Source organism: Hordeum vulgare, chromosome 7H, assembly GCF_904849725.1.
Source record: "Hordeum vulgare subsp. vulgare chromosome 7H, MorexV3_pseudomolecules_assembly, whole genome shotgun sequence".
In the NCBI taxonomy this organism is placed as follows: Eukaryota; Viridiplantae; Streptophyta; class Magnoliopsida; order Poales; family Poaceae; genus Hordeum; species Hordeum vulgare.
This window is the reverse complement of record NC_058524.1, coordinates 625,378,516-625,450,604: the sequence shown is the minus strand read 5'-3', so window position 1 is coordinate 625,450,604 and position 72,089 is coordinate 625,378,516. Positions and strand designations below refer to the sequence as shown.

General features: G+C 43.5%; 3 non-coding genes and 2 pseudogenes across 3 annotated transcripts; all 5 read left to right on the top strand.

The window, feature by feature from the left end:
* The first annotated feature begins 13,198 nt into the window (after nt 1-13,198).
* Nucleotides 13,199-13,300, top strand: LOC123414485 (annotated as a pseudogene).
* A 258-nt stretch (nt 13,301-13,558) lies between these two features.
* Nucleotides 13,559-13,651, top strand: LOC123414414. The gene has a single exon (XR_006614384.1). It is a non-coding gene; the product is annotated as a small nucleolar RNA snR60/Z15/Z230/Z193/J17 (small nucleolar RNA).
* Nucleotides 13,652-40,668: 27,017 nt separating this feature from the next.
* LOC123414354 lies at nt 40,669-40,792 on the top strand. The gene has a single exon (XR_006614344.1). It is a non-coding gene; the product is annotated as a small nucleolar RNA SNORD14 (small nucleolar RNA).
* A 244-nt stretch (nt 40,793-41,036) lies between these two features.
* Nucleotides 41,037-41,138, top strand: LOC123414486 (annotated as a pseudogene).
* Nucleotides 41,139-41,393: 255 nt separating this feature from the next.
* LOC123414415 lies at nt 41,394-41,487 on the top strand. Its single transcript, XR_006614385.1, has one exon. It is a non-coding gene; the product is annotated as a small nucleolar RNA snR60/Z15/Z230/Z193/J17 (small nucleolar RNA).
* The last annotated feature ends 30,602 nt before the right edge of the window (nt 41,488-72,089 follow it).

Genomic DNA, 72,089 nt, shown 5'->3' with positions numbered 1-72,089 from the left:
CGAGGGAGGGCAAGAGCACGGGAGTCTGGAGTGCTCAAGGGGAGGAGATGAGCAGGATTTTGATCGGGGAGTCTGGAGTGCGTGCGTGCGTGCGTGATGAGGAGTTACTTCCACCAGAGGAAGGAGATGACAAGGCGGGCCCCATGCGTCAGTGGGCAGATGGGTGTGAAGAAATAACAAAGAGATGCGGTTCTGCTGGGCTTCGCCTGCCACAACTCGCGCGCGTGGGCTGCGATGAAGCCTACAAAATCTGGGTATTTCCCAATTACTAAACAACTGGAGCTATAATTGATACAATAAAATACTAGATAGATTCCTAAAATACTATAAACACAAAGTAAAATACAATTTGGAATAGTAGACAAAGGTGAACATTTTAAAGACCAAAAAAATAAATACAATAAACACAAGACTTTTGTAAAATTTATTTTGGGCCTTTGTAAATGTTTCCACGAAACATTTTTAAATTCAACGGAAATAACCAAATAACTATATATTGAATAATTTTCAAAAAGAAAAATATATTGAACAAGTCATATTTCCTTCTCTCATAATATATCTTTTTTGAGTTGGGTTTGTTTTCTACTGTAATCGCTTTGCAAAGTAGACACCCATCCATATGGGCGGATCCCATCACTGCTCAATTTTATTTTTCTCAACGATGAGGATTCAGCTCATGGCTGCCCATCCGTGTCACGTCCCTCACGCTGCAAACGACCAGGTCATTGACTAAGCAAACCTTGTAACATGTTTTGAAGAAAACGCAAAGTTTACAACAATATTAGTGTATAGCAAAAGAGCCCGTGCGTTGCAACGGAAGCAAACCATACAACACGTTTTAACCTACTAATCATGACTTGAGATATTTATTTAAACTTACTGCATAAGTAGAATTTAAAAATTGTTAAATAAGTAAAATAACATCATATTTAGATTATACGCATCACTATAGATTCAAATTACATTATAAATAGAAATTTAAAAAATTAAATAGGTAAGATACATCAGATTTCGATTCAACACATTTTTTGAACGAAATTTCATATGTAATAATTTAAAATTAGAGTTACAGTTTAAAAGATATAAATTTTTCAAGTATTTGTTAATTATAATTGGACCGTGGATTAATTAACAACACGGATCGGCCTCGTTATGAAAAATGGATTGTACGTTACTGATTAAAATTATAGCATAAATATTATTTAAAAATTATTAAATAAATAAAAATAACATTATATTTAGATTGTGCGCATCATTATTGATTAAAATTACATTATAAACAGAATTTTAAAAAATTAAATAGATAAACTAACATTATATTAAGGTTCTACATATTTTTCTAATAAAATTTCATATATAATAATGTAAAATTGGAGTTACCGTTTAAATGATATAATTTTTTAAAGTATTTTGCATTTATAATTGGACTACAGATTAATTAATTAAAAACTGTAGGGGTGTTTTCGAAAACATATGGAAAATGATTGTTTTTTTTACTCAAGTATGTACTGATTTAAAATTAGAGTTACAGTTTAAAAGATATAAAATTTTCAAGTATTTGTTAATTATAATTGGACCGTGGATTAATTAACAACACGGATCGGCCTCGTTATGAAAAATGTTTGTACGTTACTGATTAAAATTACAGCATAAATATTATTTTAAAATTATTAAATAAATAAAATAACATTATATTTAGATTGTGCGCATCATTATTGATTAAAATTACATTATAAACAGAATTTTAAAAAATTAAATAGATAAATTAACATTATATTCAGATTCTACATAGTTTTCTAATAAAACTTCATATATAATAATGTAAAATTGGAGTTACCGTTTAAAAGATATAATTTTTTAAAGTATTTTGCATTTATAATTGGACTACAGATTAATTAATTAAAAACTGTAGGGGTGTTTTCGAAAATATATGGAAAATGATTGTTCTTTTACTCAAGTATGTACTGCGGGTTTATTTTATGAAAACTGAAGGAGGTTTCTACAAAAAATCCAAAAAACGATTCGTTCTCTCACTGTATTATGTACTGCGGGTTGATTTCGGAAAAGCACAGGGGTTTTCTGTAAAAACGAAAAAAAGATTCGTTTCTCACTTAAATCCGTACTGCGGGTTGATTTCGGAAAAATCCAGGATTTTTTTTGCAAAACGACGACGACGGACGAAAGAAGCACTGCGTGCTTTATTATTAGGGAGAGATACAACATGGTTGTAATAATTTTTCTGTTGCATGTCAAAGACAATAATAAATAATTGAGTATATATACGCAACAACCTAATTCATTGTGACAAAAAACATGTTAAAAAAGATGGTCGCAACATATTCCAAAAATAATAAATCGCCTTTCAAACCCGTCTAATGCCACTGACGTAGCACATTATAGCAGTATGTTCTCTTGCCACTACCCCGCTCTCACGTGACAACATCATGCAAACACCGAGTCTCTCTTCTTGCAGCATCGCTCGGTTCTGACTCACGAAAGCCATACGATCATCACTCTCAACAACACTATGTCACCTCTTTCTCTACCTTAGCACAAGTGCCACTCCCTCACAAACATCGTCAGTCGATCCATTGTAGTGTTACTGACATTCATCATAACACTAGGGCCGCTTGCCGCAAACACCGGTCCACCGACATTTGCAGTAGATCACCTTGGCAGTGCTCCTACCCTCACAGTAGAGCTTGCAGCAAAGGTCGGCCGCGTCACAACACGCTATTGTTGAGGACGTCAAAAAATTGTCGGAGCATCATGTCATGGCTTATTGCCGCGTCCGTCGAAGCATTGCCGCGGTCGCTCAAGCATGTGTCGACTAATTGCTACGGCCATCCAAGTTGTCATCCGAATGTATTGAATCGTTTTCCAAAATCCAATTCCAACTTTTTTCCGAACATCGTGATGGCCTTATGCTTTTTTTATTAGGAGTATTAATCAAAAGCCACACGAAGAGGGATTATAATTTTTTTTTGATGAACCAACAGGAGCTCTGCCTTTTCATATAGAAGAAGAAGAATTGGCCAGTTAATCAGGAAAGTTGGCCGAAAACCGATACAAGAACGACCCACACACCGACCCCGAGGCCGCGCATCCAACGAGCCGCCAACTCCGTCGCCCGAGCAACCGAAATCGACATCCTACAACCCTTTTCCGAAGCAGACAACGGTGAACATTTTAAAGACCAAAAACATAAATACAATAAACATAAGACTTTTGTAAAATTTATTTTGGGACTTTGTAAATGTTTCCACGAAACATTTTTAAATTCCACAGAAATAACCAAATAACTATTGAAGAATTTTCAAAAAGAAAAATATATTGAACGAGTCATATTTCCTTCTCTCGTAATATATTTGTTTTGAGTTGGGTTTGTTTCTAAATAATATAAAAACTTCAAATGGAACAATATCTAACTATTAACCAGATTTATAATTTGAGGAACTCATGTCATCCTCTCTCATCTTAGAACTGGAAATATCCTGAATATCCTCCAACCCAAAATAAGATCCAAATGAATACTCAGGAAACTCCTTTTATTCCCTCTCCATAAAATATTCATTCAAACTCAAAAAAAGTTTCAATTCCTAGTCAAAATTAACTAACAACAAGCAACACAAGCAAGTTTATACCTATTTATAATTAACATTCCAAAATTATAATTTTCGGGGTGTTGCAATACACATTCGTACATTATTGGAATTTATTTGTTTGCCAACTACATAAAACACTCGGCAAAACCTTTGCCGAGAATTGTTCTCGGCCAAGCCCACCCGATGGTACACCTCTCAATAATTATTTTAATGGAAAAATGGGAATTTCATTAAACTTCACGCACAACAATGTCACTGGCTAAAAGCTTTACAATGCAATTGGGGACAGAAGCCTCCGAGAAGGAGTCATACGACTCACAATGAATGCCCAGCTTGGCAAGCTCATGTGCTACGGACTTACAAGTGCGTCGGCACAAGGAAAAAGCATAGGAATCAAAGTCTAGAATGCATTGGATTCTAGATTCCTTCGCCAGCACACCAATAGTTGCCTTGTCTTACCCATTGCTCTTCAAAGCATGAACAAGTATTGAGGAATCAGACTCAAAGATAATTTGATTAGCCCCGATCCTGGTCACCCCATCAACTGCAGCAAGATGTGCCACAAATTCAGGTTCACAGACTTGACGGCACCAAGAGCGATAAAATTCGCCAGCCTGATCATGGACCACATAGCCCCAGCCCCCTGCACCTGTATTATCATGAAAGGCTCTGTCAAAGTTAACCTTCATAGAATGCATTGGAGGTTTGCTACATCTGTGATTGTCCGGTGGCTTAAATTAGGAGGCTTGTTCAGATTTCGCAGGCCCAGGAACTCAATTAGCAACTTCTTCACACTGTGACAAACCACTTGAGGTTTTGGAGCCACCTTATCAGCATTGGCCTTGTTGTGAACATTCCACCACTCCCACATAAGGGTCATGGCGTGCACTTACGTATCTTCATCACAGCTCCACAATTCTTGAAGCGGAGAGTGGGCAGAGTTGCAGAGCATCAACTTTTTGCGGGTCACACCCAGAGTCAATATACACATGTTTTCAAAATTGAAATTATCTGGACGGATGAAAAAGATAACCCACGCCATGAGACCACGGCGGAGAAGAGAATGTAACAAAAAACATATGTTGCTTATTCTTGTTGTGTTGCACTGTGGGATCTGCGTAATTGGGAGAAGCTAGAGAAAAAAAAAGTTGCTAGCCCATACTTGTAGCGTCGCAAGGTTGAATCTAGGTAAATGGAAGGAGTAAGAGTGAAAAAAAATCATTAAACTATTAGAAGAAACTAGCAAAAAAATGAAAATGAACTAACAGAAATAAAAATTGCCATAACAAATGTTGGAGAAGAGACAGAGAAAAAAAATCTACGATCATGTGAATTGGATGTATGCAATTGAGAGGAGCAACAAAAAAAATCAAAATCAACATAAATAAAATTTTCAAGAAGAGACAGAGAAACAAATCTCCGATCATCTGAATTAGATGTACGTAATTGAGAGGAGCAACAGAAAAAATCAAATCTACGATCATCTGAATTGGATGTATGCAATTGAGAGGAGCAACTGAAAAAAATTCAAAATCAACATAAATAAATTTGGAATAAGAGAAAGAGAGAAAAGAAAATTTTAAAAAGATCGACCACATACGTCTACGTGAATCTTGCAATCGTATAGCACCAGTCGAAGCCGGATAGTGATACGTCGATATTTTACCTCCACAGACCTGATGGACCAGTGCTAACTGATTCATGACCGCATTGTTGGTGATAACACGGTCAGTACTAGAGTATTTAAACGGCGAAGCTGCCACCCAATCTCGTCGTGTGATACTAAACAAGCTTGGGTGAACCGAGCGTTGGGCCACCCTCGTCCGTGGCCCATCAGCTTACCTGGGCGTCTAATCGACATCGAAAGAAAAAGAAAAGTGGTGACTTTTTTTATTTTGAGCGGAAGTAAAGTACTCCCTTCGTTCCTAAATATAAGTCTATTAATAGGTTCCTTTAAAGGGACTACATACGGATGCATATGAACATATTTTATAGTATAGATTCATTCATTTTGCTCCGTATGTAACCCTCTAGTGAAATCTCTAAAAAAATTATATTTAGGAACAGAGGGAGTACGTACTAAGGGACTTTGGGTGAAAACGAACGTTGTCTGCGTGTTAGAGTTTCAACCACGCAGACAACCGAACCATACATAACTTGAGGCTGTTGTCTCAAGAAAAGAAAAAACTGGACACGTTCTCATGATCAATTTTCATTGACACTTGGCGGTGGACCAAGGAGAATGTATGTCCTTGACCCTCTCTGACCAAGGAGAATGAATGTATGTCATCTCCTAAAACAGCCTCCTGTTTGATCGGTGGGTGTGGGCTGCCGTGTCAGCCACCTTCGTCGGTTTGCTTCTACACGTGGTGTCGTTTTATTTTGCCGTTGGGTCACGTGGATTTTCTTTCTTCTTCTGTTTGGGGTGAGGTGAATGGCGGCGTGGGTTCCTTCTCTGATAAAGTGTGGTGGCATCGGTGTTGGTGGTGGAGGTCTAACGCCAATGAAAGGAACGTCGAACTCGCTCAGACCATCGATCTCAACCTGCTGCATACGCCGAGCTTCTCCAAACCGTCGGGGATCCCGACATCCCCAACCTGCTCGTGCGACTAAGAAGTTGGTCGCTCTCGCGCCTTCAATAAACTTCTGTTTGGGCCTTTGTAAATGTTCCACAAAACATTTTTAAATCCCACAAAAATAACGAAATAACAATTGAAGAATTTTTAAAATAAAAATATATTGAAGGAGTAATATTTCCTTCTCTCATAATATATTTGTTTTGAGTTAGGTTTGTTTCCCAAAAATATAAAAACCTCCACGACGATCGATTCTGGTCTGTGCGACGGGCCAGCGAAGATGGCAGCCCGATTAAGATTCTTGGCCTCCTGGACTTCCTCCTTCCTCTCCTCTGATTTGGGGGTAACTCCGTCATCCGTTTTGTCTACACTTGATTCTTTCATGTTACAATCTTCATTATGGATGTCCGAGGTTTTGTCCGACAGCCCCCCGACGGATTGTCTGAGAGACTGTCCAAGGGGCTGTCGGAGGGAGCACATCCTCGTTGTTGGAAGATTGTAAAATCCTAACTACGGGCATATGCACCGACGATCTTCACCAAATCTACTTCCGATGCACTACGAGTTGGTAACGATATGATCAAACCTTGTATGCATCTTCATAGTGCTCCTAGGCTAGTGCGTAGGTTGGATTTTTGTTTTTTGTTTTCTGTTGCGTTCCCCAACATGGGACTCGGGACAACCTCATACTATGCACCAAGCTCCTTGTGTTGAGAGACATGTTGCCGCACGTTTCTCTCGGTGGGTTTACCAATTGATAATCCTATGTTACTTGCACCACCGGACCACTGAGAAGAGGAAATTGCAAGAAAAAATATAGGTTGTTCATCCATACTCACTGCATCTAACGATGGAAAATTGAAATGATCTGTTTGGATGAAAAAACTAACTCAGACAAAAGTATAGGGGCTGAAAAAAAATACATTTTGTGTCGTCATTTTTTTCATCGCACCACTGGATCTGCGGGATTGGAAGAAGCAACAGAAAAGAAGATGTGGCAACGGAGTTGTTTTTCAGTATTAAAATTATTGGATGGATGGAAAAGAGAAGTGACACCACCAGACCACTGCATAGAAGAGAAGGCATGGAAAATATACGTTAGTCGTCTATATTTGTTGTGTTGCACCAAGGGATATGCACAACTGGGAGAAGTTAGAGAAAGAAAAGCTCGCCATATTTGTAGTGTTGCACTGTTGGATCTACTCAATTGGAGGAGCAAGAGAGAAAAAACTATTAATTGATGACATCATTGGAGGAGCAATTGGAGGAGCAAGACTTATTTTCGAGGAGCAAGCCTTATTTTCGACTAGTGAATACGTCAATCTTTGTGCTTATATATGTTGATGACATCATTGTTACAAGTTCCCCCAAAGAAGCTATTAATGTTCTATTGCTAGATTTGAACTCGGAATTTTCTCTCAAGGACTTAGGAGATTTACACTATTTTCTTGGTATTGAGGTAAAGAAAAATAGTGAAGGTGATCTTCATCTTTCCCAAGAAAAATATGCAACTGATCTACTGAGAAGAGTTGGGTTGCAAAGTTGTAAGCCCTCACCAACACTATTGTACAGTTCAGATAAACTCTCTCTTGCAGAAGGAGAACTCTTAAATCAAGAGGATGGTACCAAGTATAGATGCTTGGTTGGTGCACTCCAGTATTGAACTCTCACTAGACCAGACATTTCCTTTGCAGTAAATAAAGTTTGTCAGTTCCTTCATGCACTCACTACTGTTCATTGGGCTGCTGCAAAACGCATATTGAGATATCATAGAAATACCTTGAGTGTTGGACCAACTTTTAGCAAGTCATCATCTACTCTAGTGAGTGCCTTCTATGATTCTGATTGAGCAGGCAGTCCAGATGAAAGGAGGTCAACAGGTTGATTTGCAATTTTCTTTGGACCCAATCTTATTTCATGGTGTCCAAAGAAACATGTTGCAGTTTCTCGATCCAGCACTCAGGCTAAATATAAGAAAATGGAAAATGCAACAAGAGAAATTATTTGGGTTAAAGCAATGCTTAAGGAGCTTGGCCTTCATCACACTAAAACTCCACGTCTTTGTCGTGATAACCTTGGTGCAACCTACTTATGCGCAAATCCAGTTTTTCATGCTAGGATGAAGCACATTGAGATAGACTATCATTTTGTGCGGGGGAGGGTTGCTAATAAGGAACTGGACATTCAGTTTGTGCACTCTAGAGATCAAGTTGATGATGGCTTCACAAAAGCCTTGGGTACAAGATCATTTGAGGAATTTCTTCGTAATCTTAACTTGAGAAGTTTTGATTAAGGGAGGATGTTAAACACGATATATTATGTACCCAAGGCTTGTCTTATGCGGTACGTTAGACTAGAAATACTCTTGTAGGTTTAAACCTTCTTCTCCTTATCCCTTTATCTCTAGCTGAGATCATGTAACCGGTAACAACCGAACTCCTTCTACCCTCACGAGATCCTCTCGTTATGATCAACATAAGCAACGCGGGCTCCCTGTTGGGAGTTGAGACGCTTCAACCATTGTTGACAGATTAGTACCTTGCTAAGGAATCTAGGCCCATTGCACTTTAGTTCCTCCCAATTTCTTTATTTGTGTGTTACCTCTTTGCCTATGATTAAGAAACATAAGTCTTCTATTACCATGTGTTGTCTTTTTCATATATTTACTATTACCATACCATCCATGCCCTTGTAATGTACTCCCACCGTTCCTAAATATATGCCTTTTTCGAGATTTCAATGTAGACTGCATACATAACAAAATGAGTGAATCTACCATCTAAAATACGTCTACATACATCCGTATCTAGTCCTTACTGAAATCTCTAGAAAGACTTATATTTAGGAATGTATGGAGTAGGTGCACCAAATCCATGTAACAGGCAAGAGAGACATGCCTGTTATTTGCTAGGGATGAGGTGTTCAAGTGTCAATACTATCATCTCTCTCTTCCCGCAAACCCCTTAATATACGATACACTAATTTTCTTACCTGTTACTTGCTAGGGATGAGGTGTTCAAAGTGTCAATACTATCATCTCTCTCTCCCCGCAAAAAATACTATCACCTCTCTCTCTCATACTTGATGTAGTAGTGATACAGTAGCGTCTACATTGATCTTCAGATAAGACTCTGGAGGGCCGATCCATCCCCACGTCCGCTGTATAGAATGAGACTGCGAGGAAGATCCCCTAGTCTCTGTCAAAGAGAGGTCATTGATGTATGAGATTATGAATTCATTTATTGATTCGGGGCTTTGAAAGATGTCTTCGTAAATCGCCTTCCTTTTAGCCCTCCAAATTGCCCACAAAGTGACCACTAGTAGGGTATACTGTTTTTGTGTTAATTGATCATGCATAACAAAGATCCAGTTCTTGGCATTGGGTTCATTGTTCTGGTTGATTGTCTCAACCAACATTTCATCAGAGAGAGCCCAAATACACCCCGACATGGTGCATTACATTATTGCATGTCTCCAGGAATCATTTTGACCACAAAGGGCACAAAGTCTTTTCGTCGCCATATGGCGATGGTGTAGCACACCATTGATGGCATCGAATTCCTAGCCAACTTCCAGAGGAAAACCTTGATATTCGAAGGGACCTTAGTATGCCACAGAGATGTCCATGCTTTACCTTCTGGAGCCCCTTGAGCCCTAGTTGAACCAACATTTCCATTTGCACCATTCTCCCTGATATTAATCACCATTTTGTAAGCTGGCCTAACGGAGAAGCGGCCCGTTCTTTCGTGTGACCAAGCCCAGAAATCAGCAATTGGTATCGTGCACAATGGAATTGCTAGGATAGTTTGAGCGTCTACCGGTAAGAAAACCGAACGAATCAGGTCCTCCTTCCATGTTGCCGTCGTGGCTTCAATCAGGTATGAAACCCAGTTTGGAGGATCATTTACCAGCGCCACTATCGGCCTCATATTCCCTGTTCTGGGAAGCCAGTTTGATCGCCATATGCTTGTCCCTTGACCAGTCCCGATCCTCTTGATAGCCCCCTGTTTAATAACCTCCCTTCCATCTAGGATTGCCCTCCAAATTTGTGAGGGATGGTTGCCCAATTCTGCATGTAGAAAGCTGATGTCTGGGAAATAAACTGACTTCAGAATTCGAGCAGTGAAGGATTCTGACAAATGAGTGAGTAAAAGCGTATTTAAGCAGGGAAGCTGCCACTTTGATTCCTAGGCCCATTGGTGAAGAAACCTAGGCCCATTGCACTTTAACTCCTCCCAATTTCTTTATTTGTGTTACCTCTTTGCCTATGATTAAGCAACATAAGTCTTATGTTACCATGTGTTGTCGTGTTTATATATTACTATTACCACACCATCCATGCCTTTGTAATGTACTCCCTCCGTTCCTAAATATAAGTATTTTTAGATATTTCAATGTACACTCCATACAAAGCAAAATGAGTGAATGTATCATCTAAAATACATCTACATACATCTGTATCTAGTTTTTATTGATATCTCTAAAAAGACTTATAATTAGGAACATAGGGAGTAGGTGTAGCAAATTCATGTAATAGGCAAGAGAGACATGCCTGTTATTTGCTAGGGATGAGGTGTTCAAGTATCAATTCTATCATCTCTCTCTTCCCGCAAACCCCTTAATTTATGGTACACTAATTTTCCTGCCTATTATTTGCTAGGGATGAGGTGTTCGAGTGTTAATATTATCATCTCTCTCTTCCCGCAAAAAAAATCTATCATCTCTCTCTCTCTCTCATACTTGATGTAGTAGTACTAACTACTAAGATAGCACATATTCTGAATAAAAAGTACATGTTATAACACATGAACAAAAAGTACAATCATTTCAAACCTAACTGAAAGAAAGATGCACATATTTTTTGAAGAAGCCTATATGAATGGATGAGAAAATAACACATCACATTTGAATAGTATTGAATGTGTTGCATATGTTCACCTAAATCATTTCGTTATTATCCTCTACATTGTTAATTGCAGAACCAAAGACTAGCGATGGTGCAAATAAAAGAAAGGTTTAGTGACATGCATTTTCCTTGTACCGTGGTCCTAATATTACAAGGTGAAGTGTCTAGCCACCAACTTGAGTGAGAGAGAGAGAGAGAAGGGGAAACACGGTGTGAAATATAACCAAATTGCAATGGTTACGTGTTTGGAATTGCGGGTTGAGGATTCGAGGTGAGATTGCAAGTGGAAATGGATAGGACAAGAAAATTAGTTTTTTTAGGCTGGCAAAAGAATGCGTGATACAATACTAAATGAAAGTCGACAATTTTATATAGGTGCATGTATATCTATATGTTACCTATACTGCTTCCGTTTCTAAATGTAAGCCATTTTACAGATATCAATATGCACTCCATACAGATCCATATAAAGATGTTTTAAAGTCTAGATTCCCTCATTTTTCTATGTATGTGGTCTATATTAAAATCTCTAAAACGGACTATATTTAAAAACGGAGGGAGTAGACAAATTTAAGATACATTTTTTGGGATGGAAGGAGTAAGATGTTGAATTGCTCGAATATGCCCGTTGTAACGTAATGAAAAAAACACACAAATATAAGACAATTTTTTTTATGCGGGGAGTATGATGTTGAATCACTTGAATATGTCTGTTGCAATGCAACGGAAAAGAAAACAAAAAATTGAAGACAAAAATTTGAGGAATAAATTAGAACGCAATGAAAAAGAAAATATAAAAGATCGACCACATACGTCTACGCGGATCTGGCAATGGTATAGCCTGGGAGTAACGCACTAGCAGCCATACTTCATCGCGATCGTATAGCCTGGGAGTAACCCACTAGCAGCCATACGTCGACTGACCTTTTACCTCCACAAACCCGACGAATCAGGGCGTTAACTGATTCATGAGTGCATCCTTGCTGACAGATGAATGACTACAAGCGTATTTAAGTAGGGAAGCTGCCACCCAATAATCATTAAAAAAATTGAAGAAGCGAACAGGAAAAAAAATGAAAATTAACTAAAAGAAATAAAAATTTCCATAACAAAATTTGGAGAAGAGAGAGAGAAAAAAAACTACTATCATCAAAATTGGATGTACGCAATTGAGAGGAGCAACAGAAATAAATAAAAATCAGCATTAATAAAATCTGAGATAAGAGAAAGAAAGAAAAGAGAAATTCAAAATCATCTGAGGTAATTAAAAAGATCGAATTTGGCTGTAAGAGGAGCAACAGAAAAAAAATCAAAATCAACATTAGTAAAATTTAAGATAAGAGAAAGATAGAGAAGAAAATTTTGAAATTATCAAAAAAACTTAAAAAGATCTACGGATCTTGCGATCGTATAGCACCGGTCGAAGCCGGATAGCAATACGTCGATCTTTTACCTCCGCAGACCCGATGGACCAGCGCTAACTGATTCGTGACCGCATCGTCGGTGATCACAGGGTGAGTACAAAAGTATTTAAACAGGAAAGCTGCCACCCAAGCTGGCGGTGTGGTACTAAACAAGGTTCGAGCGGCGTGCTAAACGCGCGCTGGGCCACCCTCGTCCGCGGCACATTAGCTAAACGGGTGATTTTCTCATTGACAACGGGCCACCTAAATTGATTTCGTCCTTCCAGGCTTGAGGTCTAATGCTGCTAATTCCTTTCTTGGGTGTCTGAGGCATGTTGATTTTACTCATTTGAATCCTTCTTTGTCTCTGCTTTATCGTTATGGTGTGAGGATATTTCTGTGATATACTTGCTTTGCGAGCATATTTAATCCGGACCTAATTTCTGATCCTTGGAATTTTTTAAACTGAACTATTCCCAAAATGATTGAGAAAATTGGACACCATTTGGTTTGTAAGATAACTATTTGAAATAATTCACTTTTGGAGTTCATAACCATCAGATTTGGAACTAACTCATTACATGTACAAATTTCTGATGAAAGGCTTCTTACACCACAAATGAAATATTTTAACCCTCATGGGTGTTAAGATGAATGTGGTTCGTCCATTATTATCTTGATCCAAGAGGACCATTTGATTTTTTGATAGGACATTGAAGATTGATATTTGGCCAGGTTCGTAGTAACTGGCATTTGTTTGCCTTGCCGACCATACTGCTAGTGCTATATCATCACCTATATTCCGAGTCCTCTAAATTAATTTGTTTGATGTTTGGTGGCTGATGTCTCATTTGTTTTGTGTGTAAGATCAATATGGTCGGCGATCCATATTTTTACGTTATAAAATTGTTGCTTCTTACCTATGAGTTGTGAACTTTATTGCCAACAGTGTTTGATCAATCTTATGAGAAGCTTATGCAACGTCTGGGGATGAATAAGAACAAGAAAAAAAATGATGTCTTCTAAAAGGAAACATTTTTTTTATTTGCTATTTTAATTTTGTTCTTGTAATGCCAATGATGATTACAAGTGCATAGTTCAGATGATCAAACCATGATTACTTGAACAAATAGTCTTTCGCTCCTATAGCTGACGGCAATTACAACAACTTTTGATCCAACTATTCGTATGTAGTCTCATGTTCATTTTTGTTCGACCATTACACTTATGATTTTAATATTCCAAGTCACATTCTTATTCCTGGGGATGGCCTACGTCCGCTCTGTGGGACGAAGGAAGATTCGAATCACATATTTTTCTCTTGCGTATCCATGAAATTCCTCTAGAGTTGTTTTCGCAAAGTGGTCGGCAGATATTGGTCTGACAACAATTTCCCTGACCTCTTCGCCGAACTCCAGGCTTTGCCTCCGAATCTCCGCCCTACTAGGTGACTGACTATTGGGTGCTTGTCTGTATACTATGGACAGTTCGGAATAAGCTTGTGATTCAACGTTGACCTCCGTGACATGCTACTACGCGGTCTTTTAAATATGTGGCTTTATGCAGCTTTGGCGGCCGCTTAGCCGTCCGCGAGACCATGACGCCGTCAACAACATCATTGCCCATCTTCGGGCGTTGGCTCCCCGCTTGGCGCCGCCGCCCCCTCCTCCACCACCTATGTATAAAGTTTATGCAGCTTGTTCGGCGCCGCTATATTTTTCTGTTTCTTTGGGCTTGTTAAGCTGTGCCCTCAGCAGAACCTGCGTACCTTGTGTTTGTGCTACTTGCGTGCGCTGTGCATGTGTGTGTATGTGTGTTTTGTTGGGTAACGTAGCATAAATTCAAAATTTTCCTACGCATGTTCAGATCTTCCTATGGAGAGACCAGCAACGAGAGAGGGGTAAGAGCATCTTCGTACCTTTGAAGATCGCTAAGCGGAAGCGTTTGCTAGAACGCGGTTGATGGAGTCGTACTCGCAGCGATTCCGATCTAGTGCCGAACAACGGCACCTCCGCGTTCAACACACGTGCAGCCCGGTGACGTCTCCCGCACCTTGATCCAGCAAGGAGGAGGGAGAGGTTGGGGAAGAAGACCAGCAACAAGACGGCGTGGTGTTGGTGGAGAGACGAGGTCTCCCGGCAGGGCTTCGCCAAGCGCCGGCAGAGAGGAGGAGGGAGAGAAACAGGGCTGCGCCGAGAGAGAGAGATCAAACCGTGTCTCAAACAGCCCCGAACCTCATCTATATATAGGGGGAGGGGGAGGGGGCGCAGCACTTAGGGTTCCCACCCCTAAGGGGTGCGGCAGCCCTCAGATGGGGAAGGGGTGGCGGCCAGGGCAAGGGGGAGGGGTGGCGCACTCCTCTGGTGGGCCTAAGGCCCACCTAAATTAGGGTTCCCCCCTCTTTTCCTTTCCCCTGCGCCATGGGCTGAGTGGGGAGGCATACCAGCCCAACTAGGGGCTGGTTCCCACCCCCACTTAGCCCATCTTACCTCTTGGGGTCGCAGCCCCCCTTCGGTGGTCCCCCGGGACCACCTCCGGTGGTCCCGGTGGTCCCGGTACGTTACCGGTGATGCCCGAAACACTTCCGGTGTCCGAAACCATCCGTCCTATATATCAATCTTTACCTCCGGACCATTCCGGAGCTCCTCGTGACGTCCGGGATCTCATCCGGGACTCCGAACAACTTTCGGTAGTCTCATATAACAATTCCCTATAACCCTAGCGTCATCGAACCTTAAGTGTGTAGACCCTACGGGTTCGGGAGACAGGCAGACATGACCGAGACATCTCTCTGGCCAATAACCATCAGCGGGGTCTGGATACCCATGGTGGCTCCCACTAGCTCCACGATGATCTCATCGGATGAACCACGATGTCAAGGATTCAATCAATCCCGTATACGATTCCCTTTGTCTGTCGGTATAGAACTTGCCCGAGATTCGATCGTCGGTATACCTATACCTTGTTCAATCTCGTTACCGGTAAGTCTCTTTACTCGTTCCGTAGCACGTCATCGTGTGACTAACTCCTTAGTCACATTGAGCTCATGATGATGTTCTACCGAGTGGGCCCAGAGATACCTCTCCGTCACACGGAGTGACAAATCCCGATCTCGATTCGTGCCAACCCAACAGACACTTTCGGAGGTACCCGTAGTGCACCTTTATAGTCACCCAGTTACGTTGTGACGTTTGATACACCCAAAGCACTCCTACGGTATCCGGGAGTTGCACGATCTCACGGTCGAAGGAAAAGATACTTGACATTAGAAAAGCATTATCATACGAACAATACGATCTAGTGCTAGGCTTAGGATTGGGTCTTGTCCACCACATCATTCTCCCAATGATGTGATCCCATTATCAATGACATCCAATGTCCATGATCAGGAAACCATGAACATCTATTGACTAACGAGCTAGCCAACTAGAGGCTTGCTAGGGACACATTGTGATCTATTCATTCACACATGTATTACTGTTTCCTGTTAATACAATTATAGCATGAACGATAGACGATTATCATGAACAAGGAAATATGATAACAACCATTTTATTATTGCCTCTAGGGCATATTTCCAACAGTCTCCCACTTGCACTAGAGTCAATAATCTAGTTACATTGTGATGTATCGAACACCCATAGCATCATGGTGTTGATCATGTTTTGCTCGTGGAAGAGGTTTAGTCAACGGGTCTGCAATATTCAGATCCGTGTGTACTTTACAAATATCTATCACTCCACTCTAGACATGGTCCTGGATGGAGTTGTAGCAGCGCTTGATGTGCTTCGTCTTCCGGTGAAACCTGGGCTCCTTGGCTATGGCAATGGCTCCAGTGTTATCACAGAAGAGTGTCATAGGACCCGACGCGCTTGGAACCACTCCAAGGTCGGTGATGAGCTCCTTCATCCAAATTCCTTCATGAGCTGCTTCTGAAGCAGCTATGTACTCCGCTTCACATGTAGATGCTGCCACGACTTCTTGCTTGCTGCTGCACCAGCTCACTGCCCCACCATTCTGTTGGGGAACGTCGCAAGGGAAACAAAAATTTTCCTACGCGCACGAAGACCTATCATGGTGATGTCCATCTACGAGAGGGGATGAGTGATCTACGTACCCTTGTAGATCGTACAGCAGAAGCGATTAGAGATCGCGGTTGATGTAGTGGAACGTCCTCACGTCCCTCGATCTGCCCCGCGAACAATCCCGCGATCAGTCCCACGATCTAGTACCGAACGGACGGCACCTCCGCGTTCAGCACACGTACAGCTCGACGATGATCTCGGCCTTCTTGATCCAGCAAGAGAGACGGAGAGGTAGAAGAGTTCTCCGGCAGCGTGACGGCGCTCCGGAGGTTGGTGATGATCTCGTCTCAGCAGGGCTCCGCCCGAGCTCCGCAGAAACGCGATCTAGAGGAAAAACTATGGAGGTATGTGGTCGGGCAGCCGTGAGAAAGTCGTCTCAAATCTTCCCTAAAAGCCCCATATATATAGGAGGAGGGAGGGGGACCTTGCCTTGGGGTCCAAGGGAACCCCAAGGGGTCGGCCGAGCCAGGGGGGAGGACTCTCCCCCCCAAACCGAGTCCTACTTGGTTTGGTGGGAGGGAGTCCTTCCCCCTTCCCACTTCTTCCTCTTTTTTTTTTCTTCCTTTGATTTTTCTTCCTTGGCGCATAGGATTTGGTGGGCTGTCCCACCAGCCCACTAAGGGCTGGTGTGACCCCCACAAATACCTATGGGCTTCCCCGGAGTGGGTTGCCCCCCTCCGGTGAACTCCCGGAACCCATTCGTCATTCCCGGTACATTCCCGGCAACTCCGAAAACCTTCCGGTAATCAAATGAGGTCATCCTATATATCAATCTTCGTTTCCGGAGTATTCCGGAAACCCTCGTGACGTCCGTGATCTCATCCGGGACTCCGAACAACATTCGGTAACCAACCATATAACTCAAATACGCATAAAACAACGTCGAACCTTAAGTGTGCAGACCCTGCGGGTTCGAGAACTATGTAGGCATGACCCGAGAGACTCCTCGGTCAATATACAATAGCGGGACCTGGATGCCCATATTGGATCCTACATATTCTACGAAGATCTTTATCGTTTGAACCTCAGTGCCAAGGATTCGTATAATCCCGTATGTCATTCCCTTTGTCCTTCGGTATGTTACCTTGGTTCCTTTGCTAAGGCAATGGCACCAGTGTTGTCACAGAACAAGGTTATTGGATCCAGTGCACTTGGCACCACTCCAAGATCCGTCATGAACTGCTTCATCCAGACACCCTCCTTAGCCGCCTCCGAGGCAGCCATGTATTCCGCTTCACATATAGAATCTGCTACGACGCTTTGCTTGGAACTGCACCAGCTTACTGCACCCCCATTAAGAATAAATACGTATCCGGTTTGCGACTTAGAGTCGTCCGGATCTGTGTCAAAGCTTGCATCGACGTAACCTTTTACGGCGAGCTCTTCGTCACCTCCATACACGAGAAACATCTCCTTAGTCCTTTTCAGGTACTTCAGGATATTCTTGACCGCCGTCCAGTGATCCACTCCTGGATTACTCTGGAACCTACCTGCCATACTTATGGCCAGGCTAACATCCGGTCTAGTGCACAACATTGCATACATGATAGAGCCTATGGCTGAAGCATAGGGGACGGAGCGCATATGCTCTCTATCTTCATCAGTTGCTGGGCACTGAGTCTTACTCAATCTCGTACCTTGTAACACTGGCAAGAACCCTTTCTTGGACTGTTCCATTTTGAACCTCTTCAAAACTTTATCAAGGTACGTGCTTTGTGAAAGTCCTATCAGGCGTTTTGATCTATCCCTATAGATCTTAATGCCTAGAATGTAAGCAGCTTCTCCTAGGTCCTTCATAGAAAAACTTTTATTCAAGTAACCTTTTATGCTCTCCAAAAGCTCTACGTTGTTTCCAATCAGTAATATGTCATCCACATATAATATTAGAAACGCCACAGAGCTCCCACTCACTTTCTTGTAAATACAAGATTCTCCAACCACTTGTATAAACCCAAATGCTTTGATCACCTCATCAAAGCGTTTGTTCCAACTCCGAGATGCTTGCACCAGTCCATAAATGGATCGCTGGAGCTTGCACACCTTGTCAGCATTTTTAGGATCGACAAAACCTTCGGGTTGCATCATATACAACTCTTCCTTAAGGAAACCGTTAAGGAACGCCGTTTTGACATCCATCTGCCATATTTCATAATCGAAAAATGCAGCTATTGCTAACATGATTCTGACGGACTTAAGCATCGCTACGGGAGAGAAAGTCTCATCGTAGTCAATTCCTGGAACTTGTGAAAAACCCTTTGCCACAAGTCGAGCTTTATAAACGGTCACGTTACCGTCAGCGTCCGTCTTCTTCTTAAAGATCCATTTGTTCTGAATAGCCTTGCGGCCCTCAGGTAGTATCTCCAAAGTCCACACTTTGTTCTCATACATGGATCCTATCTCGGATTTCATGGCTTCTAGCCATTTGTTGGAATCTGGGCCCACCATTGCTTCTTCATAATTTGCAGGTTCATTGTTGTCTAACAACATGATTGATAAGACGGGATTACCGTACCACTCTGGAGCAGCGCGTGATCTCGTCGACCTGCGTGGTTCAACAGAAACTTGAACTGGAGTTTCATGATCATCATCATTAACTTCCTCCTCAACCGGTGTCGCAATCACAGGGGTTTCCCCTTGCCCTGCGCCACCATCCAGAGGGATGAGAGGTTCGACAACCTCGTCAAGTTCTATCTTCCTCCCACTCAATTCTCTCGAGAGAAACTCCTTCTCGAGAAAAGTTCCGTTCTTAGCAACAAATACTTTGCCCTCGGTTTTGAGATAGAAGGTGTACCCAACTGTCTCTTTTGGATAACCTATGAAGACGCACTTTTCCGCTTTGGGTTCCAGCTTTTCAGGCTGAAGCTTTTTGACACAAGCATCACATCCCCAAACTTTAAGAAACGACAACTTTGGCCTTTTGCCGTACCACAGTTCGTATGGTGTCGTCTCAACGGATTTCGATGGTGCCCTATTTAAAGTGAATGCAGCTGTTTCTAATGCATAACCCCAAAACGATAACGGCAAATCAGTAAGAGACATCATAGATCGCACCATTTCTAACAAAGTACGATTACGACGTTCGGACACACCATTACGCTGTGGTGTTCCAGGCGGTGTTAACTGCGAAACAATTCCACATTGTCTTAAGTGAGTATCAAACTCGAAACTCAGATATTCACCCCCACGATCAGACCGTAGGAACTTGATCTTCTTGTTACGATGATTTTCCACTTCACTCTGAAATTGCTTGAACTTTTCAAATGTTTCAGACTTGTGCTTCATCAAGTAGACATAACCATATCTACTTAAATCGTCAGTGAAGGTGAGAAAATAACGATATCCGCCGCGTGCCTCCACGCTCATCGGACCACACACATCGGTATGTATGATTTCCAACAAGTCACTTGCACGCTCCATTGTTCCGGAGAACGGAGTTTTAGTCATCTTGCCCATGAGGCATGGTTCGCACGTGTCAAGTGAATCAAAGTCAAGTGACTCCAAAAGTCCATCAGCATGGAGTTTCTTCATGTGCTTTACACCAATATGACCCAAGCGGCAGTGCCACAAAAATATGGCGCTATCATTGTTTACTCTAACTCTTTTGGTCTCAATGTTATGTATATGCGTATCGCTATCGAGATTCAATATGAACAATCCTCTCACATTCGGTGCATGACCATAAAAGATGTTACTCATAGAAATAGAACAACCATTATTCTCAGACTTAAAAGAGTAACCGTCTCGCAATAAACAAGATCCAGATATAATGTTCATGCTCAACGCAGGCACTAAATAACAATGATTTAAGTTCATCACTAATCCCGATGGTAGTTGAAGTGACACGGTGCCGACGGCGATTGCATCAACCTTGGAACCGTTTCCTACGCGCATCGTCACTTCGTCTTTCGCCAGCCTCCGTCTATTCCGCAGTTCCTGCTTCGAGTTGCAAATGTGAGCAACAGAACCGGTATCGAATACCCAGGCACTACTACGAGAGCTGGTTAAGTACACATCAATAACATGTATATCAAATATACCTGATTTTTCTTTGCCCGCCTTCTTATCTGCCAGATACTTGGGGCAATTGCGCTTCCAGTGACCCATACCCTTGCAATAGAAGCACTCTGTTTCAGGCTTAGGTCCAGCCTTGGGTTTCTTCGGCGGATTGGCAACAGGCTTGCCGCTCTTCTTCGAATTGCTCTTCTTGCCTTTGCCGTTTCTCTTGAAACTAGTGGTCTTGCTCACCATCAACACTTGATGTTCTTTACGGAGTTCAGACTCTGCGACTTTCAGCATCGCAAACAACTCGCCGGGAGACTTGTTCATCCCTTGCATGTTGTAGTTCAACACAAAGCCTTTATAGCTTGGCGGTAGTGATTGGAGGATTCTGTCAGTGATAGCTTCTTGCGGGAGTTCAATCCCCAGTTCAGCTAGACGGTTTGAGTACCCAGACATTTTGAGCACATGTTCACTGACAGACGAGTTTTCCTCCATCTTGCAAGCATAGAATTTATCGGAGGTCTCATACCTCTCGATCCGGGCGTTCTTCTGAAAGATGAACTTCAACTCCTGGAACATCTCAAATGCTCCATGACGCTCAAAGCGACGTTGAAGTCCCGGTTCTAAGCCATACAAGACTGCACATTGAACTATTGAGTAGTCCTCCTTACGCGCTAACCAAGCGTTCTTAACATCCTGATCAGCCGTAGCGGGTGGTTCATCTCCTAGCGCAGCATTAAGGACATAATCCTTCTTTCCAGCTTGTAAGATTAGCTTAAGATTACGAGCCCAGTCTACAAAGTTGCTTCCATCATCTTTCAACTTAGCTTTCTCTAGGAACGTATTAAAATTGAGGATGACACTTGCGTGAGCCATGATCTACAACACAAATATATTCAAAGTGGACTTAGACTATGTTCAAGATAATTAGAGTTCAACTTAATCAAATTACATGCTAAACTCCCACTCAAAAAGTACATCTCTCTAGTCATTTGAGTGGTTCATGATCCACCTACACTATCCCAAGTCCGATCATCACGTGAGTCGGGAGTAGTTTCAGTGGTAAGCATCCCTATGCTAATCATATCATCTATATAATTCATGATCGACCTTTCGGTCTCATGTGTTCCGAGGCCATGTCTGCACATGCTAGGCTCGTCAAGCTTAACCCGAGTGTTCCGCGTGCGCAACTGTTTTGCACCCGTTGTATGTGAACGTTGAGTCTATCACACCCGATCATCACGTGGTGTCTCGAAACGACGAACTGTAGCAACGGTGCACAGTCGGGGAGAACACAATTTCGTCTTGAAATTTTAGTGAGAGATCACCTCATAATGCTACCGTCGTTCTAAGCAAAATAAGGTGCATAAAAGGATTAACATCACATGCAATTCATAAGTGACATGATATGGCCATCGTCACGTGCTTCTTGATCTCCATCACCAAAGCACCGGCACGATCTTCTTGTCACCGGCGCCACACCATGATCTCCATCATCATGATTTCCATCAACGTGTCGCCATCGGGGCTGTCGTGCTACTTATGCTATCACTACTAAAGCTACATCCTAGCAAAATAGTAAACGCATCTGCAAGCACATATGTTAGTATAAAGACAACCCTATGGCTCCTGTCGGTTGTCGTACCATCGACGTGCAAGTCGATATTTCTATTACAACATGATCATCTCATACATCAAATATATCACATCACATCATTGGCCATATCACATCACAATCATACCCTGCAAAAACAAGTTAGACGTCCTCTAATTTTGTTGTTGCGTGTTTTACGTGGTGACCAAGGGTATCTAGTAGGATCGCATCTTACTTACGCAAACACCACAACGGAGATATATGAGTTGCTATTTAACCTCATCCAAGGACCTCCTCGGTCAAATCCGATTCAACTAAAGTTGGAGAAACCGTCACTTGCCAGTCATCTTTGAGCAAAGGGGGTTACTCGTAACGATGAAACCAGTCTCTCGTAAGCGTACGAGTAATGTCGGTCCAAGCCGCTTCAATCCAACAATACCGCGGAATCAAGAAAAGACTAAGGAGGGCAGCAAAACGCACATCACCGCCCACAAAACCTTTTGTGTTCTACTCGAGAAGACATCTACGCATGAACCTAGCTCATGATGCCACTGTTGGGGAACGTCGCAAGGGAAACAAAAATTTTCCTACGCGCACGAAGACCTATCATGGTGATGTCCATCTACGAGAGGGGATGAGTAATCTACGTACCCTTGTAGATCGTACAGCAGAAGCGATTAGAGATCGCGGTTGATGTAGTGGAACGTCCTCACGTCCCTCGATCCGCCCCGCGAACAATCCCGCGATCAGTCCCACGATCTAGTACCGAACGGACGGCACCTCCGCGTTCAGCACACGTACAGCTCGACGATGATCTCGGCCTTCTTGATCCAGCAAGAGAGACGGAGAGGTAGAAGAGTTCTCCGGTAGCGTGACGGCGCTCCGGAGGTTGGTGATGATCTCGTCTCAGCAGGGCTCCGCCCGAGCTCCGCAGAAACGCGATCTAGAGGAAAAACTATGGAGGTATGTGGTCGGGCAGCCGTGAGAAAGTCGTCTCAAATCTGCCCTAAAAGCCCCATATATATAGGAGGAGGGAGGGGGACCTTGCCTTGGGGTCCAAGGGAACCCCAAGGGGTCGGCCGAGCCAGGGGGGAGGACTCTCCCCCCCCCCAAACCGAGTCCTACTTGGTTTGGTGGGAGGGAGTCCTTCCCCCTTCCCACTTCTTCCTCTCTTTTTTTTTCTTCCTTTGATTTTTCTTCCTTGGCGCATAGGATTTGGTGGGCTGTCACACCAGCCCACTAAGGGCTGGTGTGACCCCCACAAATACCTATGGGCTTCCCCGGAGTGGGTTGCCCCCCTCCGGTGAACTCCCGGAACCCATTCGTCATTCCCGGTACATTCCCGGCAACTCCGAAAACCTTCCGGTAATCAAATGAGGTCATCCTATATATCAATCTTCGTTTCCGGACTATTCCGGAAACCCTCGTGACGTCCGTGATCTCATCCGGGACTCCGAACAACATTCGGTAACCAACCATATAACTCAAATACGCATAAAACAACGTCGAACCTTAAGTGTGCAGACCCTGCGGGTTCGAGAACTATGTAGACATGACCCGAGAGACTCCTCGGTCAATATCCAATAGCGGGACCTGGATGCCCATATTGGATCCTACATATTCTACGAAGATCTTTATCGTTTGAACCTCAGTGCCAAGGATTCGTATAATCCCGTATGTCATTCCCTTTGTCCTTCGGTATGTTACTTGCCCGAGATTCGATCGTCAGTATCTGCATACCTATTTCAATCTCGTTTACCGGCAAGTCTCTTTACTCGTTCCGTAATACAAGATCCCGCAACTTACACTAAGTGACATTGCTTGCAAGGCTTATGTGTGATGTTGTATTACCGAGTGGGCCCCGAGATACCTCTCCGTCACACGGAGTGACAAATCCCAGTCTTGATCCATACTAACTCAACTAACACCTTCGGAGATACCTGTAGAGCATCTTTATAGTCACCCAGTTACGTTGCGACGTTTGATACACACAAAGCATTCCTCCGGTGTCAGTGAGTTATATGATCTCATGGTCATAGGAATAAATACTTGACACGCAGAAAACAGTAGCAACAAAATGACACGATCAACATGCTACGTCTATTAGTTTGGGTCTAGTCCATCACGTGATTCTCCTAATGACGTGATCCAGTTATCAAGCAACAACACCTTGTTCATAATCAGAAGACACTGACTATCATCGATCAACTGGCTAGCCAACTAGAGGCATGCTAGGGACGGTGTTTTGTCTATGTATCCACACATGTAAATGAGTCTTCATTCAATACAATTATAGCATGGATAATAAACTATTATCTTGATACAGGAATTATAATAATAACTATACATTTATTATTGCCTCTAGGGCATAATTCCAACACATTCAACACATATACGTATCCGGTTTGTGACTTAGAGTCATCTGAATCTGTGTCGAAGCTAGCATCGACGTAACCCTTTACGACGAGCTCTTCGTCACCTCCATAAACGAGAAACATTTCCTTAGTCCTTTTCAGGTACTTAAGGATATTCTTGACCGCTGTCCAGTGTTCCGCACCGGGATTACTTTGGTACCTCCCTACCAAGCTTATCGCAAGGTTTATATCAGGTCTGGTACACAGCATGGCATACATTAGAGAGCCCACGGCTGAAGCGTAGGGGACAGAACTCATCTTCTCTCTATCTGCTGCCGTGGTCGGCGACTGAGTCTTACTCAATCTTATACCTTGCAAAACTGGCAAGAACCCTTTCTTTGAGTTTTCCATATTGAATTTCTTCAATATCTTGTCAAGGTATGTACTTTGCGAAAGACCTATGAGGCGTCTCGATCTATCTCTATAGATCTTGATGCCTAATATGTATGCAGCTTCTCCAAGGTCCTTCATTGAAAAACTCTTGTTCAAGTAGGCCTTTATGCTCTCCAACATCTCTATATCATTCCCCATCAATAATATGTCATCCACATATAGTACGAGGAAAGCTACAGAGCTCCCACTCACTTTCTTGTACAGACAGGCTTCTCCGTAAACCTGTATGAACCCAAACGCCTTAATCACCTCATTAAAGCGAATGTTCCAACTCCGAGATGCTTGCACCAGCCCATAGATGGAGCGCTGGAGCTTGCATACTTTGTTAGCACCTTTAGGATCGACAAAACCTTCTGGTTGCATCATATACAACTCTTCCTTAAGATTCCCGTTAAGGAATGCTGTTTTGACGTCCATTTGCCAAATTTCATAATCATAAAAGGCGGCAATTGCTAACATGATTCGGACTAATTTCAGCTTCGCTACGGGAGAGAAAGTCTCTTCGTAGTCAACTCCTTGAATTTGTCGAAAACCCTTTGCGACAAGTCGAGCTTTGTAAACGGTTACATTACCGTTTGCATCAGTCTTCTTCTTGAAGATCCATTTATTTTCTATGGCTCGCCGGTCATCGGGCAAGTCCACCAAAGTCCATACTTTGTTATCATACATGGATCCTATCTCGGATTTCATGGCCTCAAGCCATTTGTTGGAATCCGGGCCCGCCATCGCTTCTTCATAGTTCGAAGGTTCACCGTTGTCTAACAACATGATTTCCATCACAGGGTTGCCGTACCACTCTGGTGCGGAGCGTACCCTTGTGGACCTTCGCGGTTCAGTAGTAACTTGATCCGAAGCTTCATGATCATCATCATTAACTTCCTCTTCAGTTGGTGTAGGCATCACAGGAACAACTTCTTGCGTTGCGCTACTTTCCTGTTCGAGAGGGCATGTAATTACCTCATCAAGTTCTACCTTCCTCCCACTTACTTCTTTCGAGAGAAACTCTTTCTCTAGAAAGGATCCGTTCTTGGCAACAAAGGTTTTACCTTCGGATCTAAGATAGAAGGTATACCCAATAGTTTCCTTAGGGTATCCTATGAATACGCATTTCTCCGCTTTGGGTTCGAGCTTTTCTGGTTGAAGTTTCTTCACATAAGCCTCGCAGCCCCAAACTTTAAGAAACGACAACTTAGGTTTCTTGCCAAACCACAGTTCATACGGTGTCGTCTCAACGGATTTAGACGGTGCCCTATTTAAAGTGAATGCTGCAGTTTCTAATGCGTATCCCCAAAATGATAGTGGCAAGTCGGTGAGAGACATCATAGATCGTACCATATCTAATAAGGTGCGATTACGACGTTCAGACACTCCGTTGCGCTGCGGTGTGCCAGGCGGTGTTAGTTGTGAAACGATTCCACACTTTCTTAGGTGTGTGCCAAACTCGTGACTCAAATATTCTCCTCCACGATCAGATCGTAGACATTTTATTTTTCTGTCACGTTGATTCTCAACCTCACTCTGAAATTCCTTGAACTTTTCAAACGTCTCAGATTTGTGCTTCATCAAGTAGATATACCCATACCTAATCAAATCATCGGTGAGAGTGAGAACATAACGATAACCACCGCGAGCTTCAACGTTCATTGGACCACACACATCAGTATGTATTATTTCCAATAAGTCGGAGGCTCTCTCCATTATTCCTGAGAATGGAGTCTTAGTCATCTTGCCCATGAGGCACGGTTCGCATGTGTCAAATGATTCAAAGTCAAGAGACTCTAGCAGTCCATCAGTATGGAGCTTCTTCATGCGCTTAACACCGATATGACCAAGGCGGCAGTGCCACAAGTATGTGGGACTATCATTATCAACTTTGCATCTTTTGGTACTCACACTATGAATATGTGTAACATCACGATCGAGATTCATCAAGAATAAACCATTCACCAGCGGAGCATGACCATAAAACATATCACTCATATAAATAGAACAACCATTATTCTCTGACTTAAATGAGTAGCCGTCTCGCATTAAGCAAGACCCTGATACAATGTTCATGCTTAAAGCTGGTACTAAATAACAATTATTAAGGTTTAAAACTAATCCCGACGGTAGATGTAGAGGTAGTGTGCCGACGGCGATCACATCGACCTTTGAACCATTCCCGACGCGCATCGTCACCTCGTCCTTGGCCAGTCTCCGCTTATTCCGCAGTTCCTGCTTTGAGTTGCAAATGTGAGCAACAGCACCGGTATCAAATACCCAGGAGCTACTACGAGCGCTGGTAAGGTACACATCAATAACATGTATATCATATATACCTTTAACGTTGCCGGCCTTCTTGTCCGCTAAGTATTTGGGGCAGTTCCGCTTCCAATGACCTTTTCCCTTGCAGTAGAAGCACTCAGTCTCAGGCTTGGGTCCGTTCTTTTTCTTCTTCCCGGCATCTGGCTTACCGGGCGCGGCAACAGCTTTGCCGTCTTTCTTGAAGTTCTTCTTACCCTTGCCTTTCTTGAAACTAGTGGTCTTGTTGACCATCAACACTTGATGCTCCTTCTTGATTTCTACTTCTGCAGACTTGTGCATCGAGTACAACTCGGGAATGGTTTTCTCCATCCCTTGCATGTTGTAGTTAAGCACAAAGCCTTTGTAGCTTGGTGGGAGAGACTGGAGGATTCTGTCAATGATAGCATCATCCGGAAGTTCGACTCCAAGTGAAGTCAGACGACCGTGTAACCCAGACATTTTGAGTATGTGCTCACTGACAGAACTGTTCTCCTCCATCTTACAGCTGAAGAACTTGTCGGAGACTTCATATCTCTCGACACGGGCATGAGCTTGAAAAACTAGCTTCAGCTCTTGGAACATCTCATATGCCCCGTGTTGCTCAAAACGTCTTTGGAGCCCCGTTTCTAAACTGTATAACATGCCACACCTGACCAGAGAGTAGTCATCATTCCGCGCTTGCCAGACGTTTAGAATGTCCTGGGCTGCTGCGGGAGCGGGAGGGTCACCTAGCGGCGCATTAAGGACATAAGCCTTTTTACTTGCTTCAAGGATGAGCTTCAGGTTGCGAACCCAGTCCGCATAGTTGCTACCATCATCTTTCAGCTTGTTTTTCTCTAGGAATGCGTTGAAGTTGAGGTTGACGTTGGACATCTACAATATTTATAAAGACAACTTTTAGACTAAGTTCATGACAATTAAGTTCATTTAATCAAATTAAGTATGAACTCCCACTTAAATCGACATCCCTCTAGTCATCTAAGTGATACATGATCCATGTTGACTAACCCGTGTCCGATCATCACGTGAGACGGACTAGTCACCATGGTGAGCAACTTCATGCTGATCGTATTCAACCATACGACTCATGTTCGACCTTTCGGTCTCTTGTATTCGAGGTCATGTCTGCACATGCTAAGCTCGTCGAGTCAACCTAAGTGTTTTGCGTGTGTAAATCTGGCTTACACCCGTTGTATGCGAACGATAGAATCTATCACACCCGATCATCACGTGGTGCTTCGAGACAACGAACCTTCGCAACGGTGCACACTTAGGGGAATACGTTCTCGAAATTTTAAGAGGGATCATCTTATTATGCTACCGTCGTTTTAAGCAATAAGATGTAAAACATGATAAACATCACAATGCAATCATATAGTGACATGATATGGCCATTATCATCTTTGCTCATTCGATCTCCATCTTCAGGCATCGCATGATCATCATCGTCACCGGCGTGACACCATGATCTCCATCATCATGATCTCCATCATCGTGTCTCCGTGTAGTCGTCACGCCAACTACTACTATCACTACTACTATGGCTAACCGTTAGCAATGAAGTAAAAGTAGCAAGCACATGGCGTTGCATCTCATACAATAAATTAAGACAACTCCTATGGCTCCTGCCGGTTGTCATACTCATCGACATGCAAGTCGTGAAACCTATTACAATAACATGATCATCTCATACATCATACATGCAACATCACAACTTTGGCCATATCACATCACATGTCAAACCCTGCAAAAACAAGTTAGACGACCTCTAATTGTTGTTGCAAGTTTTACGTGGCTGATTTGGGTTTCTAGCAAGAACGCTTTCTTACCTACGTGACAGCCACAACAATGATATGCCAAAGCTATTTACCCTTCATAAGGACCCTTTTCATCAAATCCAATCCAACTAGAGTAGGAGAGACAGACACCCGCTAGCCACCTTTATGCACGATGTGCATGTTTGTCGGTGGAACCAGTCTCACGTAAGCGTACGTGTAAGGTCGGTCCGGGCCGCTTCATCCCACAATACCGCCGGAAAAGAATAAGACTAGTAACGGCAAGCAAATTGACAAACCATCGCCCACAACTTTTGTGTTCTACTCGTGCATGGAATCTACGCATAGAAAACCTGGCTCGGATGCCACTGTTGGGTAACGTAGCATAAATTCAAAATTTTCCTACGCATGTTCAGATCTTCCTATGGAGAGACCAGCAACGAGAGAGGGGTAAGAGCATCTTCGTACCTTTGAAGATCGCTAAGCGGAAGCGTTTGCTAGAACGCGGTTGATGGAGTCGTACTCGCAGCGATTCCGATCTAGTGCCGAACAACGGCACCTCCGCGTTCAACACACGTGCAGCCCGGTGACGTCTCCCGCACCTTGATCCAGCAAGGAGGAGGGAGAGGTTGGGGAAGAAGACCAGCAACACGACGGCGTGGTGTTGGTGGAGAGACGAGGTCTCCCGGCAGGGCTTCGCCAAGCGCCGGCAGAGAGGAGGAGGGAGAGGAACAGGGCTGCGCCGAGAGAGAGAGATCAAACCGTGTCTCAAACAGCCCCGAACCTCATCTATATATAGGGGGAGGGGGAGGGGGTGCAGCCCTTAGGGTTCCCACCCCTAAGGGGTGCGGCAGCCCTCAGATGGGGAAGGGGTGGCGCACCCCTCTGGTGGGCCTAAGGCCCACCTAAATTAGGGTTCCCCCCTCTTTTCCTTTCCCCTGCGCCATGGGCTGAGTGGGGAGGCATACCAGCCCAACTAGGGGCTGGTTCCCACCCCCACTTAGCCCATCTTACCTCTTGGGGTCGCAGCCCCCCTTCGGTGGTCCCCCGGGACCACCTCCGGTGGTCCCGGTGGTCCCGGTACGTTACCGGTGATGCCCGAAACACTTCCGGTGTCCGAAACCATCCGTCCTATATATCAATCTTTAACTCCGGACCATTCCGGAGCTCCTTGTGACGTCCGGGATCTCATCCGGGACTCCGAACAACTTTCGGTAGTCTCATATAACAATTCCCTATAACCCTAGCGTCATCGAACCTTAAGTGTGTAGACCCTACGGGTTCGGGAGACAGGCAGACATGACCGAGACATCTCTCTGGCCAATAACCATCAGCGGGGTCTGGATACCCATGGTGGCTCCCACTAGCTCCACGATGATCTCATCGGATGAACCACGATGTCAAGGATTCAACCAATCCCGTATACGATTCCCTTTGTCTGTCGGTATAGAACTTGCCCGAGATTCGATCGTCGGTATACCTATACCTTGTTCAATCTCGTTACCGGTAAGTCTCTTTACTCGTTCCGTAGCACGTCATCGTGTGACTAACTCCTTAGTCACATTGAGCTCATGATGATGTTCTACCGAGTGGGCCCAGAGATACCTCTCCGTCACACGGAGTGACAAATCCCGATCTCGATTCGTGCCAACCCAACAGACACTTTCGGAGGTACCCGTAGTGCACCTTTATAGTCACCCAGTTACGTTGTGACGTTTGATACACCCAAAGCACTCCTACGGTATCCGGGAGTTGCACGATCTCACGGTCGAAGGAAAAGATACTTGACATTAGAAAAGCATTAGCATACGAACAATACGATCTAGTGCTAGGCTTAGGATTGGGTCTTGTCCACCACATCATTCTCCCAATGATGTGATCCCGTTATCAATGACATCCAATGTCCATGATCAGGAAACCATGATCATCTATTGACTAACGAGCTAGCCAACTAGAGGCTTGCTAGGGACACATTGTGATCTATTCATTCACACATGTATTACTGTTTCCTGTTAATACAATTATAGCATGAACGATAGACGATTATCATGAACAAGGAAATATGATAACAACCATTTTATTATTGCCTCTAGGGCATATTTCCAACATGTTTGTCTTGTGGTTATTGTTGGACATTATGCTTTGGTGGTTTGTTTTATTTATAAAGCGAGGCGAAAGCCTTTTTCGGTAAACAACAATGTATAAGTATTAACACTGCCACTACATCCTATCTTACTCACACTCTTATGTCTCTTCTATTAAAGGACAATCTGTCGCCGTCGTGATGGTTAGACCTTCTTCTATCAATCGACCTCTCCCCACCCTCCCGTACGCATGATTGGAAGAAAAATCGGAAAAACCACCCACCGCTCCTCTCATCCATGCTCGAAGAAACTGCCTAAAGAATAAAAAAAATTGACCCACGACCCACGAACACACGTCCCATCCTCTGTCTCCCCCACCCTGTCACTGCCGAACCAATCTCTATCCCTTCCCTCGGTAATTATCCGCTTCTGCTCCCCTCATCGTCCTCTCGTGTTCGTCGTGGCTGCGGTCTTGTCCACAAAATACGTCGCGTAGTCGTGGATGCGGTCCTAGACGTGGACATCGTTGCTGGCCTCGCACTCCATCTCCGTCCATGTCGCGTCGTCGTCGTGTTGACCACCGTCGCGCGGCCTCTGTACGCTGTCCACCCCACTCTTAAGGTCCATGGGTAAAGTGTAAGGGTCTCCAATATGGCACCGCTCTCCTCTAGTGCCGCAAAGCTCAAGTTCTCTGGCGACGTCATCCACAGCCCTCCATACGGATCTCTCATCCAGCGATACTGTAGGTCACGGTTCTCCTTTTTTTTCTTCTGCTTGTCATGGGATTGTGCTGAAGGCTTCACTTTTCTGTTCGTCATGGGAATGTGTTTGAAGGATCTTGATTACGGCTATCTTTTCTGAAGTTTTGCGATACTTCTTATTGCAAGGAAGACAAATTCCTTAAGAAACTAGAAGACGTACAGTTATTGTTTATGCATGCTAATTGTTGTTCAATTTCAGATAAGGGTTGAGCCATCACCAGCGGGTTGATCGGCCTCGCAACTCATGTCCATCGACGTTGTTGACTCCTCCACTGCAATTGGTGCTTTCGCCGATCTAATATATTTTTTGCATCCTGTACATGATATGTAAAGCCCATGTAAAAGACGATTGTAGCTCGGGGAACACTACAACTTTTGAGCTGGTACTCTTTTATGTTTACACTTCCTTTGATCAACAAAATATGCCTAAGGGGCAGCTTCAAATGTATTTAGGTATGTACGCCATGGCAGGGGTAGTGAACTGACATGTATCGTCATACACATGCAATGACAACCAGTGTGTGTTTTTTCCTCTACCGCTTACTTTCTAAGTTGACTCTACAACTTGAAACCTATGTTCACCTTTTTGCCTCTTCTCCATAGTGATTTGCTACAGATCAATGGTTTTCACTGGTTTGGATTGTATGGCTATATATACATCGTCTTTTCATGCCTACCAATATTTTTGTGATATTTAAAAGAATAGTTCATTGTTAAAATATCTTTTACTGAACTTAACAACTTAACTCATTTGCATACATTAACTCTTGCAGAATTATTGCGCTAGAGATTATGTTGCCATGGAGATTGGCGAATTCTTATCACTGTACTTGTTACTAGCATGTACCATATTGCAGTTTAGAAATATAACTAAGGTATTCCATGAATTTTTTTCTAGCTTTAATTTTCTACTATATTGTTCTGGGTCACATAATGCATACCATGAGCACTCAGACCAAGTTATTTTGGGCCATCTTCACCTATTTTCCATACTGACCATGCATGTGTGGCACAGTGCATCCTCCATACACACAGTTTCAATCTGATTTTGCTATTAAATCCGCTTGATCATTGATGACATTTATATATCCTTGATTTTACTTAAGTGAAATCATTTTTTGAATTTCCGAACACTTTTTGATAATGAAAATAACATTTAAAAAGTAAATGCACAACTTAAAAAAATCTGTGAACAACTTAAAAAAATGATAACATGTTTTGGAAAGACGAACAATCTTTGAAAATTTGGAACGAATTACGTAATAAGGAGAACAGAAATTAACATTCCAAACAATTTTTGAAAACACTTGGAACACTGTTTGAATTTTTAAACAAATTTGAAAAAAGAGAACAAGACCTAACATTCCGAACAAATTTTAAGACAAAGATTAAACATAATGAACAATTTTTGAAAAGTCGAATATAATTTGTTTTAGTTATTGAATAAATTATGAAAATCTAATCCTTTTTAAATTTTGAATCTTTTTCGTAATTTCCAAACATATTTTGAAAAATTGAACATCAACAGAATATTTGATTTTTCATAAATGCAATAATTTTGGCAATTTCTAAACAAAAGGAAAAATAAATAAATAAAAAGAAACAGAAAAAACAAAAACGAAAAAAAACAATAGAAAAAGGAAAACAAGCGGTTTATGGAACGTAATTCCGAATGTCGCTGAACGCTATGTGTAGATCTCGAAGTGGGCCGCACGCATACTTTGTTGCACCGAGCGGGAGGTCCTATTTGACGCAAATCCAACGCGTGCAGTGATCCCATGTTGTAGAGTTTGCAGGATTTTTATCCTAAGGACCAATGCTTTATTTTTCATATTATTATCAACTTTTAAATCCATACTGCAGCACAACAATTTTCTGAAAGTAGATTATTTTGCAGAAAAGAACAAACAATTTTTCGAATGCAAAAATTTCTTAAAAAGTTTCTAAGATTCGCGAATATTATCTGAGACCACGAGCAGTTTTCAATTTTTGAACAAAAATTGGAAACATTCAACTTTTGTAAATTCCGACCAAAAATTGAAAACATGAATTTCATTAAATATGCAAACAAAATTCGTATTCATATGCTATTTTTGGAAATGCAAACAAAATTTTAGGCATGTGAACATCTTTTGAAACTGCAAACAAAAGTTGGAACCGGGAGTATTTGTTGAAGCATGAACAATTTTCTAAAAAATTGTTAACACTATTTTCAAACCAGACTACATTTTAAAATTTATGAACATATTTTTGAAATCATGGACATATTTTGTGAGTGAGAACATTTCTGGAAAAAACTTCTTCTTGATTTAAAAAATTTCTTATTTTTCGAAACACGAAGATTTTTTGAAAATTTGTTCATTTTTCCATTCTATATACCTGTCTTCAATTTGTTTTCACATTTCAAAGAAGTTTAGAATTTCAAATTTTGTTCCTATCTTTTGAAAGAATTTCAAATTCCAAAAAATTGTATTTTGCAATTTTGATCGCATTTCAAAACAAAAACAGTAGTTTAAGAAAATGTTAACAGAAATATGTTTTGCAACTTGTGACAAATTTTGTAAAAATTGGAACATTTTTTGAAAGCCCAAGAACAAAAGTTGAAAACACGAACATATTTTGATATTTCCAATCAGAATTTATAGACTCGAATATTTTCAAAATTTGTGAACAAATGTTCTAAAATGCGAACGTATTTTTCAAATCAAATAAAAGATAAATAGAAACAAAAAAATCCAGTACGGAAACCTTGTAGATGTTTCCCAAAACCATAAAACAAACAACTGGGAACCTCTAGAAGATTTTGAAAACCGGACACGCTAAAAACGTTTAGATGGGCCAGCTCAGTCTGAACTATCGCTCGCTCGCCTTTGCCATCAGTCGACTGTTTGATACAGAGCGTTAAAATCTGATAAACTATATTCATTACAAACAGCAAGCTAAAACAGATTAAAAAGGATAATAAATCTGCTCAATCCATATTCTGCTGCTAAACTGAACAGGAGCTGCACTTCAAAGAGCTAACGTTCACTACAAAATAATAGCCATATATTTGTCAGTTTTTAGGGTATTCATCCACTCACTGACCTGTATGTGGATTTTGCAACCTGGAAAACATTATTGGTTATTTTATAGTAAGATTATATAGTTGTTTTCGAAATAGGCTTTCGTCCCGCTATATAAATATAGCAACCATCTGATACATCAAAGAACCCAATGCTCGCAGGCAACACAAGAATGCTCAAAAAGAATAAAAGAAAAATTAAAAGAAAAGGATGACAACAGAGTCGGCTCGACGAAAACAAGGTTGATCCCAAACCGTTGCGTCCTCCGAAGACATCCACCACGCTGCTAGCACTTGAGACCATCGCATGACAAGCAACACCTTCAGGAAGGAATGCGACGGTGACGACGCCGCTGCCTGAATTGATCCTAGGGTTTGCCCCGTACGCGGAGGGGCGTGGGTGAGTGGGATACCCGACGCCCTTCAGGAAGGAACGACGGCGCCCACGGGTGTCGCTGCGCCGATGCCAGGCACGTTGATAAGGATTTCTCCCGTTCACCACAAAGCCCCACCCCGACCGATATGTCACGCTCCACCAAACGAGCCACCCACCAACATGCGCTACCACGATCTAGGAGAAAGCACCGTCATATCACCATGGAGAGCGAAGCGGGACCAAGAGGGAACAGCCGGGAACGAGGAGCGATAGTCAGCAGCCACGCATGGGAGGGGACAACCTCCACCGCCCTCGACGGTCACTCACCGGACGCAGTAGGGGGGCGCTCCAGCCCTTAACAGCTCGTGAAGCTTCCATTGTCGCGTTGCAGTGAAGCTCCAGCCCTTAACAGCCCTTAACGAGGAGCCGAGCTAGGACCGCCCAGACCCAGATCAGGCCCCAAAGGGCCTAGATCTGGGCCGAGAGAACGCTGCGGCCAACTGTCGTGCCAGCCCGGCGCCAAGTGGCCGCGCCATCACCTCTTCACCATCCGGAACTGCGCCGCCTGAGGAGGAGCCGCCGCCGGGACCACCGCTGCCCAAGGAGCACCCCCGCGCACCCGCAATGGGACGACCACCTGCAGCCGCCGAGCCCGAAGCTGGACCATAGCAGCCGCCCACGCCGCCCGCAGCCCGCGCCGCCAGGAGCCAGATCCGGCCACTGGCCGGCCACGATCCGCGCCACGCGCGCCTCACCATGGCAGCCACCACGCCACCACAAAAACTCCCGGATCCGGTGGGCCGCCGCCATCCGAAGCGCTCGGATGTGCGCCGCCGAGCCCTGCCATAGCCCAGCGCCTTCGGCGGCCAGCTATTCCGCAGGGGTCCGCGAGGAGGGGAAGGAGCTATAGTTGTTCTCCCTCCGTTTTGCTTATTTGTTCACTTGCTTACATTAAATACATAATTAAATAGTCGGGAGTGGTAATTCAAAGGAAAGAAACAAGAATCACTATGGGTTCTCTACAATCACATGTACTGGCATTTCACAGGGACATTGTTGGTGTTTTGTTCGCATCAGTGGAGATTTGTCTTTCAGATACCATGAGAATCCGTGTCTAACATGTTTAGTCACATTGAGCTCTTCAAACTTTTCTGAAGCTACGTTTCAAGCATCATATTGAGCTCTCCAATATCCCCGGTGCCCCCCGGACGCCCCCAGCATGTTGGGTTCTACTTGGGACCGTCGGGGTCAATTTTGGCCCTAACCGGCAAAAAAAGGGCTCCTCGGACGCGATTGGGATTTTTTCGCACCGGCAACAAAAAATGGCCTTGCAGGGGGGGCTTTTGGTGGCGCGGCTCGAGATGCTCTCATGAGTACACCTTTCAAAGATCACTCCCACCTTCTCACGTTGCGACAAGTGGCGCACTACATGCGTGTCACTCGTTGCAACCTGAGATTTTTTCCTTTTTTTGTAAATTCGTATTTTCAAAATGTTTTATCTCCTAAACCGTGCATCCCAATCTCGAACCGTTTTCACCGTTATGTTTCTCACAACGAGATCTTCAAAACTAGATCCTATGTTGATAGATTTTAATGAACTTTTTTTCACAAAAAAAGGACCAAATACGAGAGAAAAAATTATATGAATGAAAAAACTAACCCGTAGTTGGGAGGAGCAAGAAAAAAAATAAGAAATGATATTGTCATAAAAAATTAATGGAAAGTAAGAAAAGAAAGATAAAAATTGATATCACCTAGAAAAATAGAAATTTTGAAATCATTATAATAAAATTGGACAAATTCATATGAATGATGAGGGACCATAAAAAGATCGACAAATTCATATGAATGAAGAAAAGTGGAACCATAAAAAGATCGACCTAAGTCTAGGCGGAACGGGCAATGGTATAGCCTCGGAGTAATCGACTAGCAGCCATACTTCACCACGATCGTATAGCCTTGGAGTAACCGACTAGCAGCCATAAGTCAACCTTTTACCTCCGTAAACCCGATGAATCAGGGCACTAACTGATTCATGAGTGCATCCTTGGTGACAAATGGGTGAGTAAGAGCGTATTCAAATCATGAAGTTGGCACCCAGGTTACCTATTATCCTTTCGTTTCTAAATATAAGCCCTTTTACAGATATCAATATGGACTGCATACAGATCTATATAAAGGTGTTTTAAAGTCTAGATTCATTCATTTTGTTGTGTATGTGGTCTATATTAAAATCTCTAAAACAGACTATATTTCTAAACGGAGGGAGTAGACAAATTTAAAATGATTTTTTGGAACGAAAGGAGTATGATCTTGAATTACTCGAATATGCCCGTTGCAATGCAATGAAGAAAACACAAATTTAAGACAAAAATTTTGTGACGGAAGGAGTATGATATTAAATCACTTGAATATGCCCGTTGCAACGCAACAGAAAAGAAAACACAGATTTAAGACAAAAATTCGAGGACGAAATTGAAACACAATGAAAAATAAAATACAAAAAGATCGACCGAATACGTCTACCGGTGCCTGATCTCGCTCCGCCGCTCGGGGCCATCTGCGGGAACCTGTGGCACAGGCACCCGGCTCTCGCTGAGGTTCCACCGCTCCGGAAGCACTACGTTTCGCCATGGCACTGGCTCGTTGTGCTTCCAGAGGTGGCGCGCGAAGCCTATAGGAATGGATGAGAAAATAACACATCACATTTGAATAGTATTGAATGTCTTGCATCTATTCACCTAAATCATTTTGTTATTATGCTCTACATTGTTAATTGCAGAACCAAAGACTAGCGATGGTGCAAATAAAAGAGAGGTTTGGTGACATGCATTTTCCTTGTACCGTGGTCCTAATATTACAAGGTGAAGTGTCTAGCCACCCACGTGAGTGAGTGAGAGAGAGAGAGAGAAGGGGAAACACGGTGTGAAATATAACCAAATTGCAATGGTTACATGTTTAGAAGTGCGGGTTGAGGACTCGAGGTGAGATTGCAAGTGGAAATGGATAGAACAAGAAAATTAGTTTTTTTAGGCTGGCAAGAGAATGCGTGATTCAATACTAAATGAAAGTCGACAATTTTATATAGGTGCATGTATATCTATATGTTACCTATACTACTTCCGTTTCTAAAGGTAAGCCATTTTACAGATATCAATATGCACTCCATACGGATCCACATAAGGATATTTTAAACTCTAGATTTCCTCATTTTGCTATGTATGTGATCTATATTAAAATCTGTAAAATGGACTATATTTAAAAACGGAGGGAGTAGACAAATTTAAGATACATTTTTTGGGATGGAAGGAGTAAGATGTTGAATTACTCGAATATGCTCGTTGCAACGTAATGAAAAAAACACACAAATTTAAGACAAAAAATTTGTGACGTGGGGAGTATGATGTTGAATCACTTGAATATGTCTGTTGCAACGCAACGAAAAAGAAAACAAAAAATTGAAGACAAAAATTTGAGGAATAAATTAGAACGCAATGAAAAAGAAAATATAAAAGATCGACCGCATACGTCTACGGGGATCTGGCAATGGGATAGGCTGGAAGTAACCCACTAGCGGTCATACTTCATCGCGATCGTATAGCCTGGGAGTAACTCACTAGCAGCCATACGTCGACTGACCTTTTACCTTCACAAACCTGATGAATCAGGGCGCTAACTGATTCATGAGTGCATCCTTGGTGACAGATGAATGACTACAAACGTATTTAAGCAAGGAAGCTGCCACCCAATAATCATTAAAAAAAAATAGAAGAAGCGAACAGGAAAAAAAATGAAAATTAACTAAAAGAAATAAAAATTGCCATAACAAAATTTGGAGAAGAGAGAGAGAAAAAAAAACTACTATCATCAAAATTGGATGTACGCAGTTGAGAGGAGCAACAGAAATAAATAAAAATCAGCATTAATAAAATCTGAGATAAGAGAAAGAAAGAAAAGAGAAATTCAAAATCATCTAAGGTAATTAAAAAGATCGAATTTGGCTGTAAGAGGAGCAACAGAAAAAAAAATCAAAATCAACATTAGTAAAATTTAAGATAAGAGAAAGATAGAGAAGAAAATTTTGAAATTATCAAACCTGATGAATCAGGGCGCTAACTGATTCATGAGTGCATCCTTGATGACAGATGAATGACTACAAACGTATTTAAGCAGGGAAGCTGCCACCCAATAATCATTAAAAAAAATAGAAGAAGCGAACAGGAAAAAAAAGGAAAATTAACTAAAAGAAATAAAAATTGCCATAACAAAATTTGGAGAAGAGAGAGAGAAAAAAACTACTATCATCAAAATTGGATGTACGCAATTGAGAGGAGCAACAGAAACAAATAAAAATCAGCATTAATAAAATCTGAGATAAGAGAAAGAAAGAAAAGAGAAATTCAAAATCATCTAAGGTAATTAAAAAGATCGAATTTGGCTGTAAGAGGAGCAACAGAAAAAAAAATATCAAAATCAACATTAGTAAAATTTAAAATAAGAGAAAGATAGAGAAGAAAATTTTGAAATTATCAAAAGAACTTAAAAAGATCAACCACATACGTCATGCGGATCTTGCGATCGTATAGCACCGGTCAAAGCCGGATAGCGATACGTCGATCTTTTACCTCCGCAGACCCGATGGACCAGCGCTAACTGATTCGTGACCGCATCGTCGGTGATCACAGGATGAGTACAAGAGTATTTAAACAGGAAAGCTGCCACCCAAGCTGGCAGTGTGGTACTAAACAAGGTTCGAGCGGCGTGCTAAACGTGCGCTGGGCCACCCTCGTCCGCGGCCCATTAGCTAAACGGGTGATTTTCTCATTGACAACGAGCTCGTCCTGATCCCCTTCCCGCGCAGGTACGACGCCTCGCCGAAGCGGAAGAGATCGATCCCCGCCTCCTCCGCCTCCTCTCCGGCAGGTGCCCGCCGCATCTTCCGCCTCGTCTCCGGTGCGCCTTCTCTCCGGCAGGTGCTCTCCACGTCTCCATGCCCTCCATTCTCGGCACCTCTTCTGCTCCTCCACCCTCTTCGCCTTCTCTCCGGCCAAGCGGGTGCTCTTTCTGGAGGTGGTTGACTCCCCGCCGAGGGAGGGCTAGAGCTTCTCCTGCTAGCCAGTGTACAAGGAAATGGAGGTTCTCAAGTCTGCGAGGCGTGTATCCATCGATTGCACCGACATGTTTGTCCTGGACAGCGAGAGGAGCAAGAGGAAGCAGACAGCTGCACAGTTTTGAGCCAACTCTGTCACCACACAAAATACTTAGATAAACACATCTGATACGAACCTGTGGCTGTAATTTGCGATTACAAATTCCTTTGCATGCTTAACCATAGTGTAGGAGTTGTTGTTGGTGATGATAGAAAACTTAGGCTGGTTTCTCAAAACGTCTGCAGTTGCCGCCTAAATTGATTTAGTCCTTCCAGGCTTGAGGTCTAATGCTGCTAATTCCTTTCTTGGGTGTCTGAGGCATGTTGATTTTACTCATTTGAATCCTTCTTTGTCTCTGCTTTATCGTTATGGTGTGAGGATATTTCTGTGATATACTTGCTTTGCGAGCATATTTAATCCGGACCTAATTTCTGATCCTTGGAATTTTTTAAACTGAACTATCCCCAAAATGATTGAGAAAATTGGACACCATTTGGTTTGTAAGATAACTATTTGAAATAATTGGACACCATTTGAGAAAATTGGACCATTTGATTTTTTGAGAGGACAGTAAAGATTGATATTTGGCCAGGTTCGTAGTAACTGGCATTTGTTTGCCTTGCCGACCATACTGCTAGTGCTATATCATCACCTATATTCCGAGTCCTCTAAATTAATTTGTTTGATGTTTGGTGGCTGATGACTCATTTGTTTTCTGTGTAAAACCAATATGGTCGGCGATCCATATTTTTACGTTATAAAATTGTTGCTTCTTACCTATGAGTTGTGAACTTTATTGCCAACAGTGTTTGATCAATCTTATGAGAAGCTCATGCAACGTCTAGGGATGAATAAGGAAAGGAAAAAAATGTTGTCTTCTAAAAGGAAACTTTTTTTATTTTCTATTTTAATTTTGTTCTTGTAATGCCAGATGATGATTACAAGTGCATAGTTCACATGATCAAACCATGACTACTTGAACAAATAGTCTTTCGCTCCTATAGCTGACGGCAATTACAACAACTTTTGATCCAACTATTCGTATTTAGTCTCATGTTCATTTTTGTTCGACCATTACACTTATGATTCTAATATTTCTAGTCACATTCTTATTCCTGGGGATGGCCTATGTCCGCTTCGTGGGATGGAGGAAGACTCGAATCACATATTTTTCTCTTGCGTATCCATGAAATTCCTCTAGAGTTGTTTTCGCAAAGTGGTCGGCGGATATTGGTCTGACAACAATTTCCCTGACCTCTTCGTCGAACTCTAGGCTTTGCCTCTGAATCTCCGCCCCACTCGGTGACTGACTATTGGGGTGCTTGTCTGTATACTATGGACGGTTCGGAATAAGCTTGTGATTCAACGTTTACCTCTGCGACATGCTACTGACGCGGTCTTCAAAATGTGTAGCTTTATGCAGCTTTGGTGGCCGCTTAGCCGCCGTCAACAACATCATTGCCCATCTTCAGGCGTTGGCTCTCCGTTTGGCACCGCCGCCCCCACCTCCACCACCTATGTATAAAGTTCGTGCAGCTTGTTCAGTGTCGCTGTATTTTTCTGTTTCTTTGGGCTTGTTAAGTTGTGCCCTCAGCACAACCTGCGTACCTTGTGTTTGTGCTACTTGCGTGCATCGTGCGTGTGTGTGTGTGTGTTTTGTCTTGTGGTTATTGTTGGACATTGTGTTTTGATGGTTTGTTTTCTCTTCCTAATAAGAAAGCACGGAGTGCTTCTGTTGTCCGTCGTGGTCGTTTTGCAGAAAACCCCCTGGAGTTTCTTGAAATCAACCAGCAGTCCGGATTTAAGCGAGAAACAAATCGTTTTTTGTAGTTTTACAAAAAAAAACCTGTGATTTTCCGAAATCAACCCACGGTCCGGATTTAAGTGAGAAACGAATATTTTTTATAGTTTTACAGAAAACCCCCTGTGGTTTTCCGAAATCAATCCGCAGTACATAATTAAGTGAGAGCACGAATCGTTTTTTGGAATTTTTGTAGAAACTTCCTTCAGTTTTCATAAAATAAACATGCAGTACATACTTGAGTAAAAAAATCGTTTTCCGTATGTTTTCAAAAACACCCCTACAGTTTTTAATTCATTAATCTGTAGTTCAATTATAAGTGCAAAATATTTTTTAAAATCATATCTTTTAAACGGCAACTCTAATTTTACATTATTATGTATGAAATTTTATTAGAAAAATATGCAGAGTCTGAATATAATATTAGATACTCTATTTAATTTTTTAAAATTCTGTTTATAATATAATTTTAATAAATAGTTATGCGCACAATCTAAATATAATGTTTTTATTTAACAATTTTAAAATTATATTTATGCTGTAATTTTAACCAATAGCGTACAATCCATTTTTTTATAACGAGACCGATCCATGTTGTTAATTAATCCGCGGTTCAATTATAATTAGCAAATACTTTAGAAATTATATCTTTTAAACAGTAACTCTAATTTTAAATTATTACATATGAACTTGCATTCAAAAAATTTGTTGAATCGAAATATAATGTATCTTACCTATTTAATTTTTAAAATTTCTATTTATAATATAATTTGAATCTATAGTGATGCCCGTAACTGCATAAGGACGAATATGCCCGTTGCAAGCGGCCTGATAAACGCTCGCTGGGCCATCCTCGTCTGCGGCCCACCAGCTAACGACGCTCGCTCGTCCTCCCCGCGCAGTCAGGATGCCTCGCTGGCAACTAACCTGGGCCTCTAAATCGAAAGAAAAGAAAATGACGACTTTTTTTTCTGAGCGGAACAAAAGTAGTAGCGACTTGTTGCTCAAAAAAAAATAGCGACTTTGGGGATTCGACCACGCAACCAACGGAGCACATTCTCATGACTTTGCCATTGGCCGTGTTTGGATACTCTAACCGGGTTAGAGGTTATAGTTAGATTCTAACCCTCAACTAACCCTGAACTAACTCTAACCCAAGAGGTGTTTGGATGAGAGGGTTAGATTGGCAATAAATGCCCTTTCTAAATCATTTGGTTACTTTTGTTCATATTCACTGCCGGATTTGGTGTAGCCGATCGTTGTGTGGCCTTCTCTCGCTCACAAATCAAGTATAAAAAAGATGATAAAAAATATTTTGTCCGTACAAATTTGATGTCTCACTTAAACATACAAGTCGTCAATCGAAGTTTGAAAAAATATTACACTCCATGAAACACAGCATGAGCTAACTCATCACGGAAGGCATTCATGTTAACATCTTCAACAAGAGGTTCGTCTTCTGACCATGCAGATGCAGAAGAATCCGGTATTGGGTTATAATTTTCGTCAACATCACAGGCATCAAATTCCCTATCCGCAATTCTGCTCTGACGAATGAAATTATGAACACTATCGGAGGCAAAAAAAATTTAAGAAAAAACGTCAAAAGAGACACACACGCACACATACATACCTGCGGGTGCTGCAGCCGGCGGGGCGGGGTAGGGCTGGACTTGCGGCAGACGGCTGGGGCGGCCGGCGGCAGGGCGCGGCGGGGCGTGGCGGGCCGCGGCAGGGCGCGGCGGGGGGGGGGGGGGGGGTGGCCTGGCGGCGGGGCGGGGCGGGGCGGCCCGGCGGCAGGGCGCGGCAGGGAGGCCCGGCGGTGGGGCGGGGCGGGGCGGGCCGCGGCAGGGCGCGGCGGCCGGCGGCTGGGACGGTGAGGAGGGAGGGCGACGGGAGGGACGGGGGGTTGGTGGGAGGATCTGCTGCGGGCTGGATGCGGTAGCAAGTGATTTTTTTTTCTTTTTTTTTGTCCCCACCTAACTCTAACCCAAAAAAGCACCTCTTGGGTGGGTTAGAGTTTTTGGGTGGGTTAGATGCATCTAACCCAATCTAACCCTACCTGTTTGGATTTTTGAGGGTTAGATAGATCAACTCTAACCCAATCTAACTCTAACCCTAGGATCCAAACAGGGCCATTGACGTTTGGCGATGGGCCAAGGAGAATGCATGTAGCAGCGTCATCCCCCTGTTCTAAAAAAAAAGAGCAGCGTCATCTCCTAAAACAGCCTCCTGGCTGCGGGGTAGGCCCATTTGTAGATCGGCGCCGCCACCCACCTTCCCTTCAGTTTCTCCGGCTTGCCGCCACCGGAGGAGCGGTCGGCAAAGCTCGTGTCGGCTCCGGTGAAGGTGGCGGCGGGGCCCTTTCATGCCCCTCGTCTGCAAGCTCGGCGGGGTGGCGGCCATGGAGTGATGGACGGCGCGCGGTCGGGTCAAGGCAGCGCGGGGCTCGCGTGCGCGACACTCGGGCCTGGGCGGCGCGCGGCAGGCGGCTTGCTGCTGCGGCGGCGCGCGACGGGAGGCAGGCTGCGGTGCAGAACGAGAGCAACGCGGCGGGGGGACTCGCGGACTAGCAGGTAACACCAGGCGACGCGTTGGCCCTCGGCGGCGCACGGCGGATGGATTACTGCTGCGGTGATGCGGGCGCGCGGTATCTCCGCGGTGAGTGGTGCCCTGGCTTGGTGCGGCCGGATCTGGTAGGTCGTTGACGGCTCGATCTGGCACCATGGCGGCTGGGGGCCGGAGGTGGTTCGGCCAGCGGTTTTTTTGCTTCCAGCGGATGCGAGGTGGCTCCACACCGGGTTTGTGGTCCGCGGTGGCGTGGTCTTGCCACGGCCTCCGGGTTGCTATGGCACGGCGCCACCGGTGGTGCTCCGACGAGTTTCTATGAGGTGCAGCAGGTGGCGTCTCTTGCTCTGGTTTGGTGGTGATGTGTCGGAGACGTTGTCTCCGACATAGGTGTTCGTCTCCTCGACGATAGTCATGCTCATTTTCGGTCTGAGCGGATGGCGAATGATGCCCTTTGGGTATGATTTTTCCTTGTTGGAGGCGCCATCGAGGGTCCGACAGCTCTCCTGGCTTCATGTTCTTGTCTCCCGGTGAAAACCGTATGCAATGGTGGCGCCCGTGGTGTCATTACTTCGTTCGAAGCATTGCTTTGGAGCAAAGTCTGGTGCTGGAGCACTTGGTTGGTGGTGATGCGGTGGTTTTTGGAGCAGGCAATGTTTGGAAGTGTGTGGAGTCTTTGGTGGTGCTTTCGTTTGGAGCAGGCTGCTTTGGTCGACGAGGAGGACAACAGGAGCATCCTTCACATGCAATTAGCGCCGGGCAAGCTATGTCGGCTTGGCTCGAGAGATTGGTGGGGCATAGGTTTTTGCTCTTTCGGACCTATCGTTCCTCTCCGATGTCCTCGGGGGTGTGCGGATATGCTCGTGGCTGCCCGGTATAATACGGCGGTTGTCGGTGTGCACTCTCGTAGCAGCGAAGGCGCTCGAGTGCCCGACTGGGTGTGTTGTGGGGGTTTCGCCTTCCGCCGCCTTGTATGTCTTGTGGTGCTTTAGGTCTAGTCTAGTTAGACGTTGTCATGGTTTTTGCCCGGTTTTCCGCAATAAACTGAGCAGACCGTTTCTTGTAATACCTTCTTCTCATTAATGAATTTGGCAGCTCTTCTACCGAAATTCAAAAAAAAAATCACAGGTCTCGTCAGTGACGAAGGCAGAAAAATTTTGAGGCATGGAAGGCTGTGCAAAGACGAAAAATGCAGTATAGTACATTTATAAAACTACGCAAAAGTTTACTAAATACTGACATATATTATTTTGTGTTCAACAAGTACAACCTAAAACTAATAGATTAGCTTCAATGTCGGAAGATCATTAAAATAGTGGATCTTATTTTATTTGACGTTAACAAATTTCTCTTCAAAATTGATGTTAATTTAAGTCTAAACTAGCGGCTAGATCTTTATTGTTACTATTTATGTATTTGATGTTAGAAAAAAACATAATAAAGATTTTCCAAATATAGAAAGCATTAATTAAAAGTTTAATGTCGGCATGAAAGGCATGTGATGGTCTACATTACGTTAAACATAAAATTTGAGAAACTAAAAACGAGGAGGCGCGCTGCCCTAGACGTCCTCCTCATCATCATTGTCGGGCCTGGTGAGGTCGACGGGCGTCGGTGCCGGGCCAGCCCAGAGGAAGGTCGTCTTTCAGGCGACGGCGACATCGTCCGCTGGTGGTTGCACCAGCGCTCGCTGGGCAGCACGTCGCTCCTTCTCCTCAGCTTCGGCCTCCCGCTCCATCAGCTCGATCCGCTGGGCCTTTGCGCCCTCCTTCGACACCCATCGCTACCGTCAGTGCTCCAGGTAGGCCGCCTCCTACTCCAGTGTTGCACCCAACCAGTGTTGGAATTATGCCCTAGAGGCAATAATAAATGTATAGTTATTATTATAATTCCTGTATCAAGATAATAGTTTATTATCCATGCTATAATTGTATTGAATGAAGACTCATTTACATGTGTGGATACATAGACAAAACACCGTCCCTAGCATGCCTCTAGTTGGCTAGCGAGTTGATCGATGATAGTCAGTGTCTTCTGATTATGAACAAAGGTGTTGTTGCTTGATAACTGGATCACGTCATTGGGAGAATCACGTGATGGACTAGACCCAAACCAATAGACGTAGCATGTTGATCGTGTCATTTTGTTGCTACTGTTTTCTGCGTGTCAAGTATTTATTCCTATGACCATGAGATCATATAACTCACTGACACCGGAGGAATGCTTTGTGTGTATCAAACGTCGCAACGTAACTGGGTGACTATAAAGATGCTCTACAGGTATCTCCGAAGGTGTTAGTTGAGTTAGTATGGATCAAGACTGGGATTTGTCACTCCGTGTGACGGAGAGGTATCTCGGGGCCCACTCGGTAATACAACATCACACACAAGCCTTGCAAGCAATGTAACTTAGTGTAAGTTGCGGGATCTTGTATTACGAAACGAGTAAAGAGACTTGCCGGTAAACGAGATTGAAATAGGTATGCGGATACTGACGATCGAATCTCGGGCAAGTAACATACCGAAGGACAAAGGGAATGACATACGGGATTATACGAATCCTTGGCACTGAGGTTCAAACGATAAGATCTTCGTAGAATATGTAGGATCCAATATGGGCATCCAGGTCCCGCTGTTGGATATTGACTGAGGAGTCTCTCGGGTCATGTCTACATAGTTCTCGAACCCGCAGGGTCTGCACACTTAAGGTTCGACGTTGTTTTATGCGTATTTGAGTTATATGGTTGGTTACCGAATGTTGTTCGGAGTCCCGGATGAGATCACGGACGTCATGAGGGTTTCCGGAATGGTCCGGAAACGAAGATTGATATATAGGATGACCTCATTTGATTACCGGAAGGTTTTCGGAGTTACCGGTAATGTACCGACAATGACGAATGGGTTCCGGGAGTTCACCGAGGGGGGCAACCCACCCCGAGGAAGCCCAAAGGCTTTGGGGAGACACACCAACCCTTAGTGGGCTGGTGGGACAGCCCCAAAGGGGCCTATGCGCCAAGAGAAGGAAATCAAAGGAAAAGAAAAAAAAGAGGGAGGAAGTGGGAAGGGAGGGGGACTCCTCCCACCAAACCAAGTCCAACTCGGTTTGGGGGGGAGTCCTCCCCCCTTGGCTCGGCCGACCCCTTTGGGAGTCCCTTGGACCCCAAGGCAAGGTCCCCCTCCCTCCTCCTATATATATGGGGCTTTTAGGGCAGATTTGAGACGACTTTCTCACGGCTGCCCGACCACATATCTCCATAGTTTTTCCTCTAGATCGTGTTTCTGCGGAGCTCGGGCGGAGCCCTGCTGAGACGAGGTCATCACCAACCTCCGGAGCATCGTCACGCTGCCGGAGAACTCTTCTACCTCTCCGTCTCTCTTGCTGGATCAAGAAGGCCGAAATCATCGTCGAGCTGTACGTGTGCTGAACGCGGAGGTGCCGTCCGTTCGGTACTAGATCGTGGGACTGATCGCGGGATTGTTCGCGGGGCGGATCGAGGGACGTGAGGACGTTCCACTACATCAACCGCGTTCTCTAACGCTTCTGCTGTACGATCTACAAGGGTACGTAGATCACTCATCCCCTCTCGTAGATGGACATCACCATGATAGGTCTTCGTGCGCGTAGGAAAATTTTTGTTTCCCATGCGACGTTCCCCAATAGTGGCATCATGAGCTAGGTTCATGCGTAGATGTCTTCTCGAGTAGAACACAAAAGGTTTTGTGGACGGTGATGTGCGTTTTGCTGCCCTCCTTAGTCTTTTCTTGATTCCGCGGTATTGTTGGATTGAAGCGGCTTGGACCGACATTACTCGTACGCTTACGAGAGACTGGTTTCATCGTTACGAGTAACCCCCTTTGCTCAAAGATGACTGGCGAGTGACGGTTTCTCCAACTTTAGTTGAATCGGATTTGACCGAGGAGGTCCTTGGATGAGGTTAAATAGCAACTCATATATCTCCGTTGTGGTGTTTGCGTAAGTAAGATACGATCCTACTAGATACCCTTGGTCACCACGTAAAACATGCAACAACAAAATTAGAGGACGTCTAACTTGTTTTTGCAGGGTATGATTGTGGTGTGATATGGCCAATGATGTGATGTGATATATTGGATGTATGAGATGATCATGTTGTAATAGAAATATCGACTTGCACGTCGATGGTACGGCAACCGGCAGGAGCCATAGGGTTGTCTTTATACTAACATATGTGCTTGCAGATGCGTTTACTATTTTGCTAGGATGTAGCTTTAGTAGTAATAGCATAAGTAGCACGACAACCCCGATGGCAACATGTTGATGGATGATCATGGTGTGGCGCCGGTGACAAGAAGATCGTGCCGGTGCTTTGGTGATGGAGATCAAGAAGCACGTGATGATGGCCATATCATGTCACTTATGAATTGCATGTGATGTTAATCCTTTTATGCACCTTATTTTGCTTAGAACGACGGTAGCATTATGAGGTGATCTCTCACTAAAATTTCAAGACGAAATTGTGTTCTCCCCGACTGTGCACCGTTGCTACAGTTCGTCGTTTCGAGACACCACGTGATGATCGGGTGTGATGGAATCAACGTTCACATACAACGGGTGCAAAACAGTTGCGCACGCGGAACACTCGGGTTAAGCTTGACGAGCCTAGCATGTGCAGACATGGCCTCGGAACACATGAGACCGAAAGGTCGATCATGAATCATATAGATGATATGATTAGCATAGGGATGCTTACCACTGAAACTACTCTCGACTCACGTGATGATCGGACTTGGGATAGTGTAAGTGGATCATGAACCACTCAAATGACTAGAGAGATGTACTTTTTGAGTGGGAGTTTAGCATATAATTTGATTAAGTTGAACTCTAATTATCTTGAACATAGTCTAAGTCCACTTTGAATATATTTGTGTTGTAGATCATGGCTCACGCAAGTGTCATCCTGAATTTTAATACGTTCCTAGAGAAAGCTAAGTTGAAAGATGATGGAAGCAACTTTGTAGACTGGGCTCGTAATCTTAAGCTAATCTTACAAGCTGGAAAGAAGGATTATGTCATTAATGCTGCGCTAGGAGATGAACCACCCGCTACGGCTGATCAGGATGTTAAGAACGCTTGGTTAGCGCGTAAGGAGGACTACTCAATAGTTCAATGTGCAGTCTTGTATGGCTTGGAACCGGGACTTCAACGTCGCTTTGAGCGTCATGGAGCATTTGAGATGTTCCAGGAGTTGAAGTTTATCTTTCAGAAGAACGCCCGGATCGAGAGGTATGAGACCTCCGATAAATTCTATGCTTGCAAGATGGAGGAAAACTCGTCTGTCAGTGAACATGTGCTCAAAATGTCTGGGTACTCAAACCGTCTAGCTGAACTGGGGATTGAACTCCCGCAAGAAGCTATCACTGACAGAATCCTTCAATCACTGCCGTCAAGCTATAAAGGCTTTGTGTTGAACTACAACATGCAAGGGATGAACAAGTCTCCCGGCGAGTTGTTTGCGATGCTGAAAGTCGCAGAGTCTGAACTCCGTAAAGAGCATCAAGTGTTGATGGTGAATAAGACCACTAGTTTCAAGAGAAACGGCAAAGGCAAGAAGGGCAATTCGAAGAAGAGCGGCAAGCCTGTTGCTAATCCGCCGAAGAAACCCAAAGCTGGACCTAAGCCTGAAACAGAGTGCTTCTATTGCAAGGGTATGGGTCACTGGAAGCGCAATTGCCCCAAGTATCTGGCAGATAAGAAGGCGGGCAAAGAAAAATCAGGTATATTTGATATACATGTTATTGATGTGTACTTAACCGGCTCTCGTAGTAGTGCCTGGGTATTTGATACCGGTTCTGTTTCTCATATTTGCAACTCGAAGCAGGAACTGCGGAATAGACGAAGGCTGGCGAAAGACGAAGTGACGATGCGCGTAGGAAACGGTTCCAAGGTTGATGCAATCGCCGTTGGTACAGTGTCACTTCAGCTACCATCGGGATTAGTGATGAACTTAAATCATTGTTATTTAGTGCCTGCGTTGAGCATGAACATTATATCTGGATCTTGTTTATTGCGAGACGGTTACTCTTTTAAGTCTGAGAATAATGGTTGTTCTATTTCTATGAGTAACATCTTTTATGGTCATGCACCGAGTGTGAGAGGATTGTTCATATTGAATCTTGATAGCGATACGCATATACATAACATTGAGACCAAAAGAGTTAGAGTAAACAATGATAGCGCCATATTTTTATGGCACTGCCGTTTAGGTCATATTGGTGTAAAGCGCATGAAGAAACTCCATGCTGATGGACTTTTGGAGTCACTTGACTTTGATTCACTTGACACGTGCGAACCATGCCTCATGGGCAAGATGACTAAGACTCCGTTCTCCGGAACAATGGAGCGTGCAAGTGACTTGTTGGAAATCATACATACCGATGTGTGTGGCCCAATGAGCGTGGAGGCACGCGGCGGATATCGTTATTTCCTCACCTTCACTGACGATTTAAGTAGATATGGTTATGTCTACTTGATGAAGCACAAGTCTGAAACATTTGAAAAGTTCAAGCAATTTCAGAGTGAAGTGGAAAATCATCGTAACAAGAAGATCAAGTTCCTACGGTCTGATCGTGGGGGTGAATATCTGAGTTTCGAGTTTGGTGCTCACTTAAGACAATGTGGAATTGTTTCACAGTTAACACCGCCTGGAACACCACAGCGTAATGGTGTGTCCGAACGTCGTAATCGTACTTTGTTAGAGATGGTGCGATCTATGATATCTCTTACTGATTTGCCGTTATCATTTTGGGGTTATGCATTAGAAACAGCTGCATTCACTTTAAATAGGGCACCATCAAAATCCGTTGAGACGACACCATACGAACTGTGGTATGGCAAAAGGCCAAAGTTGTTGTTTCTTAAAGTTTGGGGATGTGATGCTTATGTCAAAAAGCTTCAGCCTGAAAAGCTGGAACCCAAAGCGGAAAAATGCGTCTTCATAGGTTACCCAAAAGAGACAGTTGGGTACACCTTCTATCTCAAATCCGAGGGCAAAGTGTTTGTTGCTAAGAACGGAACTTTTCTCGAGAAGGAGTTTCTCTCGAGAGAATTAAGTGGGAGGAAGATAGAACTTGACGAGGTTGTCGAACCTCTCATCCCTCTGGATGGTGGCGCAGGGCAAGGGGAAACCTCTGTCATTGCGACGCCGGTCGAGGAGGAAGTTAATGATGATGATCATGAAACTCCAGTTCAAGTTTCTGTTGAACCACGCAGGTCGACGAGATCACGCACTGCTCCAGAGTGGTACGGTAATCCCGTCTTATCAATCATGTTGTTAGACAACAATGAACCTGCAAATTATGAAGAAGCAATGGTGGGCCCAGATTCCAACAAATGGCTAGAAGCCATGAAATCCGAGATAGGATCCATGTATGAGAACAAAGTGTGGACTTTGGAGATACTACGTGAGGGCCGCAAGGCTATTCAAAACAAATGGATCTTTAAGAAGAAGACGGACGCTGACGGTAATGTGACCGTTTATAAAGCTCGACTTGTGGCAAAGGGTTTTTCACAAGTTCCAGGAGTTGACTACGATGAGACCTTCTCACCCGTAGCGATGCTTAAGTCCGTCAGAATCATGTTAGCAATAGCTGCATTTTTCGATTATGAAATCTGGCAGATGGATGTCAAAACGGCGTTCCTTAACGGTTTCCTTAAGGAAGAGTTGTATATGATGCAACCCGAAGGTTTTGTCGATCCTAAAAATGCTGACAAGGTGTGCAAGCTCCAGCGATCCATTTATGGACTGGTGCAAGCATCTCGGAGTTGGAACAAACGCTTTGATGAGGTGATCAAAGCATTTGGGTTTATACAAGTGGTTGGAGAATCTTGTATTTACAAGAAAGTGAGTGGGAGCTCTGTGGCGTTTCTAATATTATATGTGGATGACATATTACTGATTGGAAACAACGTAGAGCTTTTGGAGAGCATAAAAGGTTACTTGAATAAAAGTTTCTCTATGAAGGACCTAGGAGAAGCTGCTTACATTCTAGGCATTAAGATCTATAGGGATAGATCAAAACGCCTGATAGGACTTTCACAAAGCACTTACCTTGATAAAGTTTTGAAGAGGTTCAAAATGGAACAGTCCAAGAAAGGGTTCTTGCCAGTTTTACAAGGCACGAGATTGAGTAAGACTCAGTGCCTAGCAACTGATGAAGATAGAGAGCATATGCGCTCCATCCCCTATGCTTCAGCCATAGGTTCTATCATGTATGCGATGCTGTGCACTAGACCGGATGTTAGCCTGGCCATAAGTATGGCAGGTAGGTTCCAGAGTAATCCAGGAGTGGATCACTGGACAGCGGTCAAGAATATCCTGAAGTACCTGAAAAGGACTAAGGAGATGTTTCTCGTGTATGGAGGTGACGAGGAGCTCGCCGTAAAAGGTTACGTCGATGCAAGCTTTGACACAGATCCGGACGACTCTAAGTCGCAAACCGGATACGTATTTATTCTTAATGGGGGTGCAGTAAGCTGGTGCAGTTCCAAGCAAAGCGTCGTAGCAGATTCTACATGTGAAGCGGAGTACATGGCTGCCTCGGAGGCAGCTAAGGAGGGTGTCTGGATGAAGCAGTTCATGACGGATCTTGGAGTGGTGCCAAGTGCACTGGATCCAATAACCTTGTTCTGTGGCAACACTGGTGCCATTGCCTTAGCAAAGGAACCAAGGTTTCACAAGAAGACCAGACACATCAAACGACGCTTCAACCTCATCCGCGACTACGTCGAGGAGGAGGACGTAAATATATGCAAAGTGCACATGGATCTGAATGTAGCAGACCCGCTGACTAAACCTCTTCCACGGCCAAAACATGATCGACACCAGAACAGTATGGGTGTTAGATTTATTACAATGTAATTCACATGGTGATGTGAGGGCTAGATTATTGACTCTAGTGCAAGTGGGAGACTGTTGGAATTATGCCCTAGAGGCAATAATAAATGTATAGTTATTATTATAATTCCTGTATCAAGATAATAGTTTATTATCCATGCTATAATTGTATTGAATGAAGACTCATTTACATGTGTGGATACATAGACAAAACACCGTCCCTAGCATGCCTCTAGTTGGCTAGCGAGTTGATCGATGATAGTCAGTGTCTTCTGATTATGAACAAAGGTGTTGTTGCTTGATAACTGGATCACGTCATTGGGAGAATCACGTGATGGACTAGACCCAAACCAATAGACGTAGCATGTTGATCGTGTCATTTTGTTGCTACTGTTTTCTGCGTGTCAAGTATTTATTCCTATGACCATGAGATCATATAACTCACTGACACCGGAGGAATGCTTTGTGTGTATCAAACGTCGCAACGTAACTGGGTGACTATAAAGATGCTCTACAGGTATCTCCGAAGGTGTTAGTTGAGTTAGTATGGATCAAGACTGGGATTTGTCACTCCGTGTGACGGAGAGGTATCTCGGGGCCCACTCGGTAATACAACATCACACACAAGCCTTGCAAGCAATGTAACTTAGTGTAAGTTGCGGGATCTTGTATTACGAAACGAGTAAAGAGACTTGCCGGTAAACGAGATTGAAATAGGTATGCGGATACTGACGATCGAATCTCGGGCAAGTAACATACCGAAGGACAAAGGGAATGACATACGGGATTATACGAATCCTTGGCACTGAGGTTCAAACGATAAGATCTTCGTAGAATATGTAGGATCCAATATGGGCATCCAGGTCCCGCTGTTGGATATTGACCGAGGAGTCTCTCGGGTCATGTCTACATAGTTCTCGAACCCGCAGGGTCTGCACACTTAAGGTTCGACGTTGTTTTATGCGTATTTGAGTTATATGGTTGGTTACCGAATGTTGTTCGGAGTCCCGGATGAGATCACGGACGTCACGAGGGTTTCCGGAATGGTCCGGAAACGAAGATTGATATATAGGATGACCTCATTTGATTACCAGAAGGTTTTCGGAGTTACCGGGAATGTACCGGGAATGACGAATGGGTTCCGGGAGTTCACCGGGGGGGCAACCCACCCCGGGGAAGCCCATAGGATTTGGGGAGACACACCAACCCTTAGTGGGCTGGTGGGACAGCCCCAAAGGGGCCTATGCGCCAAGAGAAGGAAATCAAAGGAAAAGAAAAAAAAAAGAGGGAGGAAGTGGGAAGGGAGGGGGACTCCTCCCACCAAACCAAGTCCAACTCGGTTTGGGGGGGAGTCCTCCCCCCTTGGCTCGGCCGACCCCTTGGGAGTCCCTTGGACCCCAAGGCAAGGTCCCCCTCCCTCCTCCTATATATATGGGGCTTTTAGGGCAGATTTGAGACGACTTTCTCACGGCTGCCCGACCACATATCTCCATAGTTTTTCCTCTAGATCGTGTTTCTGCGGAGCTCGGGCGGAGCCCTGTTGAGACGAGATCATCACCAACCTCCGGAGCGCCGTCACGCTGTCGGAGAACTCTTCTACCTCTCCGTCTCTCTTGCTGGATCAAGAAGGCCGAAATCATCGTCGAGCTGTACGTGTGCTGAACGCGGAGGTGCCGTCCGTTCGGTACTAGATCGTGGGACTGATCGCGGGATTGTTCGCGGGGCGGATCGAGGGACGTGAGGACGTTCCACTACATCAACCGCGTTCTCTAACGCTTCTGCTGTACGATCTACAAGGGTACGTAGATCACTCATCCCCTCTCGTAGATGGACATCACCATGATAGGTCTTCGTGCGCGTAGGAAAATTTTTGTTTCCCATGCGACGTTCCCCAACAACCAGACGGGTGGAGAGATGACCCACTCGTGCACCACCCCGTCCCAGGCGTACAGCTCGGACCTAAGTACCAGAGACCCTGGCTCAGCGGGGGACGGCGGGGCCAGCGGCAACACTATGCAGTCGTCGACAGCGAAGAGCGACATGGCCTCCGCCAGCTGCTTCTGGTAGATCGCCTCCTCCTCCTCCTTGAGGCGTGCTTCCTCCTCACTTGCACACAGGACAACCGCCTGGTCTTCTTCTTGCACGACAAGGGGTGGCGGCGGTCCAGCCACCACATCACGGACGTCACGCTCGCACTGATCCTCGTACTCCCACGTGAACCAGAGCTCCCATTTGGGAGATTCTACAGCGTACGCGGGGTTGCGCCGCTGCTTTGCTGTCAGCTGCCGTCGTTGGTGCCTCACCTCCTCCGGATGCGCCCGTGCCAACCGCTGCACCGCTGGCACTGTGATCCTCTTCGGATCCAAATGACAGTCGTGTTGCAGTGTAACATCGGGGTAGGGGTAGGGGGATGCCGTGCTTCCAGTGTCACCTCACCTCGTGCACTGGCACGCTTACCCGCTACCGAGGCGGATGGGAGGAAGACGTCGGGGACTTGGCCTTGTATTTACTCGAGAAGAAACCCATGGTGGCTAGGGCTTTGCCGCTGGCGGCGGAGCAGCGGGTGGGTATATGTGGATGGGGCAGAAGAGGATGAGCCCCCCTCCCCCCCCCCCCCCCCCCCGCCCCCCCCCCCCCTCAGATTAAAAAAGGACGCATGTGAGTATATAGTTCATGCATTCATGGATGACAAGGAATTCATGTTTAATACTCCATTAGCCCATGTTGGATTTTTTTTATGTATGTGAGTATGTGTACTATCTCGACCGGAAATTTAACTAGTTAAATACTTTCGTTGTACCAAAATATTTGTAATTTTAATATATGCATATTAAAACTATAAATATTTCGGTACGAAGAGAGTACGTGTGAGAGAAAAATCGTTTAAAAACTATATCCGCATATAAATCTAATGATATGCTTTTGATAACATATAACGAAGGTAACGAGTACTACTAGCTATAGCTCCACAGAAGGAAAAGGATTCGGTCATGTCCACATGGACATACCGCTGCTACAAAACCATGCAGGGGCGATGCATGCATGTTTATTGTAAATACAGTACAATATTTTTTTCAGGAATAAGTAATATGTTGAATATAATACATTTCCTTAAAAAACCTGAAAAATTGTTCGTTTCGCTCAGATGGACACGCTAGCTCGCATGCTAGTAAATCAAGAATCAAGAAACCAATAAAATGCCTACAAACGTAAGCCAGGAAAAAAAACTAGAGAGCAAAAAAACCAACACTCCGATTATTTTATGTAAAATAAATTCATTTTTATCACAAAAAATAAAGGAATGTCCAGCGAAACTGAACAGAATTTTCACGAATAGGAAAAAGTACTTCACGTATATCCAAAAGTTCATAAATTTGAAAATGTTTATCGATTTTGAAAAAAAATACACCAAATTTTGAAAAAACACAATTTTCGAGAAAAGGTCATAGTTTTTTATATTTTCCAAAACTATATAAAAGTTAATTGATGTTGAAAAACAAACATCAATTTTCAATTATTTTCACCAATTTTAAAAATAGAGTCAATTTATAAAAACAATTCCAATGAATTTGAAAAAAAAATCATCAAATAGGACAAAAGATCATAAAAATAAAATACGCTTCTACCCTTTGAAAAAAGTACACGAATTAAAAAAATCATTTATATTGAAGAAAAGTTCATGAATTTGACAAAAGCCATCAATTTAGATTGTTTTTCAAAAGATTCACAAAATGTGGAAAAAATTGTTAGATTTTCAAAAATATCAGCAATTTTGAAAAAGGTACACTACAAATTATAAACGTTCATCAATTTTGAAAAAATATATCGTAAATTTTGAAAATGTTAAACTATTAAAAAAACCAAATCAAAAATGTTAAAATCCAGTTGAAAAACTCAGGATAAAAACCATACAGTAAATATATGCACCAGACCTAGTGCATAAGGGGCGTCCAATAGGTTTTTTGCCAGACCTAGTGCATAAGGGGCACATATCCATCAGGTTCGACATTTCCTATTTGACACGTTCAGCAATTCGTTAATTGGCACTGAAGCCTGGGACGGCCCATCAATTCATGTGAAGGGCAAGACCTCTTCCTGTTTTTTCTTTTCCTGCACCAGTCTTCTTTTGTTTTTTCTTAAGTTTTTATTTTTCTATTTTCAATTTCTATTTATGTTTTTACTTATTCTGCATTATTTTACTTTGTACATTTTCTTTTTTATTTCTTCACTTTAAAAATGAAAGAATTGTTTTCAACATGGAATGAAACATTGTTAAAAAATCGAAGAACCTTTTTTCAAAATCAATGTACTTTTATTAAAGTCCGAGATTATCATGATTCTTATTAAAAATTTATGATATCTTTTTCATATCTATGATCTTTGTATACTTGTTGAACCTTTTTCTCAAAATTGATGAACATTTTTCCAAATTGTGAACTTTTGTTAAATAGATGAAAATTTTCATAGTTTTGAATTGTTTCCAAAACCAGTGAACTCTTATTAAAAATTGATTATATTTTTTAAACTTGTGAACTTTTTGGAAAAGTAAGTACATTTACATCTCGGTGAACTTCTTTTGTAAGCCAGTGAGCTTTGTTCCTTATTTATGAAGTTTTTCAATGATTTGAACATTTTTAACGAAATAGATGAACTTTCTTTGCAAAGCTAATGAAGTCTTTACAAAATTGATGAAGTATTTCTCAAAATCGATGAACGTTTTAAATATTATTGGAAACAATTCAAAATTCCTATAATCGTTACTGTTTTTCAAAATTGTGAACTATATTCAAATTCATGAAGTTTTTTTAAAATGCATGACCTTTTTTGGATTCGCGAACTCGTTTGATTTTTTTGCTATTTTGGGGATTTCCTGGGGTTTTTTTCGAGCGAGCGACCAGTAATTCAGCATTAGCAGTTATTTCCTATTTAGTGCTACTGGCGCCAGTTAACGTGCATTTTTATTTACTGGCGCCTGTGGCGTTCGCTCTGGGCTGGCCGATCTAAGCGCTTATGACCTTGTTTTTTCAAAACAAATGTGAACTTTTTTGAATATCGATGAACATTTTTTATTTCAACGAATAATTTTTAAGATCTGTGAACTTTTTTGAATATCGATGAACATTTTTTATTTTAGTTAACATGTTCTTGAGAATGGACGAACTTTTGAAAATTTATGATTTTTTTTCATTTCAATGAACTTTTTTTGAAAATTCATATTTTTTTATATTTGATGAAATTGTTTCAATTTTTTTGAAATTTTGAAAAATGTAATGAAGTTTTCCTATATTGGATGAACTTTTTTTCGTTTTCAATGATATTTTCTAAAATTGATGAAGTTTTTAAAAAACTGATGAACCTTTTTAAATATATGAAGTTTTTTCAAATGGATGAATTTTTTTTCTTTAAATCTGTAAAACGTTTTTGATTTTATATTTTCTTTTCGTGGCAAAAAAAAACTAAATAACACTTTAGTGAGCCGTCCCATGCTAAGAGCGCTACAGGCGCCGGATTGTTAACGGTCGCCAGCAGCGGTGCTTAGGACCTCCCGCAGTAGCGACTGTTTGGTGTTATTTTTTTGGAGCGAAGGAGCGTGCTAGTGGGCTGGCCATTTGTGCGGCCATGCGAGCACCAGCTCCTTCAAAAAGAAAAATAACTGGCGCAAGGCGCACCAATTAGGAGCTCCCTTTCATCGCCGATTGTACTGGCGCCGGATCACGCGGCCACAATAGATTGACAAACTGAAAATTCATGGATTTCAAAAAAGTGCACAAAGTTATAAAAAATCAATTTTGAAAGAAAAAAAAAGTGCATCGATTTTGAAAAAATGTTCCCAAAATTGAAAAAAAAAGGTCATGAATTTCACAAAAAATTTGATCAACTTTTTCAAAAGTTCACAAAATTGACTAAAAGTTCATCGACTTTGTAAAAAAGTTCACGGATTTTGAGAATAAGAAGTGTGTGTTTTCAAAACAAAAATTTGGAATTGAAAGAATAGTTCATGGTTTGCAAAAATCATGAATTTAACAAAATTTACGATTTGTAAGCAAATTTCATAAATTTTGAAAATAATATTACTGAAAATTCAATGGTAAAAGACCAGAAGAAGAACCGGCCAAAAATACAATAAAACAAAATTAAAACACGGAAACCACAACGTTTTTTGTGTTATTGAAGAAAAGAAAAGAAGTATAAAGTCATAATTGCTTAGGGAAACCACAACGTTTTTTGCGAATGCTTAGAGCATCTCTAGCAAACCATGTATAATGCCTTCCCGCAAAATAACCGCCAAAATACAGGTCTACGCGGAAAATGATGCCCAATCTGACCCTCCAAACACGTCCAACCCGTAAACTTTTTTGAGGAGCGCGACAAAATCCCCTACCCGTCCCGCGAAAACAAAGGTTTTCGCCTCGCCTATATAGTGCCCTATATTCGAGGAAAGCGGTTGGCGGGAGGGACATTTCAGCCCGCACCATTTCCCCACCCTTTTCGGCCACTGCCCCGCCACTGATTCTGCCCGTCCACCACCAACGATTCTGACCAAATCTGCGGGCTGAATCGCATCGCCAGGGCGCCCCTGCCCTCTTGCGCCGAGCCGTTGCATCGGCTCCCCCGGATCCGCCAATCCACCACGACCGAAGAGCCACAGCCGGAGATGGAATTGAGCCTGTGCGAGAAGTTTTTGCTTGACGATTCAGATGACTCAGATGTTGAGACGATGCTTCTCACATTTCGCGAGCAGACTTTGGTGATGGCCCTTGCCGTGAAGGAGCACGGAGACGAGAACCGAAAGAGGCGGCGAGGATCGACCGTCGGCCGTCTTTGCATTCCCCGAAATCGCCATCTCAGGAACAAGATGCTGATGCAAGACTACTTCGCACCTTTTTCGAAGAAGGTACCGTATGCGCAGATCCTTCTTTGTGAAAATTGTTCAATTTTGCGAGGCCAATTGTCGATATTTTACTCAAAGAAGAAATGTCGCGGCCTTGAAGGGATTCAATGCATATCAAAAAATCTCGGCAACTATGCATGTAATTTCATACGGCATTCCGGCTGACTATGCCGATGAGTACCTTCACATTGGTGAAGATAGTACAATTGAGTCAGTGCGTAGGTTTGCCAAAGTGACCATCCATGTATTTGATAATGAATATTATCGGGCACCAAGCGAGGAAGACACAAAAAAATGATGGCATTTAATGATAGAAGTGGTTGACCTGGCATGCTAGGAAGCATAGATTGTATGCATTGGACTTGGAAAAATTGTCCAAAGGCATGGCTGAGAATGTATTGTGACAAGTCTCGTGATGCAACAATTGTGCTAGAGGTGGTAGCATCACATGATTTATGGATTTATCATTGCTTTTTTGGTATGCGGGGTACTCTCAATGATATCAATGTGTTGCAGCGGTCTCATTTGTTTGCTAGGCTCGCTAGTGGTGACGCTTCAGCTTGCAACTATACTATCAATGGGCATGAATACACAAAAGGGTACTATCTTGCAGATGGTATATACCCTTCTTGATGCACATTTGTGAAGAGCATCAAAGACCCCCAAACTAGGAAAGAGTGTGAATTCACAAGGGCACAAGAGGCACCCCGAAAAGACATTGAAAGAGCATTTATCATGCCATGTAATGAAGCTGGAGACAACATTCCTTACATTGTACAAAAACATCTTAAATACATCAAGTAAATCTTAGGCCCTGTTTGGAACCACCCAGATTATATAATCTGGTTTTTATAATCTATTGTATTTGCAAATAGGACAGTTTATATTGTAGATTTTATAAACTAGATGACCAGATTATTATAATCTTATAATCTGCTCTACCCCAGCTAAAATGAGATTATGGATTACAAATGACGTGTTATCCTGTAAACTTTAAGAGAATTACGCAGTGCCACCGCCACTTTCCTATTTTTCCTTGTAAATAGAGAACAAACATGTCATTGTACAATTTAAAAGCTGGATTACAGTTTATATAATCTGGCCTCCAAACATACCCACATGGATTATTTTTATAAACCAGATTATATAATCTATGTTCATAATTCAGATTATCATAATCTATTATGGTTCCAAACAGGGCCTTAGTTTGTAAGAGATAATTAGTTGGATCATTCAAGTGGATTTCAAGTACTTCTTATTGTTACATGCTATAATTTCTATGGATGTAAATTTTTACATGCATTTTAATTATGTTTGCAACTGATAAAAATATATTTATAGCCCGTGGCAACTCATGGGCATTATACTAGTTTGTATAGTAGCCCAATTCCTATTGGAAAATGATTAGAAACAGCCGGATGTAAACACGAAAACAACAGTCGTCCTATGCATACGACGCGTGTTGAGTGGGCCCATCTACTGCGTATCTCCTTTTTGCCTTATCGTTAGCTGAAGAACCTCCTCCGGCAAAATTGACAAAAATGACCCCTGGGGCGAAAGAACTCACGGAGTGATCCCTCGGGGGAAATATTTCCCCGGCCTGGCCCTTTTGTGTGGCGCCCGACACCTAGGCGCCACACTACACTGTGTGACGCCTAGAAGTTCGGCGCCACACCCCTCGACCCCCTGGCAGGGAGGGGCCCACCCCCCAGGCCGTGTGACGCCTAAGCCTCAGGCGTCACACATTGTAATGTGTGGCGCCGAACGCTTAGGCGCCACACATGGACTTAACTGGCCACGGGCCAGCCCCCCTCCCCACCCCCACCCCACCCCCTCCCCATTCCCCTCCCCCAGCCCCCTCTCCCAGCCACTGCCCCTCCCTCAAATCCTTCTCTAAATCACCAAATCTGAAGGTTTGGACCGGGCATTTGTTGTCCAATCACTCCCCTAAGGTAATCCCCACCTCTCCCCTCATTCTCATCCAAAGGAAAATCTTTTGTGTTCTTTTTTTTGCAAATTTGAGGAAACCCTAGTTTTTCATGAAATGTGGGATGTATATGATATTGTTTTATTTGTTTGTATGTTAGGATAAGGGGTATGATGGGGTTAGGATTAGGGTTGTTTGGATGTGTGCATTATGGTTGTTTTAGGGTTAGGCTAGGGTTAGGCTATGGTTAGGCTAGGGTTAGGGATGTTTGGTTGTGTTAGGGTTATGATGGGGTTAGGGTTATTTGGAAGTTAGGCTATGGTTATTGTAATTGTATGATTGCTCATAAAAAAGGTTCTATGTTTGTTGTTTAGGTATGGGGAGAACATGTGTTTATGTTCATCACGTGGATAAGGATGCCTTTTTGAAAGGCAATATTGATCCGGACCCGGATGAGCTTGACATGGTGTTCGATTTGTGTCCTAGCTATGGTGAGTTGTTGGAACAAGTCCGAAAGGATTTGAATTGGATGGACCCTAGTGATGTAGTTGAGTTTGATGGTAGGCATAATGTGGGATTCGGAATGCACATCCGTTGGAAGACCATGCGTGTCAACTCCGAGCAACGTTGGCTTGCATACAAGGATACGGTGGCCGAATCACTAGACAAGGCTCTAGAGTTATTTGCCATAAAAACAAATGTTCCTAACTTTTTGGATTTGAACCGGGTTGCCTCTTCGATTGTTGAAGCTATTCCTGCAACCATCAACGAAGAGGCCAACATTGAACCTCTTTCTTGTGTCTATGAGGCTAATGAAGAGGTCAACATTGAACATGAACCATTGGTAGAGGCTAATGATGAGCACGATGATGATGGTAATGTTCTTCATGACAACAATCTTGGTGATTTGGACAAATATAATTTGCAAGAGACAATGGACCATTCCATTCCGTACTCACGTGGCTATGCCTCTGAGTCTGACGATGAGGGTCCCGATGAAGAAGTTGATGAGGAAGGGTTCACGGCAAAGGAGGCTGAAGCTTTCACGAATGTATTAAAGCGTGATCACCGGACACCATTGTTCGAGGATCTTAGCCTTGCGGATGAAGCCGTGGTTGACGGAGGCGAAGGCATATTGTTTGGAGTTAGGCCACCTTCTCATCGGGACACACATGGGAAGAATATTATTTTGCCGGGGTCAAAGTTCGAAACATTCTTTGAACTGAAGATGTGGTTGGATGAATATTCTGTTACGCATTATAGGCCACACAAAGTTGTTCATTCAAACATGAAGCTGCATTACACGGTTGCATGTGAGGATAGAGGTTGTCCTTGGATTGTCCGTGCAAGACCATGGAAAGGAGGGCCAGGATGGAACATTGTCAGTTGTATGCCTCACATGTGTCGAGGCAAGAGGGTTGATGGTGCCCTATCGTCGCAAAGCCATAGACAACTAACCTCCGAGTTCATCGCTTATAGGCTTTCCAACTCCATCTCCTCTCTTCCTACAATGAGCATAAAAAGTGTACAAGACCTTGTGAAAGCCCTCTTTCACTACGAGGTGAAATATGGTAAGGCATGGAAAGCAAAGCAAGCCGCATTCAAGATGTTGTATGGTGATTGGGAGGAAGCATACAACCGCATACCTAGGTTGTTGGGAGCTATTGCCCACACTAATCCGAGCATGGTTCATGTGGTCGAGCCGTATGGGGAGAAAACAAGGATTCTGAATGGAAATAGGGTCCGCGTATTTGGCCGTGCATTTTGGGCATTTGAGCAATGTGTGAGGGCTTTCCAGCACTGTCGTCCTGTCATCTCCATCGATGGCACGTTTTTGACCGGACAATTCAAGGGCACTTTGTTGGTTGCAATAGCAAGTGATGCCAATAACCGGTTGATGCCTTTGGCTTTTGCTTTGGTTGAGGCAGAGAACAATGTTAACTGGGAATGGTTCTTGCATATTTTGAGAACCAAAGTATTACCGTTTGAGAGGGAAATATGTGTCATATCGGATCGCCATCAAGGCATACTTAATGCGGTTGACATTGTCATTCCCGGCCATGCTCCTTTGCATCATCGATGGTGCATGAGACATTTCTGTGCAAACTTCTACCGGGCATGTGGTAGCAAGGAGTTGGCGGATGATCTTCAAGATTGTTGTCAAGCATTTTCGGACAAACGATTTGCAAGATTGTACAATGCTTTGCTTGTAAACAAAAAACTTGATGCAGGTGGGCTTGAGTTTCTTAACAGGCACATTGAACTTCGGGCCAAGTGGGCACGAGCTTATGACGAAGATGGCGGAAGATATGGTCAAATGACAAGTAACATGGCAGAATGCTTCAACCGGGTGTTGAAGGGTGTCTGTGCTTTGCCGGTGACGGCAATAGTTCGATACACATTCGACAAGTTGAGAGCATACTTTCTAAAGTACTCGCAAGAAACAGATGATCAAATTGCGGGAGAGAACAAGAAAAAGTATAAGTACCAGTTTCCACCAAAGGTTTACAAATGGATGGTATTTCAATCACGGAAGGTTGACTCCCAAACGGCTACCCTGTACAACAACGAGGATTGGACATACGAAGTGAATGAGCCCGGAGGAACGACAAACGATGGCCAGCAACACGGAAACAGGGCGTTCAAGGTATCTTTATCCTTGTGTGATTGCTCTTGTGGGAGGCCAAGGTTGCTTCATCTCGTATGCTCGCATTTGTACACGGCAGCTCGCAGTAGGAATGTGGACGCCAACCATCCACTAACCGTGAGGGAGTCCGAGTTCTCGATCATGATCACGAAGCATACATGGGCTCCTAGATTTGAACCATACTTTGACCAATCACAATGGCCGGAGTATCATGGATTACAACTATGGCCCGACCCAGAGTGGAAGGTTGTGAAACTAGGAAGACGAAAGACAAAGCGTTTTAGAGGAGACATGGATGGATGGGGCCATGGTGGTGGCTGAGAAATGGGGAACAACCAATTCCAAGAGCCTACTGAGAGATCACATTGTGGAGATTGCGGTGTAACAGGGCACAACACAAGAAGGTGTACGACGCGAAAGAAGAAGTCCAAAAACAATGATTCCAGCTCAAGCCAACCAAGTCCTAGCCAACCAAGTCCTAGCCAACCAAGTTCAAGCCAACAAGGGACGGGTCAAGGAAGCACGAGCCAACAAGGGACGGGTCAAGGAAGCACAACCCAACAAGGGACGGGTCAAGGAAGCACGAGACAACAAGGGACAGGTCAAGCAAGCATGACCCAACAAGTTCCTACTCAACATGTTCCTAGCCGACTTGGGCTTACTAGAGGACGTGGTGCTAGAGGAAGTGGTGGTGGTAGAGGCAGGGGTACTGCTAGAGGCAGGGGTGGGATAGGTCGTGGTGGTGCTAGAGGCAGGGGTGGGATAGGTGGTGGTGCTGCTAGAGGCAGTGGTGGGATAGGTGGTGGACTTACTAGGATTGGTATGCGTGGATACCTACGAGGACCATTTTCGTATGTCACATATTTCACTTATCTTTATCATGCTCCTTTGTGTGTTATTTTACTAACTATGAGCTTTGATGCCTGTTTTGTAGGTATGGACGCTTCTCAACCCAACAAGGCAAAAGCGGAGTGGGGGAGGAGAAGGATGCAGCCAGTGAGGAGCAGCTGTTGATGGAGAGGGCTGCAAAGAAGTTGAGAGAGGAGGATGCAGCGGAAGCGCGAAAGAAGAAGGATGAGGAGCATAAGGCAAAGATGGATGAGGAGTGGCAAATGTTCCTTGAGCATAAGCGATATGAGGCTAGGATAAAGGAGAATGACAGGAAGACGCTAGAGAAACGTAAAAAAGAATATGAAGCTAACTTTAAGAAGATGTGGGCAGAGGCCGCAACAAAGAGAGAGCGGGAGCATCAACGCTTCACGGAGAGGGTTAAGGAAGAGGCTTCAAAAATGCGAAAAAGGGAAGAGGAAGAGGAAGAAGAGAGGAAGAAGAAGAAGGGTAAGGGGCCTTGCTTGACCCAATAGAGCCGGATGCTTCTATTCTATGTGTTGTTGAACCCTATGTGTTGTTGAACCTTGTTCGGTTCCGCGCTTTCTTACTATGGAACTCCCCTATGTATGCACTTTTGGACGTATGTTACTTCAAGAACCGTATGTATGTTTGAACTCCACCCTCTTTGTGTTGTATGTTTTAACGTATGTATTTGAACTCCTCCACCACTACTATGTGTTATATATTTGTGCATATTTGTGATGTATATTTGAACTCCTCCACCACTATGTGCTGCAGTTTTCAGCATGACAGAATGTGTGGCGCCTAAGACTTGGGCGTTGCACATGTGTGGCGCCTAAGGCTTATGCGCCACACATGTGAAATAGAGTAATAGAAAGTGTGCATTTTGGATGCCAGTAGGTTTTCAATTGTGTGGCGCCTAAGGCTTAGGCGCCACACAATTGAAAACCTACTTGCATCCCAAATGTATACTTTCTGTTACTCTATTTCACATGTGTGGCGCCTAAGCCTTAGGCGCCACACATCACATGTGTGGCGCCTAAGGCTTAGGCGCCACACATGTGAAACAGAGTAAATTGGCTACTCTTTTGATGAGTAATGCTCATCCTAAGTCTTAGTTTCACTATGTTCCCATTTTGTTCTCATTTTGGTCTTAGTTTCACTTTGTTCTCATTTTTGTCTTAGTTTCACTTTGTTCTCTGTTTCATCAAGACTATGTTTCTCATTTCATCAAGACTCTGTTGATCATTATCCTTATCTTAGTCTTTTTAAGTGTTGCTAGAAGTTGCTGATACAACTTGCTGAAATTAAGATACAACTTGCTCATACAACTTCGTGAAATCTACTAAGTCCAACGTGGATGTTTTCCTTTTCCATCACTGGCTTCTTCTGCTGCCTTGGCCGCACGAGCTCTTTCTCTCTTTCTCTCCCTCTCACCTTCACGGGCCTGTTCCCGCTGTCTGTAAACCTCCTCCAGCCATAGTTTCTCTTCTTGGTTTTTCCTTATCATCTCATCAAGAAAAGCCCTCTGCTCCACACAGTACTCTTCCCACTATTTCTTCTGTGCTGCTTTCTCCTCTGCTTCAGCCTTCTCGCGGCGCTCTTCCAAGTCCCAACTAGCCCATGCACGGCGACCTCTTTCACGAATCTCGGTCACCGCCCAGTCCGGCATTTCCGTGTCAATCCAAGGATAGTACATGCAGAGAGGAGGAGGAGACTACGAGGAGGATCAGATTCAAGTAAACAAAAATATCAAGTAAACAATAATCTGGATGACTTGAGCATACCGGAGGCCTAATGTACGCAGAAATACATTCCGGTGGATCAGATTCATAATTGGCGCACATGAAAAACTTCATGCCCAACCAATCTGAAAATCCTCCACCTCCTTCACCTTGCAGAGATCACCGCACCAACATCGAACTGCTTCCACACCCCGAGGTAAACTCGCACTCTTCATTTTCTTAGGCATGATGCTTTGATCCGAGCAAGGCAAACTCATATTGACTAAAGCGGTGGTAGTGTTCTCAAGTGAGGCTGGATGACGGAGGAATGCAGTCCAATGCCTCCTTTTATAGACCGGACGAGGGAAAGGTGGCGGGAACGGAGGAGGGAAAGGTGGCGGGAAAGAAGACGTGGAAATTTAGGCGGGAACGGAGGAGGGAAAGGTGGCGGGAAAGGAAACGTGGAAATTTTGCCGGGAACGGAGGAGGGAAAGGTGGCGGGAAAGAAGACGTGGAAATTTTGACGGGAACGGAGGAGGGATAGGTGGCGGGAAATAGTGTGCTTTGAGATTCCAACAGGTTTTCACATGTGTGGCGCCTAAGGCTTGGGCGTTGCACATGTGTGGCGCCTAAGCCTTGGGCGCCACACATGTGAAAACCTGCTGGAAGCTTAATTTTGACAGCAATACAACATTTTTGACAACTTAATAGTTCACAACAATTGCAACAGCATCATCATATATGTAGACAACATTTTTGACAGCATCATCATCATATATTTAGAGAACAACTAAATGGTTCACAACAAGTGCAACAACAACTAAATGGTTCACAACTCGAAATAGTTCACAACGAAAGTAAATAGTTCACAACACAAGTGCAACACCAACTCCAAATGACTCCGGTTCACACCTTGGGGCCTCGTCCCCTCTTAGATACTAGCTTCTTCCTTCTCGCAACCACAAATTGCTCCGGGTCATCCGACTCATCGTCATTGTCATCCTCATCCTCATCGTCCATGCTTCTCATCCTTGACAAACGAGAGCCGCCGGCCACCGGATTCTTTCCTTTCGCATAATCATCCGGTGAGTACCGCCTAAATTCCTTCCTGGGCTTCAACATGTAAGCGGAGCATTGGAAAGCCTTCAACGTCATCTCGTCCGCAACCTAATACATATGAAGGTTGAAAGTTCAAAGTTGAAGGTTGAAAGTTCAAAGTTGAAGGTTCAAAGTTCAAGGGTGAAAGTGCAAATTGTATGGCTATGTCATACCTCAGGAGTGTCAACATCATCCTCTACAATATTTCTATGGGTATTAGCTGCCGAGGTAATGTCACCATCGTCCATACGAGCGCCCGAAGAAGCTGAATCGTCAAGAGTATTTCTTTCGGATGAACCGAATCTCGAAGGTGAAACATATTCAGGGTCACGACAACCTAAAATGTTGGATAGGCGCCGTAACTTCTGGCCCTGTTCCTGTTAGATTCAAATATAAATGACATATATTAGGTAACCTATAATGTTGCATTCGTGGGCAAAATAATAATAATGACACAACACCTTTATGAATAGACGAAGTGCAGATTCTCCCTTTTTTCCTCCAGCTGTGTTATCTAGAATATCTTCGGACTCATCAGCTTGTTTCTTGACCTCTTTGCGCTATGATCACAAGACAATGACAAAAAATAAGTGCAAGTGAATAGGTGCACTAGAATTCATACTTTACATAGGTGAGCACACTTACCACAAAGTTCAGCACAGGGGCGAAGGAAGTTTGGTACCCTTCGCGAATCAACTTGTTGTAACGGCCTTGGGCAAGTGCATCGTACTCAGTGGGTTCTTCCAATATGTCCTCCTCGTAAGCCGGCGGACAAATCTCAACACGAGTACTCGCCTGAAACCATCTTAAGTAGTTGCTGAACGCAAGAGGACAATGCTGGCGGTACTGGGTTCGTCGTATGCTCGAAGCTGCCTGCACACTTTGCTCGAACATAATGACATAGCTCTTATGATGCTTCTGCCAGTCCTTGATTTTTCGCTGCCTCCTCCTATCCAACCTGCTTTTAACAAAACACATCAGTAGCTCGCTCAACACTAAGAACAAAACTAATCAGTACTTATTTTTTGTTACTTGTGAAGCTGTGTGTCCGTGTCCACCCACTCCGGCGGGTGTGGCTGAAAGTACCCAAATTGACGCATCACACGATGCGGGAGATGAAACTCAACCGCCCAATTGCATATTAGGGGACAACGCATTAGCCAAAGATGTCTTTCCTGCACGCGTAGTGAATTCAGGTCGAACGTGTGTGCATCACCAAAGTTTGGCCCGACACCATATGGCTCCCATTCAACCTACAACACAAGATGAAAGGCACAATTCATTTTACTCACAACATAGAAGCTGGAAGTCAACTCTGAAACCATCTTACCTGCTCGGGGGTAAGCGAATCCATCTCGTTGGTGTATTGCTTGTACAATAGGTTCACTTTGCTTGCCACCTCCGATACCAAGTCCCACTTGTAAGCCCATGTAGGTTGCCGTACAGGGTTGCCGTGGTCATCCCAGGTATTCCACTGTGAGCTTTTAGGGCGTCCAACAGGTAGGCATTCCCAGCTCCATACTAAAAGTAGGAGCATACAACCACCAACTCCACCGTCCTTTGTCGTCCTGCGACAAGCATCGTCCAACTACAAGTAACAACAAACATGCATCAGTTTAACAGAAAAAGATAACAGAGAGTACTTAATACTAACAATTTATTACCTGCTGATACAAGTAAGCCAGTGCGGCCGAGCCCCAGCTGAACTTGTTGTCGAAAACAGTCAACGCCTTCAGCCACATCCATGGAGCATTCTTGCCTGTGCCGTCGGCAAAGATAGTCCTAGAGATGACGTACCACATGTAGACGCGAGCATACCTCTGGATCACCTCGTCATCTGCGTCCTCAGGACAATGAGCAAAGTTGGCGGCAATCCAAGTGAAAGGAGCGTCGGCCGGGACTCTATCTTTCTTCCCTCCATCTTCTACCTCCGGCTCCTGCGGTGACATACCAATAAGAGCCTCCATTTGTTGCCGCCATTCCTCGGAATCAGTGCTCATACATAGAGGCTTCCCCTCGATCGGAAGAGCGGTGATCATGGAAACATCTTGAAGAGTAACCGTCATCTCTCCGGTCCGGAGGTGAAAACTATGTGTCTCCGGCCTCCAACGATCAATAAGTGATGTGACTGCCGCAGCGTTCAGATTGGGAGTTGACCGACTCACAAGCTGCACGAATGGAAGGAGTCCGGACATCTCGATGTACGGGGTGTACCGCTCATCGTACTGCATTACAGAGGATGCCCCATGAGACCGGATCTTCAAGGGCGTAAGCTCCTGCAAACATATAGGAGAAGAAGATATCAAGTGCTTATTACATTTTCAAAAAATTACTCATCTACTAATCATTTTCTACTTACCATCTTCTTCTCCGACATGAAATAGGCCCGGTGTTCAACGTCATAAACATTATTCAGAAGCCACACCATCCTACAAATCACAAAAAATTACTCATCTACTCATATACTAACTAATATTCAAAAAATTACTCATCTACTCATATACTAACTAATATTCAAATAAGACTCATATTCAAAAAATTACACCATCCTACAATCCTAAGAACTCAAATCCTAACTACTCAAATCCTAAGAACTCAAATTACTCATCTACTCATATACTAACTCATATTCACCATATCCTAACTACTCAAATCCTAAGAACTCATATGAACTACTACTACTCATATACTCATATACTAACTACAAATATGAACTACTACTACTAATATACTCATATACTAACTACTAATACTAACTACTACTACTAACTACTAATACTAACTATTAATACTAACTACAAATATGAACTACTACTACTAATATACTCATATACTAACTACTAATACTAACTACAAATATGAACTACTACTACTCATCTACTCATATACTAACTCATATCCTAACTAGTCAAATCCTAAGAACCTACTCAAATCAATCTACTCAACCAAAACCTAATACACTTGGATAGAAGGATGGGAAAGGAAAGGGATGGGGGAGGAGATTACCTTGAGGGATCAATCCAAGGAAGAAATCACTAGATCTGAAGGAGATGGGGGAGGGGATTAGGGAGGGGGTGAGAGCCAGCCGCCGCCGCAGTTGCAGTTTCTGTTTGAATGAGGGAGGGGGTGGGGAGGGGGGCTGGCCCGTGGCCAGTTAAGTCCATGTGTGGCGCCTAAGCGTTCGGCGCCACACATTATAATGTGTGACGCCTGAGGCTTAGGCGTCACACAGTCTGG